Source organism: Lactuca saligna, chromosome 7 (genome assembly GCF_052625555.1).
Source record: "Lactuca saligna cultivar CGN05327 chromosome 7, ASM5262555v1, whole genome shotgun sequence".
NCBI lineage: Eukaryota > Viridiplantae > Streptophyta > Magnoliopsida > Asterales > Asteraceae > Lactuca > Lactuca saligna.
The window spans coordinates 32,700,322-32,772,410 of record NC_136423.1 but is presented as its reverse complement, the minus strand read 5'-3'; the positions used below and the strand labels follow the sequence as shown (position 1 = coordinate 32,772,410).

Sequence of the window (72,089 nt, the reverse complement as noted above, 5' to 3'; positions counted from 1 at the left end):
ATATGCCCTTGTTTTGAAATCTAAATATGGGTTAGAAACTTATACCCTAAACCAAATCCTCCTACCTGCGCTTTTTCTTCAACACTCATCCCTAAGTTGACTTAAATAACATCACTAAAAAACATGAATCCCACATTCAAAAGTTACAGACTCCAAGTTCATCTAAACATCCGTCAGAAAACATTAAATCCAGTCAACTTCATGATCGTAATTTTATTTATTTATATATTTTATTTATTTATTTATTTATTTATTTTATTTATTTATTTATTATTTTTTTTTTTGCAAAACTAGGGTTGTTTGTGATTTTTTTTGTAGAAATAGGGTGGCTATAAATTAGAAATTGGGCTGGTTTTAAATTGATTCGTAAGAATAGGGTATCTACTCTTACCCACCGCTCTATTGTATGGTGGAGGATCGTTAGTTGAACGGATTTGATAGGACATAATCTCACTAATAAGTATAATGACATAAAGTAACAAAGTAACTAAATCATTTTTAAAAATCCAACCCTTAGTTACTTTATAAAAAATGTCAAAGGTATGCTAATCCATGAAAATGCACATCATGCTTTATATGTCGTTAGTAGAGTGTGTGTGGTTAACCGATACACTAATACGGACTATAAATAGATTTGATGGGCATCTCGAAAATTATCATTGTTGATGGGCATGTGTGATTGACGAACACATCAATGTGAGATGATAAATGACAACGATGTTGTCGAGCCGGTTTACATGATTATTCACATCTTATTTATGATCGTCTGCATCCGTGTCACAAAAGTAAGAGCATGATCTGAGATTAACATGTCATTGATACGATTCAGTGAATCTCAAAAGATCAAGAAGTTTCATAAGATTGGAATTAGTAAAAGTCTTACTTACCTAAAATAGATTCGAATTTGACTACGACATCAGTTTTCAAAGTTCGAATTGAAAATATGGATCATATCGTTAATTTAAAATGTGGCTTAATAATTAAGAATTAAAATCAACTAACTTGAATTCTCTTTTCTCCTATTTTTAATGTCTTATAAAGATAGAAAAAGTATTCTTCATTTCTATGTAAATAGTTTTCCTCAATACTCTAGAGATGGTCTTTCAATTTCAAGTCAAGGTAAAATTGTTTTCCTTTCCTTAGGAAATGATGGAACTAGATATCATCTCTCTTCATGTCTCCTCCATTTGTGACTCTCCTAATGTCACATTTTCTCAAGTTGAAAGATACGAGACTACTCAATCCTTTTTGTCATGTAGACATCAAGATAAACACTTTATGTGTACGCATGTTCGGAAAATGAAATCTTGCATTGACAAGTTAGATAGATTGGTTGTCGTTTTTATCAAGGGTGGAAGCCAATGACTAGGTTCTTCTCTCACTTCTAAACTCGTATGATCAGTTCAATGAGAAATTTTATATGAAGAATATCAACATGAAGCTAACTGATCCAACCCAAATGTTGATAGTTACTGAAGCAGAAATGCTTAAGAGCACATTTAAAGAAAAGATGTTTAGGTGGGATTAGATGTCTAAGCCCTTAACTATAATTGATATAAACTTTGTCTTTTTAGGTTGCCCTCAAACCTAGTAATTGGACATAATGATTTTGGAGAGAGAGATTGATTTATTATTTGATTAATAAATTGAAAATAAATAATTTATTAATATATTATGTGAATAATATATTAATTTGAAATACTAATATTTAATTAATAATTAATCAGAAATTAATTGGAATTAATTTTGGGATTAACGGAATTAACTAAAAGTGCAGGGACTAGAGTGTAATTATTAAATAGTTAAACAAAAGGCTCCAAAACCTTCCACGATAGGGGTGGACAATTTTGAGTAGGTTATTGAGGCTCTAGAGTTATCTTTTAAGGATAATTAGAAAGCTAGATAACTACCAAAAATAAGATAATGTTATTTTATTGGTTTGGGGCTTATGTAGGGTTTTGTTGTTGCATTATATAAAGGGTCTTATGCCTTAGAAATTTCGGTTACTTGTAATCACAGAGAGATCCCGAATTTTCCTCCCCCTTTCTCCACAACATCTTCATTTCTAGCTTGGGTATTATCCACGAGAGACACGACAATTGTGTTGCTTTTTTCCAAATGATCAAAATGTATGTCTTTCTTCTCTATTTCTAGATTTAGAAAATACCTAGGGTTCTTTTTTATGTTCATAGTTATAAGTTCAATACTGAAAACATAGATCTTTTGTTTTAGGTTACATGCACACTTAAAGTTTGAAGTTTTTTTTTGTAATGTCTAAAACCCATAAGTGGTATCAAAGCGTTAAGTTTGTTTTCTATTGAATGATTATAATTTTTGAATCTATCAAATTTGGGTTTATGGAAATCAAACCCTTTAGGCTAAGGATTTTGAAATTAGGGTTTCTGAGACCCTAAGTTTCGAAACTTTGGTAAGGGATGAAACCCTTACCTTGGCTCCCAAGTTTTCGAGTTTGGCAAGGGTTTCTTGCCCCTCAAGATTTCGAAATATAAGGTAAGGATTGATATACTTACCTACCTCCTAAAACTACTATTTTCAAAAATATGTATCAACAGATAAAGTTTTCTTATTTTTTGGTAATTATTAGTTTATCTGATTAAATAGGATAATTATAAAATTGGATAATCGTTACACACATTTTCGAAAATTAAGGGGAAGGATTAGGATTAAATTGTTCGATTAATTTAATTAGATAATCCTTATGTGATTTAATTTAGTTAACTAAATGTTTAACTAATAGATAATTTTTAAATCATTTGGTTTTATTTTAAATCTATTTTTTTAATATTTAATTTTTAATACTAAACCTAGTATTTTGAAAATTTTTAAAATACACCTTATGGTATATGTAAAATTAAAACTTTAATTATTATTATATGTATAAGATCAAGTCAGTCAAATCAATAGTAGGTCTTATCCACGAAACCATGCTATAAAGAGATACATTAAAATTAGATGATAAATGACATCAAGAGTGTCAAGCTAATGTATGTATATCTACCCCTCGTGTTGTGTTTTTGTGACAGAGCATCTAATTATAAGTTGAGAGGGCTTAGGATACACTTATTCATGCACAAGTCCTCGTTAACCATGGAAAATATGAGATTGAACTCATTGATTTGAGTTGACTAACCATCGCCAATCTAAATTGCTTGTTGTGTTTAAGTTCATCATTAATTTTATTTAGCTAACTACTTTTAACCTAAGTTATTGTTTTTGGCTTTGAGGTTGATTATATGTTATAAGTATGGTATGTTTTTAATTTAGTCTACACCGAGGATTCTCACTATGTAATTTATTGCCTAACTTATTTTTATATAGTCTTAGAAGGCCCTAGCTTGGAGTCGAAGATAATTTTGACATTTAAGGTTATCGTTTGTATGATTCTTGAACATTGCTTGTATATATGATTGTTACATCCCTAGTTGTTTTAAAACATAAATTTTATTTGGTGTGTGTCTATATATATATATATATATATATATATATATATATATATATATATATATATATATATATATATATATATAAAAGGTCGGTTTAGAACTCATAGTTTCCCGAGAACTAAAAGTGTACAGTTGGATTGGATTTAAGATCATAAGGGTAACATTGTCTTTTATACTTTTTTATTACTTTAATTTCGTAGTTACAACATTCGTTCGATTTTCTTTCCAAAATATCATCTTCTAACCTTCGAAATTATCAAAATCAACGACGAAATCATAGAAAATCTACATCGGACGAATTGTTGTCGTTGTTAATGCAAATTCGAGATCGATTTCAAAGCAAAATTCATACGTTTCGTCATTGATTTCTTTCGAGGTTATCATCTTATCTTAAATTCATACAATTCATTCATTACGATTATATCAATGAAGGGAAAAATAGATTACCGAATATTTTACGGTTTATTTGGATATTTAAATATAATAGCATTCAGATTTCTAATACGTTTTTTATGGAATGTAAATTGAGAGTTTTTTCAGCAATTTAATGGATCCACAAAGAATAATTGAAGATCTGCAAAGTGACATAAATTTTTTAGCAGGTATTCATAATTTTTTTAAAGAAATAACGTATGGCATTAAATCTTCTTTTTACTGTTCGTGTTGTTGTGACCCCTTCAGGAGATTGTAAGCCAACCTGAACCTATAAAGTTGTCTTAAGAATGTTAAAAACATGTAAAATTACATTATTATCCTTGGACTATAGATAATAAATGAGAAGTAGTAAGTAAGTAAGTACCACAACACGATCTGAGTCTCTAGATTTTGGAAGGACAACCCATGTCACAACAGGATCTGAGTCTCTAGATTTTGGAAGGACAACCCATGTTGGGATTGTGATGCAATAACTCCATCCAGTTCTAGGATCATGTGGCCAAATTGTATCCCTCCCATTTTGCAGAATATGGAGTTTTCAAACACAACTTTCACATCATAAACACTTTTTCTATTATATAGTATATAAATCAATATAAATTAGCCACATATGATCTTCGTTTTCATTGTATCACAATCTACTTCCAAGATTGTCACTCTAGATACATACCTTTTTTGCTTTGTTTTCATGGATTCTTTTAAATGTTTCATTTAAACATCATATACAAGTAAAAGTCTAAAAATCATAAAAATGAATAAAAAAATACTTAGGTTCTATGGAAAACAAAAAACTTTAAAAAAAACACTAAAAATTATAAAAATAAATTAAAAAAATACTTAGAGATCACAAATCTTTTTCTTTTTTTTTTTGACTTTATATTCTTTAAAACATCGCATTTTTAAATAAATTCGATGAAATGTTTTTTGAAAAAAAAAATAATAATAATAATAAAAAATAAAAATAAAAAATTGGTTATTTAATTTTTTTCAGTGAAATTATAAAAAAAAAAAAAAAAAAAAAACTGCGATTTTTAAGAATATATATATAAAAAAAAAGATTTGTGATCTCTAAGTATTTTTTTTTATACATTTTTATGATTTTTAGGGTTTTCTTAAGGTTTTTTGGTTTTCCATATAAGCCTTATATATATATATATATATCGATATGTATATATATATATATATATACACACACACACACACAGAGTAGCGTACCCGCGCGAAGCGGCGGTGACGATTAGTTTCATTCAGACGATTAGTTTCATTCCAGCGATTAGTTTTCGAACGAAAGTTAGTGTCATTTCGTCGGTTGTCAAATTGTTTCATTTCGATTCGATTAATTCCGTTGATTTCTTTCTTTCGGGGATCAATTATCTCTAGACGGGCAACAAATAGTAATTTTCGTCTACTAATCTTTATCTGGCAGTGGATGATGATTAGTTGCATTTAACGAATAATGTTTTCTTTCAATATGTTGTTATAAACTTTGTTGTTTAGCCTAAAAACGAAAACATGTTGTATTATTTTAGTTAAAATATATTAGTAGTTTAAATATATTAGTATGTTAATTTGGTTTTTCTGCATCGATCACGTTTATCTGGAAACATTTGCATATCAATCTTGTTTCGTTACGTAAACCATTCGAATGATCAATATTCCTTAATAGTATTATAGAGCATCCAATTTTTAATCAAAGGTAATGAGGAGGCAAACCGTTGATATTTATAAGAGAACAATCAAACATGTTAAATAACAAAACATAAATGGAAAAAAAATCAAAACAAAAATTAAAAAATTGAACAAAAGTTCATAACTAAAAAGTTAAAAATCAACAAAACTAATCAAAGCAACTAAAAGATTAAAGCCAAAGTAAATATCAAAACTTTCATTTAATTGTGCTAAATTTTGAATGTCAATCTATGGTTTGCTGTCACATTAAATTCATACATGCTTTTAGTTTAAATATGCATCTTGTTACTTCCAATCTCTTGATAGATGCTTCATTGCTTCCTATGAGTTCGACTTCATCCTATAGAGAACCAACGAACAATGCTTCTATAATGGCATAAAAACAAACAAATATTAGTTAGCAATTATGTAAGCATATATAAATTAATGGAAAAATCAAATTGTAACTAGGATAGCATCAAACGGAGCAATAAGGTCCAAAATGTATCGATGTTTTTAAAATAGGACCTTTATTGGCAGATTGTGGTAATAAAAATAGAGTAGAAAAGTTGGCAATGTTACAATCGAGTAGAGACTATGGCGTTATAGACTTATTAATTTAAAATCCATAAGAACCAAACCAAATATAAAACACACTTAGATGGATATGTCTCACCTTAAAATGATTGAACTCGAACTAGATAAACTAAATGACACCTAAATCAGTTTCTTCTTCAAATCGTTTTTTAAGAAAGAAAAAGAAACCCAGCAGGAAGTTGAAAAGTAATACAAAGTACATAGAGAAAGAAAAAAAACAGAAACAACCAACCAACACCAAAATATAAAGCAACATCCATAAACTAAAATACAAAAAAAAAAAAAAAAAAACATTTTACTTAGGGAAAATCCTCTTGTGAAATTCGACCAGGAAGCATACCTTAAAGCCTCAAAACAATAGCAATAAAGTTTAAAGCTCACACCAACAATAAAAACCAACTTTTGAAATTTAACAAAAAACCAAGGACAACCACATGGACATATCAGTGGCAAAATAGTCAAACTTTGATAAAATTGAGAAGGGCTTTCACTTAATTCCACCAAATGGGTATAACTATGCATGGGAAACAACCACAAGGGCAATTAGAGCAAATATGGGTTGAATTGGATGAATTCGACAACATCTGGCTGCATCTAATCATTCAGAATAAAAATTTGTATCATGCAAAATCAAAATATTGCAGATTCAAAACACAAGATTGCAGCCACATGCCCACGTAGTATGAAACACCCTTCAGAAGAGTAGAATAAAAATCATAGGCTATTAATTTTATATTCCTATTTTTACCTCTTTTAAGTCACCATCGTACGGACAACCCACTAAAAGAAAAAATCTTTGAAACAAATTTATGTGTCAGAAAAAACAACTTTATGTCCATGAAAAAACATTAGGAGTCAAAAGAGTAAAACTAAAGTATTATGAATTAGCAGTCATTTAAGCAAACAAACGAACCTGATGAAGAAAATTATCGGATGGTAATAAGTGAAAAACACTTATTTGGGATGAAAAAGTGATTGACATGATTTAGATTAGAACAAAGGTTGTAAAATGATTTTTTAACATAGAAGTAGAAGATCGCATGTACACCAAACTCTCCTATTACAACAACACTGGAAAAAAAAAAGATAAAATCTATAAATAGCTAAATAACAAAAGTGACAACCAATACATGTAGTGCTTTACTAATACCACTGATTTTGGTAATATTATGCACATGTGTTTTAAGACTCATCACAACATCGAGCATTGTTATTTTTACTGTTTCCATATAAGCGATTTACAAAAATAATAAGATAGACACAAACAAAAAAAATGCATAAAACAGAAAAAAAATAGACAAAATAGAAAGAAACTAAAGTTCTTTATACCTTCTACAAATGACTAACAACATAGAAATTTTGGTCAGAAATAATACCTGAGTTTAGATGTTCAAAGCCACACAAAATTGTGAACGAAATTATGGCAAAACAATGAGTTTTTTGACATAGTATGATCCAAAACACCCAACTGATATGAAAGCATAGAAATCTAGGTGAGAAATGAAACCTCAGGTTAGAAATGCAAAGTCACTACATATTCAGAATGAAATCATGGTAAATGGTGAGGTTTATGACCATTTACACACTAAGCAAATCTAGATAAAAAATGGTACCTGTGGTTAGAGCTTTGAAAAAAGAAATCAGGGTCAAATTATTTGAGAACAGGGGCATATGTTAGACGTTGCTAGCTGTTAAGGAGAACTAACGGTGGTGATCATTAGTAAGATGAAGTGATAAGGCGGAGCATGGTATCAAGAAGATTTAGACAAGAGGGACATGGGTTATTCTGTAGAAGATGTAAACTTTTATTAGAAGACAAACCAAAGAAGAATGAACAAAATTTATAAAACTAAATGATAAAATCATTAGATTGAACCAAAGACGACTCAGAGCACAAAAAGATATTAATTCAAAACCTTTACTTTGAAACCCACCTCGTTCTTATTTAACTCGTCATTTGCTGCAACAAAAACTCAACATCGAAGATTAACTCAAGATAAAAGATTGAAAAATTAACAACAAAAAATGACATAGATCGAGCTGGAGAGTATATGTAGGAGAAAGACCTGGTGGATAGCAGTAGTCAGATGCATTTCACGTCCATCTCGAGATCTTGCGGACGATGAAAGAGAGGTGACATCTTTTACAAGAGAAATTAGGGTTTCCCAATTCTTGAATAAATAGAGACAGATACACGCCTTTTGGGGTTCCATCTGATTTCAAAAACTTTTGAATTACCCGCTTAAATTTAGTTATCGTGAGTCTGGCCGACCATAAGTTTCTTAGATTAAACTCTCTTTCTCATTATTCAAGAGCATTTCACATGGATCATCAGCAATTAAATCCTCATCGTTCAATGTAGATTCGATGGTCCATATTTCCTTTTCTTGAATTTTAAGATAATTGTCTTAAAATGTATGGGGCCCACAAATATGAATGGTTTATATAATGGTATAGATATATGCTTAAGTTCATTTGAGATAATCCTAATTTTCTGAAACCGTGAGACCAAATCTAAAAATAATTTTAAAATGAAAAATAAAAGGAAAAAATCCGAAAATTATTTTTTTAATTATTTTTTTTGGAACTTTAATTACCTATAAAAATAAAATCAAATAAATTACCGTTTTTTTAAATACGTGAAGTATTCTAATAGTATATTAAACTGTAAATATTCTAATGTGATTTTTAGAATATTAGAATATTCTACTAAATTTGTCACATATGTAAAATCTTCTAATATTCTATTAGAATGTGTAAAAAAATGTATTTTGTTTATTTTTAAATTTTCGGTTTATTTTTTTGGAAAATATAAATTCCGAAAATAATATTTGAAACATAAATTTTTGAAAATTTTCAATTATTTTGCATTTTAAAAATATTTTTTTATCTACTAAATGAGTGAATACGATTACGTCACACGGTCTTACAAAATTAGAACGTCTCATATGAATATATATATATATATATATATATATATATATATATATATATATATATATATATATATATATAGGGTAAAGTGAATATACCTAACAACCTTATATAAGCTTAGGTACCTAACCACATTATACTACATTGTTTTGCATTATATTTCCATTATAATCATGTAAGGTTCTTAAACTTCAACCATTAACTTGATTTACTTCAAAGATTTTCAGATATTCATCATTATATTCTTCCTACACCATTTGATTTGTAACGGTAGTATATGAAGCCCACCACAGGGTCTCCGATAGAATGACGTCATTTGAAGGAAGATAATGGTGAAAGTCCAAAGATTTTGGAACCAATCAAGTTATGAGGTTGAATTTTAAAAACTTTCGGTGATTACAATGCAAATATGATACAAAATTACGTAGTATGATGTGGTTAGGTACCTAAGCTTATATAAGGTTGTTAGGTATATTCACTTTACCCATATATATATATATATATATATATATATATATTAAATTTCAAATTAACAACTATAATATCCTGAGACATTTTTTGTAAAATAAATACTTTTTTATAAGATAGATTTTGACTTAAATATTAACATGAATATTTAAATAAAAAATTAAATCAAAATTGAACTTTATTTAAACAGTATATAAAATTAGAAATTACATTGCCTTAAAAATAATTGTTTAAAAAACCCAACATTATATAAAATTAGAAATTACATTGCCTTAAAAATAATTGTTTAAAAAACCCAACATTATCAAAACTGAAATGATTAAATCAATAGTTTTAAATCATAGATCTTTAACACATTCGTATATACTATTTCGTTAATATAAATACTTTAAGCTTCCACTTTCAGTATTCTAAGAATAAATATCGCTTTTATCATATGGCATCACTTAATATCTAATTTGTATAAAGTTTTTATTTTAGTATAAAAGTGATTCTCATAGTTAATAGCGTTAAATGTTATTTTTTAAAATAAATATCGGTTATTGTTTTAACCTTAATTTTAACGGGGGAATTTCATATATGCCCCTCTTAAATTTCAAAATATCATATTTGCCCAATTTAATTTCTCAATATCATATTTACCCTTCATAAACCTTCAAAATATCATATTTGTCCAAATCCTTTTTTATAATATTTTTAATATATTATAATCATTCTTTATACCTTAGAAATATTATAATAATTAAAAATATTAACCATATTATCCTTACGTCTATGATAATGGAATGTGAACTTCTAAATTGTTGGAATGTCGCCCTCATTACAAACAAAAAAATTCATCTTCAACCCTTTATATAGAATATATATTTTGATTGTCTACTTTTTGTTGTTGTTGATTATTATCATGTTGTAGATAGAGGTTATTTTAAATATTACCATTGATATTTTGATGTTTAAAATATAATATACGATATTTTGATATTTAAGAAAAGGTATATATGATATTTTTATGTTTAAAAAAGAGATATATGATATTTTGAAATTTTATGAAGGGTAAATATGATATTTAAAAGTTTTATAAAAGATAATATGATATTTAGAAATTAAATTGGGTAAATATGATATTTTAATGTTTAAGAAGGGTATATATGAAATTCTCCCTAATTTTATTTTGTGTCGTAAGTTAGTTGTTCATGTAGTATAACCAATGCCTAAAAAGATGATGGAAACTAGAAGCAAAGACACAAGAGTGTGAACACTTGTTTATCAAATATCAACATTAGGTAGTATTTATTTTTTGATGTCTATTTCTAATTATTGCATTTGTCTCCTTATAACTATTTTGTAATTATTGCATGAGGAAATATAAGATGATAATTATTGCATAGAAAATATACAATGAAAAAATACAAAAACTAGCGAAATCCTCTGATTATATTTTTTATTTTTAACCAAAAAAATAGCAATTATCTAAAATTAGCACCAAAATCGTAAGTCTTTAAGGAACTTACGGTCAACGGGAAGTTGACTACAGTTTGAGATATTTAGGCTACTCTTTTGTGGGCCGGTTATTGTTTCAAGGCTCGTTGGCCCAGAATATATAAAATTGTTTTTTTTTCTTTTTCAGTTTGTATGTGTGAAGTTTAAAAATCTATCTTAATAGATCATCCAAAGAACAAGTATGTGCATCTTCGAATATTGAAGTTTTTTTTGTTTTTTCTTGTTTAATAGGATAATTATTAGATGCATTTTAAAAAAAAAAAACAAAAAAAAAAACCCAAGGTTCTTAAGAAACCTACGGTATACAAACATTCAATGCACAAAACGTGCATTAAATACTTGTGCAGTGTAAGTTTCATAGTAACCTACCGGTTTTTATTAAAAAAAAATTGTTTTTTTCGTTTTAGCTTATATAAAACGTCATATATATGATGCAATGTTATTGATTTCTAACAACCATCTGTAGCTAATGTGGATCACGTGAAATATAGTCTGGTCATGCTATGCATGTCACCTCATTTGAACTATACAACATAGAGCGGGTGTCTATATATAGTGAGCACGTAAAAGGCTAGATCTACAACTTAGTTCCACAAGAAGGAAAATTTCCTAGATCAAAATACACCAATGGTATACTCTTTTACCATATATATTTGTAAATGTCACGTTTATATAGGATTATAAGGCTTACATCTTTCGTCAATGCTAAAGTTCTTTCAACTCTTTTAGTAATATTCTATTATATATATATATATATATATATATATATATATATATATATATATATATATATCCGGTAAGAAATTTTTTTTTGTTGGAGGTAATAAGTTTATTTTCTACATATTTTTTTGACGAACAAAATAAATGAATCACTAGATGATTCATTTGTAAGATGACTCACAAGAAAAAATTTCCAAAAAAACATATTTATGATTCATTTTTAAGTAAATTAAGAAAAAAAATCGTTTTTATGATAATTTTAGTAAATAACAACAAATTCATTGTATAAATGAATCATCGAGATGTTTTTTTGAGAATTTTTTCTTGTGAATCATCTTACAAATAATCATCTAATGATCCATTTTGTTTGTTCGCGAAAAAAAAATGTACAAAAAAAACTTATTACCTTCCTACCAATATATATATATATATATATATATATATATATATATATATATATATATATATATATATATATATATATATATATATATATATATGCAGGCAGGCAGGACCGTATGGATCGCACCTTGGGGAGGTAAGGCTGGAAATGAATCGGGGGAATTCATAATACCTGATGGTGCTCGTCTTACCAATATTGACATTAGGAGTGGAGAAGCTATAGATTTTGTCCGCTTCACTTACAAGGATCAATCTGGCATAGACCATTCTGAAACATTCGGTAGCGAGGCCGGTGGCTCGTTTCATAAGGTAAGCGCGCTTTGAATTCATCTGTCATGTATACATGCACATATCGAAGTTGGGCTCTTATTTTATAATATAGCAGTCATCATGTTTATATTTCGGTTCCAGATCACCTTCAATGAAAACGAGTACCTCATCACAATTAGTGGACGTGTTGGATCATATGCTGGCATCACCTTGGTTACATCACTGACTTTCCAGACCAACTTAAGAACTTATGGGCCATACGGCACAAACCCGGGGACTGACTTTTCGCTTGGGGTCTCAAGCGGTAAGTTTTCGGGGTTCTATGCAAAGTACGGGGATTACTTGGACTCTTTGGGTGTTATTCTTCAGCCGTAAGATGATATATATACAACAGCATGCATGCATGCATGCATGTTGTGTTTGATGCATGTAAACAAATGTTAAATGTATTCTAAATGTGGTACTTATATGTATTTTATATGTTTTAATATCGTATCTTGTTTCTTCGATGTGAGACTATAAAAATAAGGTCGCACACGAAGTTACAAGTAGAATAAGCACCTTTGTTGTGCATGTGCGTTTCGTTTTTTCATGTACCTCTTGAAGCTTCTAAATAATGAATATTCCATGCTTTCTTCTTTGCTAATACTTCCACCATAAATTTATTTGGTTTTAATTTCTTGTGTTGATTTTTTTTAGTTTACGTAATAATCATTTCTTAAGGACATATCCTTTTCTTTTGGAGTATTTGATGAGGCTTCCTATTTATACTTACATACATGTAACCATATAAAGAAAAATAAACATACGGGTCATCATTGGAACATCTAATATGAGTTCAAGTTACAACAATCATCTTCTTCGTAACCTATATGTTAACTTGTCAGATACATAAACCTTCAAATCCAACAGTATTTTGATATATGCAAATGGATGTTGAATCTTGTTTCACATGTTGAATTGATGTTAATGTGCTTAAAACTAATCCCTTGTTCTGAAATCTTTTTTTTGAAATGATAGACTTCAATTAAAAAAACAAGAAGTTGGAATTACATGGTACAATACAATGGGGTTTCAACCCTAGAGTTCCAAATCAAATTTCTACCCGATTTCTTTCTACTCTTAATCCATAAAAAGGTAAAAGCCTTGACATCATAGGCTAAAGCTAACAGACTCTTGTCCATAGTGTTGGTGTGAAGATCACGTCGTTCCTATATTTCCATATAGTCCATAAGAATGGTTTTGATTTTGCTTCTAAGGTGTTTAAAGACCTACATCCAACTTTTAAAATAGAGTTTACCCCCAAAAAGTCTTTTAAGGAACCCGTAGGGTAGGAAAATCATTCCACCAAGTTTGTATATGCCCTTGTTTTGAAATCTAAATATGGGTTAGAAACTTATACCCTAAACCAAATCCTCCTACCTGCTAAAATGTTTTTTCTTCAACACTCATCCCTAAGTTGACTTAAATAACATCACTAAAAAACATGAATCCCACATTCAAAAGTTACAGACTCCAAGTTCATCTAAACATCCGTCAGAAAACATTAAATCCAGTCAACTTCATGATCGTAATTTTATTTATTTATATATTTTATTTATTTATTTATTTATTTATTTTATTTATTTATTTATTATTTTTTTTTTTGCAAAACTAGGGTTGTTTGTGAATTTTTTTGTAGAAATAGGGTGGCTATAAATTAGAAATTGGGCTGGTTTTAAATTGATTTGTAAGAATAGGGTATCTACTCTTACCCACCGCTCTATTGTATGGTGGAGGATCGTTAGTTGAACGGATTTGATAGGACATAATCTCACTAATAAGTATAATGACATAAAGTAACAAAGTAACTAAATCATTTTTGAAAATCCAACCCTTAGTTACTTTATAAAAAATGTGAAAGGTATGCTAATTCATGAAAATGCACATCATGCTTTATATGTCGTTAGTAGAGTGTGTGTGGTTAACCGATACACTAATACGGACTATAAATAGATTTGATGGGCATCTCGAAAATTATCATTGTTGATGGGCATGTGTGATTGACGAACACATCAATGTGAGATGATAAATGACAACGATGTTGTCGAGCCGGTTTACATGATTATTCACATCTTATTTATGATCGTCTGCATCCGTGTCACAAAAGTAAGAGCATGATCTGAGATTAACATGTCATTGATACGATTCAGTGAATCTCAAAAGATCAAGAAGTTTCATAAGATTGGAATTAGTAAAAGTCTTACTTACCTAAAATAGATTCGAATTTGACTACGGCATCAGTTTTCAAAGTTCGAATTGAAAATATGGATCATATCGTTAATTTAAAATGTGGCTTAATAATTAAGAATTAAAATCAACTAACTTGAATTCTCTTTTCTCCTATTTTTAATGTCTTATAAAGATAGAAAAAGTATTCTTCATTTCTATGTAAATAGTTTTCCTCAATACTCTAGAGATGGTCTTTCGATTTCAAGTCAAGGTAAAATTGTTTTCCTTTCCTTAGGAAATGATGGAACTAGATATCATCTCTCTTCATGTCTCCTCCATTTGTGACTCTCCTAATGTCACATTTTCTCAAGTTGAAAGATACGAGACTACTCAATCCTTTTTGTCATGTAGACATCAAGATGAACACTTTATGTGTACGCATGTTCTGAAAATGAAATCTTGCATTGACAAGTTGGATAGATTGGTTGTCGTTTTTCTCAAGGGTGGAAGCCAATGACTAGGTTCTTCTCTCACTTCTAAACTCGTATGATCAGTTCATTGAGAAATTTTATATGAAGAATATCAACATGAAGCTAATTGATCCAACCCAAATGTTGATAGTTACTGAAGCAGAAATGCTTAAGAGCACATTTAAAGAAAAGATGTTTAGGTGGGATTAGATGTCTAAGCCCTTAACTATAATTGATATAAACTTTAATTGATAGCAACACAGTCTTTTTAGGTTGCCCTCAAACCTAGTAATTGGACATAATGATTTTGGAGAGAGAGATTGATTTATTATTTGATTAATAAATTGAAAATAAATAATTTATTAATATATTATGTGAATAATATATTAATTTGAAATACTAATATTTAATTAATAATTAATCAGAAATTAATTGGAATTAATTTTGGGATTAACGGAATTAACTAAAAGTGCAGGGACTAGAGTGTAATTATTAGATAGTTGAACAAAAGGCTCCAAAACCTTCCACGATAGGGGTGGACAATTTTGAGTAGGTTATTGAGGCTCTAGAGTTATCTTTTAAGGATAATTAGAAAGCTAGATAACTACCAAAAATAAGATAATGTTATTTTATTGGTTTGGGGCATATGTAGGGTTTTGTTGCTGCATTATATAAAGGGTCTTATGCCTTAGAAATTTCGGTTACTTGTAATCCAAGAGAGATCCCGAATTTTCCTCCCCCTTTGTCCTCAACATCTTCATTTCTAGCTTGGGTATGATCCACGAGAGACACGACAATTGTGTTGCTTTTTTCCAAATGATCAAAATGTATGTCTTTCTTCTCTATTTCTAGATTTAGAAAATACCTAGGGTTCTTTTTTATGTTCATAGTTATAAGTTCAATACTGAAAACATAGATCTTTTGTTTTAGGTTACATGCACACTTAAAGTTTGAAGTTTTTTTTGTAATGTCTAAAACCCATAAGTGGTATCAAAGCGTTAAGTTTGTTTTCTATTAAATGATTATAATTTTTGAATCTATCAAATTTGGGTTTATGGAAATCAAACCCTTTAGGCTAAGGATTTTGAAATTAGGGTTTCTGAGACCCTAAGTTTCGAAACTTTGGTAAGGGATGAAACCCTTACCTTGGCTCCCAAGTTTTCGAGTTTGGCAAGGGTTTCTTGCCCCTCAAGATTTTGAAATATAAGGTAAGGATTGAAATACTTACCTACCTCCTAAAACTACTATTTTCAAAAATATGTATCTATAGATAAAGTTTTCTTATTTTTTGGGAATTATTAGTTTATCTGATTAAATAGGATAATTATAAAATTGGATAATCGTTACCCACATTTTCGAAAATTAAGGGGAAAGATTAGGATTAAATTGTTCGATTAATTTAATTAGATAATCCTTATGTGATTTAATTTAGTTAACTAAATGTTTAACTAATAGATAATTTTTAAATCATTTGGTTTTATTTTAAATCTATTTTTTTTAATATTTAATTTTTAATATTAAACCTAGTATTTTGAAATTTTTTAAAATAGACCTTATGGTATATGTGAAATTAAAACTTTAATTATTATTATATGTATAAGATCAAGTCAGTCAAATCAATAGTAGGTATTATCCACGAAACTATGCTATAAAGAGGGTATATGGAAGCGGTCTATAAAAAGGTCGTTAAATGGGTGTCCACTCTCATGTACTGTTCCCCTGTGTGGTGGAGGGTCGTTAGCTGAACGAGTTTGATAGGAAAAATAATTCTCATTAAAAGTATAATGCTATTACAAGTAAGTAAAGTTTTTTTATTAAAATTCTCAATCTTAGTTACTTTAAGAAAAAATGTGAATTTGTATGCTAATCCATGAAATTACACACTACATTTTATAAATCATTAGTAGAGTGTGTATGGTTAACCGACACACTAATGTGAGACTAATAAAGAGTGATAATGGGTGTCTCGAAAATTATCATTGATTAATGGAGTGTGTGTGGTTAACAGATACATTAAAGTTAGATGATAAATGACATCAAGAGTGTCAAGCTAATTTGAATGGTTGTTCACATCTTGAGGACCTTTAAATAGGACACAAACCCAAAAGATTAGGGTTTCCACTCACAGCGCCAACTCGCTGAGTTGGCCTCCATCTCTTTAAACCATAATATTAGGGTTTGTGTCCTATTTAAACACCTTCAGTTGTCTTTGGGGTTTCTTATGACCAAACTCCATCTCTCTAAACCCTAAGAATGAAACGGTAATCTTCATTGAATATTTGTGAGCCATTGTGTAATTTTTATGGTGTTTTGTTCCCCTTGAAGGACGTGAAGCTTGGTGGTGGAAGCTTTAGTGGACTTGGAGCTTGAAGATCCAAGATCTTCATCAACTTTGCAAGCTATTTGAGGTACAAAGCTCCTAACTTAATGGTTCCTTATGCTAGATCTATTGTAGCGCTCCATCTGTGTATTTTTTGGGGTCCTTTAAGCCATGCTTGGGAGTATGGGCTACTCTTGAAGATTAGGATGTTAGATCATGGCTTATATGAGGTCCTTTGTTCATAAAAATGCAACCTTAATGTCTTATTTTGATCCATGCATAATTTAGGGCTCTTATTATGGGTCTTAATGGTCAAAATTGAGTGTTGAGTCCTTTTGAGCCATGAAAAGACTCCAAGTTAAGAACATTGTGGACTAGGACATTCATTTAGACTTGGATCTGAAATTTGGATGCTTGAATGCAGGTATTAAGCACTTAAGGGTAAAATGGAATTTTGAGTTGGTTGATTGGCATACTCTGATTTTCTTGAATGGTTTTATAAAAAAATTTGGGTTGATGGGTTTTATTATAATTAAAATGAAAATTTTGATCTTTATTTTTTGGACGTTACAAATATTTGAAATGATTTTGTTTAAACTATAGAATTTTAAAGTTTGAAAAGGTTTGGAAAAATGTAGATGAGACGCTGGCAATGATAAAAGTCGGTGTGATTGGACAGCAACATAGATAATAATTAATAATTATCATAGTGACGAATTTATCATGATTGTGATGATATGCAATGTGTGTTTTTAAAGCATGGCATGTGATGATTATGTGATTGATTGACCTAAATTGAGTAAAAAACACGGCGTTGCAATATGTATGTATACATGTATTGTGTGTATCAACATGTGAGGATAGGGTATGTGTATGTAAGTATATATGTACGCATATGTACATGTATATATATATATATATATATATATATATATATATATATATATATATATATGTATATGTATTTGAGTATATAAGTGTGTACGTGTAACTATATGGATGTGTATGTATGTATGTATGTATGTATGTATGTATGTATCTGTATGGTATGTGTTTATATATGTGAGTCAATGTATGTGTGTGTATATATGTGTATGTATATGTATGTATATCTACCCCTCGTGTTGTGTTTTTGTGACAGAGCATCTAATTATAAGTTGAGAGGGCTTAGGATACACTTATTCATGCACAAGTCCTCGTTAACCATGGAAAATATGAGATTGAACTCATTGATTTGAGTTGACTAACCATCGCCAATCTAAATTGCTTGTGTTTAAGTTCATCATTAATTTTATTTAGCTAACTACTTTTAACCTAAGTTATTGTTTTTGGCTTTGAGGTTGATTATATGTTATAAGTATGGTATGTTTTTAATTTAGTCTACACCGAGGATTCTCACTATGTAATTTATTGCCTAACTTATTTTTATATAGTCTTAGAAGGCCCTAACTTGGAGTCGAAGATAATTTTGACATTTAAGGTTATCGTTTGTATGATTCTTGAACATTGCTTTTATATATGATTGTTACATCCCTAGTTGTTTTAAAACATAAATTTTATTTGGTGTGTGTGTCTATATATATATATATATATATATATATATATATATATATATATATATATATATATATATATATATAAAGATCGGTTTAGAACTCATAGTTTCCTGAGAACTAAAAGTGTACAGTTGGATTGGATTTAAGATCATAAGGGTAAGATTGTCTTTTATACTTTTTTTTTACTTTAATTACGTAGTTACAACATTCGTTCGATTTTCTTTCCAAAATATCATCTTCTAACCTTCGAAATTATCAAAATCAACGACGAAATCATAGAAAATCTACATCGGACGAATTGTTGTCGTTGTTAATGCAAATTCGAGATCGATTTCAAAGCAAAATTCATACGTTTCGTCATTGATTTCTTTCGAGGTTATCATCTTATCTTAAATTCATACAATTCATTCATTACGATTATATCAATGAAGGGAAAAACAGATTACCGAATATTTTACAGTTTATTTGGATATTTAAATATAATAGCATTCAGATTTGTAACATCCCGAAATATTAAGAGTAGAGTTGAAGGGCTAAAAGAGTAAATTGGGAAAGAGCGATTCGGAGAGTCCATGTGTGGACTCGGCGAGTAGAGTCGCGACTTGGTCGCGTGTTAAGTGGCCGACTCGGCGAGTCAGTGTATTGGACTCGGCGAGTAGGCGCTGAGTGGAGAAAACCCTAATTCTCGGGGTTGAGCCTTATATAATGATCATTATGTCTTCCTCCCAGCCTCTTTATCACCCCTTGAGCCCCAGAAAACCCTAAATCGCGGAGAAGCACCATTTTTGAGTGGATTGGAGCTTGGAGAAGTAATGGTTGAAGGAATTTTGGGAAGATTGAAGGCTTGGAGCAAGGGGCTTTGCTTGGATTCGAATTGCATTGCAGTTGGGGCGTCACTTAGAGGTAGTATCTCATTTTTGACCTGTTGATTATGTTGTTTCTTCATTTTGGGGTTTGTGAGAAATTGTCTATGGATGAAATGGGAAGTCTAGAGGTTAGATCTGAGGTTGCTACCTCAGATCTGGAAGGGAGAAGAATCAGAGAGCATGAAAGTCCCTGTGTTGGAGTGTTTAGTGAAGCTTGCATGTCCCAAACCCTAGCCCCAATGTGCAAACGGCTTAGATCTCTTTGGATTCACGTAAAGTTTGCCACTTTACGTGATGGATGAGTGGTAGGAGGCTAGATCTATGTCTTGGAGCAGTTGCATGGCCTGGAATGCTTCGGAATGTATTCAGACCGGCGGTACTCGGCGAGTCACATGGGTGGACTCGACGAGTTGGATGAAGATGGCCTGGAACTCGGCGAGTTGTATGAACAACTCGGTGAGTAGGTTGAAGATAGCCGTAGACTCGGCGAGTCTGTTCTTGGACTCGACGAGTCTTGATGAAGAGTCCCAAATATTTCCTAGTTGAGTCGAGAATCGGTGAGTCAAGGGATGACTCGGTGAGTTGGGTGTGAGTGGACTCAGAGTTGTGGGACTCGGCGAGTCTCGTGGTGACTCGACGAGTTGAGTCGCGATATGGGGAAGTTCTGATTATGGGAACTCGACGAGTCACAGGGTTGACTCGGCGAGTAGAGTCAGTCAAGGGTTGACCTAGACTGAGGACTTTGATTTCGACCAAGGGTTGGCCGTTGAGTTTTAGGGTTTGGACAGCGATGTGGCCTTTGGGCCAAGAGAGAGGTAAAATGGTCTTTTACCCATAAGAGGGTGTTATGAGAGGATTTATTCTAGCCTCGAGAGTTATATTCATGAGAGTATTTGCCTTACGTGTTAGGCGGTGGCGAGTTCGAGATTCAAGTGCGGGGATATCTGCTTTCTGCTTGCCAGGTGAGTCTTCTCACTATACTTTACCTTGAGTAGGTAACCAGAGTTATGTGATTAGAGTATTTGTATGCTATATGTACGTGATGTGTTATACTGCATTATTTCTATGTGATTTATGTTGTGCATGTTTATAGAGTTGGAACCGGAAGGTTCCCAGAGTTAGAACCTGAGGGTTCACAGAGTTTGGGTGCACGGACCCACAGAGTTATAGCCTCGAGTGGCTAATATGTGTTATGTGTGGTATTTTGGGGAACACACTAAGCTTCGTGCTTACAGTGTTTTGTTTGATGTTTTACAGGTTTCTTTCAGTATCACGGGACGGCACCGGCTTGATTGTACACACCAGAGAAAGAGTCATATTTTGGAGGATCTTGGTTTTCTATGCAAGTGAAAATGGAGTTATGTTTTGTAAATCGACTATGAATAAGATTTTAAACAAGTGTTTCTAAGAGTAAAATGATTATTTTAAATGAAAATTTTGTCTTGAAATTTACGGTGTTACAAGTTGGTATCAGAGCCTTGGTTTGAGGGATTCGGATGCGCCTTCGGGTAAATCTGGACTCAAACTGAGGAAGTACGAAAATTTTTTAAAGAAATAATTTTCTAAAAGTGAATAAGAGTTCAAAGAGAAAGCAAGAAGGAGCAGTGTGTACAATCAGCCAGAGCCCGAACGGTGATTTCCCAAAATACCCTTATTTTTGTGTTATGAGATATGTATGATGCACTTTATGAGATATTATTGCATGCTAGAGACAGGCTAGGTATTTCATATGTTAGGACTAGAGTGGCCTGATTTGTGATGCCTTAGCCTAGGACTCATTGTTATATGTGTTATGTTTTAAGTATGTGATGAGTGAGAGTATCCAGTTAGAACCCATGAGGGGTAGAGTTACAGAGTTCGGTGGTACTTTCGAGGATGAGCTGAGAAGGTGGAGTTATCACAGAGAGGGAGTCCTATGTATCCTTCGATGCTCGAATGCTGCTTGCTTTGTGCTTTGTGGAACTCTCGATGATGGGAGTCAGCTACCAAGTGAATATGACGATATTCAGGAGGTAGATGGCTGGCATCATTAGGAGCTCTTCAGCAGCTGATAGCAAAGAAGTGGGAGGATGACGGAAGAGCCTAGGGAATAACCCTATCCAGATTAGTGCGCTTGTAGAATAGAGAATTTCGCTGGGGAGCGAGCACGCGCGATGGGATTGGTGAAAGAGCAGGTCGAGCAGCTATTTAGAAGCTCTGGGATGGTCCGTGTGGAAAGTATGGGTAGATGTGGCAGGTAGTATGGGCCCGTACTACTGAAAGCAGAGGACCCATACTTGATACAGGGAGTATTCTGAAGGTTCTAAAGAGTAGATTGAGGAGTGATGTTATGGTTTGAGTACCATACATCAGAGCGGATCGAGGAGTGATGTTATGGTTCGGGTACCATACATCAGGGCAGGTTGAGGAGTGATGTTATGGTTCAGGTACCATACATCAGAGCAGATTGAGGAGCGATGTTATGGTTTGCGTACCATACATCGGAGCGGATCAAGGAGTGATGTTATGGTTCGGGTACCATACATCAGGGCAGATTGAGGAGTGATGTTATGGTTCGGGTACCATACATCAGAGCAGATTGAGGAGCGATGTCATGGTTTGCGTACCATACATCAGAGCGGATCGAGGAGTGATGTTATGGTTTGGGTACCATACATCAGGGCGGATCGAGGAGTGATGTTATGGTCCGGGTACCATACATCGGAGCGAATTGGGGAGTGATGTCATGGTTAGGGTACCATACATCGGGGCATATTGAGAAGAGATGTCGTGGAAGGAGTACCATGGTTCGTAGTGAATGATGTTTGTGGTTCTCCGGTTATTCGGTCACGAGTAAGTTCGAAGAGGCGTCCCTTGAGAGGGAGATCGAGAGTCCCTCAGAGTATTCTAGTAAGGAGTCAGTGGAAGGGAGAATTTCGATCTGAGTTGAGTGATCAGTCGATAAAGGAGATGTCACCTCCTATGATCGGGGAGGTACTAATTATGTAAGTGTGAGAATATGAGAAGCATGATGTTTTGGTTTTGGGTTTAGGGGTAAACCCTGCAGGTCGTCATTGATGATGATTTCCCCCCAGAGTATCAGGTAACATGTGTGCCACGAGGCAGTGATCTATCATGAGCAGATAGTCAGTTGGGACTAAGATAGTCGAGGGCCACGCTATACCTAATTGAGTATAGTCGGGTGTACGGTAGTGGTATCAGTGGGGAGTTCAGTCGAGTTTAGCGGTGCAGAGAGTTTTCTATCCATGGGGTGTTGAATATGGGAGTGGGTCCTTGTTCATGGGGTGATCCCGGTGTTGGAGCGTTGGTTGATGAGTTGAGGTGAGGGGTACGGTGATTTTATGGTTCAGTCTATGAGCCAAGGATGTTATTGAGCAGTTGATTTGTTGGTACTAGATTGGTAAGATATTTGGAACGACTAGAGGCAGACGTGACGAGAAGTTCTTGAGGAGTTCATCAGAGGTTCAGAGTATATGAAGTCGATTCATTTCCGTAAGGGGGATTATCGGGCGTTGTGTAGCACTTTCCGGGGGCAGGTGCGATTTTGCTGGAGAATATAGTTATGGAGTAGTTGTGTGCTATTTGGTGACGGTTTGAACCCTAAGTGGGGGAGAACCGGGTGCCGTATGTAAGAAAGCAGAGATTTGTCAGGAGCAGTTATAAGTGGAGTATAGAGATATGCGGTAAGAAATCATGAGACCAGAGATGTCGGTGATCGAGGAAAGGGGTCGGAGTGAGTTAATGCGGGAAGTACTTGTTTGAGAAGGATGAATGTCTCCACGACAGGTGTTTATTAGTCAGGAATCTGGTATTGGTCAGTGTTGGGGCAAGTAGATAAAGAATGATTGGGCAGCCAACTCCCGGGTCGGTATGCGTATCCTTGTTTGGGTTTTGAGTGGCGGGAAAAAGGGTTTCGGAGAATTATCAGTGTATTTCGTAGCGTTAGCGTTTCTTCGTATTGCAGTTAGGAAATTGAATACACCGAAGTTGCAACTTGGGAAAAATGAAGATCTAGTTATGGGGTTCAGAGGGAATGTATTATTGCATTTATATGGTGCTTGGGGCAGGAAACCTGTGGTTGTGGCAGGATCTTGTGATGATCGGTGGGGGTGTTCCGAGGTATCCGGGTATTGATATCTTTATTTCGAAGTTATTCGTGAATCTTGAGTTGAGACGACTTGTGGTATATCAGGTATCTATGGAACTAGTGATAGCCCTTCGAGTATGGGCATCCAGGGAGATTACTTGGGAGAGTGGATCTTCGCAAGGGTGGGCATCTGTTATGACGATTGCCTCCAGAGTCTGTGATGAATATTCGAGACGAGTATGGGTAGCCGCCTATGATAGTCTGTGGAGCACGAGCTAGTGGAGTCAGAGGGTGTTGTGATACTGCGGGGAGCCGTAGTACTCACTAGTTAGAGGGTGTTGTGATACTGCGGAGAGCCGTAGTACTCACTAGTCAGAGGGTGTTGTGATACTGCGGGGAGCCGTAGTACTCACTAGTCAGAGGGTGTTGTGATACCGCGGGGAGTCGTATTGCTCACTAGATGGCAAGAGAGTGTGATGATGGAATGTTCTCCGATCAGTGTATGATGTGGAAGAGTTTTGGGCTTGAGTAGCCCTAGTATTGAGTTTTTGGAGCCTGGATGTTGGACCGGGGGCGAGACTGGGTCCCCGTCTCTGTCGGGGAATGTGGTGAGATGGCAAGGGATATACGCAGCAGAAACCAGAGATCAGAGTGGAGACGATCCTCGGTTGGATTGTACTTTCTTGCATAAGGAAAAGAGAATTTCGTGACTTGCGTGTCACGAGGTCGGGATAGTGGTCACGGGGAGGAAGTTAGTGGGATATTTGGATCATGATTTGGGTGACCTTTGGAGGCTCAGCTGTGGAGTCAAAAGCTGACCTGGTGCTCAGTCTCGAAGAGGGATATGTGATGAGCTAGAGCTTATCCTGATGATGTCGGAGGACACCTCAGAGGGAGTGAACGATTCAGACGCTCAAAGACATGCTTCGGGCATGTGTATTAGATTTCGGAGAGTGTTGCGGCACGTATTTATCCTTGGTTGAGTTATCCTATTTCAACAGCCATCATTAGTGCATTGGTATGCCACCCTTTGTGCTGTTGTATGGGAGGAAGTGTTGGATCCTCATTTACTGGGGAAAGTGTTGATTCGCGGAAGTGAAAGTTGTAGTGAGAATGGATGATTTGGAGTATGGTGGTCGAACACTGTGTCTGTGACAGTGGTATGGAATGACATCATGATGGGATGTCTGCTGAGGACGCGGAAGGATTCCACGGGTGTAGAGCCAAGAGTCTCAGGATGGATGTAGGGATGGAGTCTGGGACTCCCAACTTGATTCTGATCGAGGGCTGTGTGCGTAGTGGTGGTTTCTCCTGGGGATGTTAGAGACGTCATCATTGTGACGGGTTTTCCTAACCCGAGAGTGCGAAGGTTGGTGCGGCATGGGTGTGTGATTGCAAGAAGAGGACTAATGGGAGTTGCTCTGGGATTTAAGAGTGGGTCTTTCCGTCGTCACGGATTGGATAGAGAGCGATTCGAATCGGGGATCCGATGGTTCATGTCTTCTAACCCTTATGGGTCGAGTGATTATTGAGATTTGGGGCAGTGATACTTCATGGGTAATTCTCGGATCGATGTGTGTGGTCATCAGAGGGTGCATCCGGTGCCCGGTTCGAGACAATGGTCAGGACACCGTAAGGAAAGGGAAAGTGTGTTCGAGTTTCGATGGGTATGCCTCGTGAGATCTGGTCCGATTAAGGCCAGGTGGCACGTTGTGGGAGTAATTCTGGAGTTGAGTTACTGTAGGCTTCGAGGGCGAAGCCTAATTTAAGTGGGGGAGAATTGTAACATCCCGAAATATCAAGAGTAGAGTTGAAGGGCTAAAAGAGTAAATTGGGAAAGAGCGACTCGGCGAGTCCATGTGTGGACTCGGCGAGTAGAGTCGCAACTTGGTCGCGTGTTAAGTGGCCGACTCGGCGAGTCAGTGTATTGGACTCGGCGAGTAGGCGCTGAGTGGAGAAAACCCTAATTCTCGGGGTTGAGCCTTATATAATGATCATTATGTCTTCCTCCCAGCCTCTTTATCACCCCTTGAGCCCCAGAAAACCCTAAATCGCGGAGAAGCACCATTTTTGAGTGGATTGGAGCTTGGAGAAGTAATGGTTGAAGGAATTTTGGGAAGATTGAAGGCTTGGAGCAAGGGGCTTTGCTTGGATTCGAATTGCATTGCAGTTGGGGCATCACTTAGAGGTAGTATCTCATTTTTGACCTGTTGATTATGTTGTTTCTTCATTTTGGGGTTTGTGAGAAATTGTCTATGGATGAAATGGGAAGTCTAGAGGTTAGATCTGAGGTTGCTACCTCAGATCTGGAAGGGAGAAGAATCAGAGAGCATGAAAGTCCCTGTGTTGGAGTGTTTAGTGAAGCTTGCATGTCCCAAACCCTAGCCCCAATGTGCAAACGGCTTAGATCTCTTTGGATTCACGTAAAGTTTGCCACTTTACGTGATGGATGAGTGGTAGGAGGCTAGATCTATGTCTTGGAGCAGTTGCATGGCCTGGAATGCTTCGGAATGTATTCAGACCGGCGGTACTCGGCGAGTCACATGGGTGGACTCGACGAGTTGGATGAAGATGGCCTGGAACTCGGCGAGTTGTATGAACAACTCGGCGAGTAGGTTGAAGATAGCCGTAGACTCGGCGAGTCTGTTCTTGGACTCGACGAGTCTTGACGAAGAGTCCCAAATATTTCCTGGTTGAGTCGAGAATCGGTGAGTCAAGGGATGACTCGGTGAGTTGGGTGTGAGTGGACTCAGAGTTGTGGGACTCGGCGAGTCTCGTGGTGACTCGACGAGTTGAGTCGCGATATGGGGAAGTTCTGATTATGGGAACTCGACGAGTCACAGGGTTGACTCGGCGAGTAGAGTCAGTCAAGGGTTGACCTAGACTGAGGACTTTGATTTCGACCAAGGGTTGGCCGTTGAGTTTTAGGGTTTGGACAGCGATGTGGCCTTTGGGCCAAGAGAGAGGTAAAATAGTCTTTTACCCATAAGAGGGTGTTATGAGAGGATTTATTCTAGCCTCGAGAGTTATATTAATGAGAGTATTTGCCTTACGTGTTAGGCGGTGGCGAGTTCGAGATTCAAGTGCGGGGATATCTGCTTTCTGCTTGCCAGGTGAGTCTTCTCACTATACTTTACCTTAAGTAGGTAACCAGAGTTATGTGATTAGAGTATTTGTATGCTATATGTACGTGATGTGTTGTACTGCATTATTTCTATGTGATTTATGTTGTGCATGTTTATGGAGTTGGAACCGGAAGGTTCCCAGAGTTAGAACCTGAGGGTTCACAGAGTTTGGGTGCACGGACCCACAGAGTTATAGCCTCGAGTGGCTAATATGTGTTACGTGTGGTATTTTGGGGAACTCACTAAGCTTCGTGCTTACAGTGTTTTGTTTGATGTTTTACAGGTTTCTTTCAGTATCACGGGACGGCACCGGCTTGATTGTACACATCAGAGAAAGAGTCATATTTTGGAGGATCTTGGTTTTCTATGCAAGTGAAAATGGAGTTATGTTTTGTAAATCGACTATGAATAAGATTTTAAACAAGTGTTTCTAAGAGTAAAATGATTATTTTAAATGAAAAATTTGTCTTGAAATTTACGGTGTTACAAGATTTCTAATACGTTTTTTATTGAATGTAAATTGAGAGTTTTTTCAGCAATTTAATGGATCCACAAAGAATAATTGAAGATCTGCAAAGTGACATAAATTTTTTAGCAGGTACTGATTCATAATTCTTTTAAAGAAATAACGTATGGCATTAAATCTTCTTTTTACTGTTCGTGTTGTTGTGACCCCTTCAGGAGATTGTAAGCCAACCTGAACCTATAAAGTTGTCTTAAGAATGTTAAAAACATGTAAAATTACATTATTATCCTTGGACTATAGATAATAAATGAGAAGTAGTAAGTAAGTAAGTATGACAACACGATCTGAGTCTCTAGATTTTGGAAGGACAACCCATGTCACAACAGGATCTGAGTCTCTAGATTTTGGAAGGACAACCCATGTTGGGATTGTGATGCAATAACTCCATCCAGTTCTAGGATCATGTGGCCAAATTGTATCCCTCCCATTTTGCAGAATATGGAGTTTTCAAACACAACTTTCACATCATAAACACTTTTTCTATTATATAGTATATAAATCAATGTAAATTAGCCACATATGATCTTCATTTTCATTGTATCACAATCTACTTCCAAGATTGTCACTCTAGATACATACCTTTTTTGCTTTGTTTTCATGGATTCTTTTAAATGTTTCATTTAAACATCATATACAAGTAAAAGTCTAAAAATCATAAAAATGAATAAAAAAATACTTAGGTTCTATGGAAAACAAAAAACTTTAAAAAAAACACTAAAAATTATAAAAATGAATTAAAAAAATACTTAGAGATCACAAATCTTTTTTTGTTTTTTGTTTTTTTACTTTATATTCCTTAAAACATCGCATTTTTAAATAAATTCGATGAAATGTTTTTTGAAAAAAAAAACAAAAAAAATAATAAAAAATAAAAAAATAAAAAATTGGTTATTTAATTTTTTTCAGTGAAAATATATAAAAAAAAAAAAAAAGCTGCGATTTTTAAGAATATATATAAAAAAAAGATTTGTGATCTTTAAGTATTTTTTTTTATACATTTTTATGATTTTTAGGGTTTTCTTAAGGTTTTTTGGTTTTCCATATAAGCCTTATATATATATATATATATATATATATATATATATATATATATATATATATATGTATATATATATATATATATATATATATATATATATATATATATATATATATATATATATATATATATATATATATATATATATATATAGACACATAGAGTAGCATAACCGCGCGAAGCGGCGGTGACGATTAGTTTCATTCAGACGATTAGTTTCATTCCAGCGATTAGTTTTCGAACGAAAGTTAGTGTCATTTCGTCGGTTGTCAAATTGTTTCATTTCGATTCGATTAATTCCGTTGATTTCTTTCTTTCGGGGATCAATTATCTCTAGACGGACAACAAATAATAATTTTCGTCTACTAATCTTTATCTGGCAGTGGATGATGATTAGTTGCATTTAACGAATAATGTTTTCTTTCAATATGTTGTTATAAACTTTGTTGTTTAGCCTAAAAACGAAAACATGTTGTATTATTTTAGTTAAAATATATTAGTAGTTTAAATATATTAGTATGTTAATTTGGTTTTTCTGCATCGATCACGTTTATCTGGAAACATTTGCATATCAATCTTGTTCCGTTACGTAAACCATTCGAATGATCAATATTCCTTAATAGTATTATAGAGCATCCAATTTTTAATCAAAGGTAATGAGGAGGCGAACCGTTGATATTTATAAGAGAACAATCAAACATGTTAAATAACAAAACATAAATGGAAAAAAAATCAAAACAAAAATTAAAAAATTGAACAAAAGTTCATAACTAAAAAGTTAAAAATCAACAAAACTAATCAAAGCAACTAAAAGATTAAAGCCAAAGTAAATATCAAAACTTTCATTTAATTGTGCTAAATTTTGAATGTCAATCTTGCTGTCACATTAAATTCATACATGCTTTTAGTTTAAATATGCATCTTGTTACTTGCAATCTCTTGATATATGCTTCATTGCTTCCTATGAGTTCGACTTCATCCTACAGAGAACCAAGAGAACCAACGAACAATGCTTCTATAATGGCATAAAAACAAACAAATATTAGTTAGCAATTATGTAAGCATATATAAATAAATGGAAAAATCAAATTGTAACCAGGATAGCATCAAACGGAGCAATAAGGTCCAAAATGTATCGATGTTTTTAAAATAGGACCTTTATTGGCAGATTGTGGTAATAAAAATAGAGTAGAAAAGTTGGCAATGTTACAATCGAGTAGAGACTATGGCGTTATAGACTTATTAATTTAAAATCCATAAGAACCAGACCCAATATAAAACAAACACTTAGATGGATATGTCTCACCTTAAAATAATTGAACTCGAACTAGATAAACTAAATGACACCTAAATCAGTTTCTTCTTGAAATCGTTTTTTAAGAAAGAAAAAGAAACCCAACAGGAAGTTGAAAAGTAATACAAAGTACATAGAGAAAGAAAAAAAACAGAAACAGCCAACCAACACCAAAATATAAAGCGACATCCATAAACTAAAATACAAAAAAAAAAAAAAAAAAAAAAACATTTGACTTAGGGAAAATCCTCTTGTGAAATTCGACCAGGAAGCATACCTTAAAGCCTCAAAACAATAGCAATAAAGTTTAAAGCTCACACCAACAATAAAAACCAACTTTTGAAATTTGACAAAAAACCAAGGACACCACATGGACATATCAGTGGCAAAATAGTCAAACTTTGATAAAATTGAGAAGGGCTTTCACTTAATTCCACCAAATGGGTATAACTATGCATGGGAAAACAACCACACGGGCAATTAGAGCAAATATGGGTTGAATTGGACAAATTCAACAACATCTGGCTGCATCTAATCATTCAGAATAAAAATTTGTATCATGCAAAATCAAAATATTGCAGATTCAAAACACAAGATTGCAGCCACATGCCCACGTAGTATGAAACACCCTTCAGAAGAGTAGAATAAAAATCATAGGCTATTAATTTTATATTCCTATTTTTACGTCTTTTAAGTCACCATCGTATGGACAACCCACTAAAAGAAAAAATCTTTGAAACAAATTTAAGTGTCAGAAAAAACAACTTTATGTCCATGAAAAAACATTAGGAGTCAAAAGAGTAAAACTAAAGTATTATGAATTAGCAGCCATTTAAGCAAACAAACGAACCTAATGAAGAAAATTATCGGACGGTAATAAGTGAAAAACACTTATTTGGGATGAAAAAGTGATTGACATGATTTAGATTAGAACAAAGGTTGTAAAATGATTTTTGAACATAGAAGTAGAAGATCGCATGTACACCAAACTCTCCTGTTACAACAATACTGAAAAAAAAAAGATAAAATCTATAAATAGCTAAATAACAAAAGTGACAACCTATACATGTAGTGCTTTACTAATACCATTGATTTTGGTAATATTATGCACATGTGTTTTAAGACTCATCACAACATCGAGCATTGTTATTTTTACTGTTTCTATATAAGCGATTTACAAAAATAATAAGATAGACACAAACAAAAAAAAATGCATAAAATAGAAAAAATAGACAAAATAGAAAGAAACTAAAGTTCTTTATACCTTCTACAAATGACTAACAACAAAGAAATTTTGGTCAGAAATAATACCTGAGTTTAGATGTTCAAAGCCACACAAAATTGTGAACGAAATTATGGCAAAACAATGAGTTTTTTGACCTAGTATGATCCAGAACACCCAGAACACCCAACTGATATGAAAGCATAGAAATCTAGGTGAGAAATGATACCTCAGGTTAGAGATGCAAAGTCACTACATATTCAGAATGAAATCATGGTAAATGGTGAGGTTTATGACCATTTACACACTAAGCAAATCTAGATCAAAAATGGTACCTGTGGTTAGAGCTTTGAAAACAGAAATCAGGGTCAAATTATTTGAGAACAGGGGCATATGTTAGACGTTGCTAGCTGTTAAGGAGAACTAACGATGGTGATCATTAGTAAGATGAAGTGATAAGGCGGAGCATGGTATCAAGAAGATTTAGACAAGAGGGACATGGGTTATTCTGTAGAAGATGTAAACATTTATTAGAAGACAAACCAAAGAAGAATGAACAAAATTTATAAAACTAAATGATAAAATCATTAGATTGAACCAAAGACGACTCAGAGCACAAAAAGATATTAATTCAAAACCTTTACTTTGAAACCCACCTCGTTCTTATTTAAATCGTCATTTGCTGCAACAAAAACTCAACATCGAAGATTAACTCAAGATAAAAGATTGAAAAATTAACAACAAAAAATGACATAGATCGAGCTGGAGAGTATATGTAGGAGAAAGACCTGGTGGATAGCAGTAGTCGGATGCATTTCACGTCCATCTCGAGATCTTGCGGACGATGAAAGAGGGGTGACATCTTTTACAAGAGAAATTAGGGTTTCCCCATTCTTGAATAAATAGAGACAGATACACGCCTTTTGGGGTTCCATCTGATTTCAAAAACTTTTGAATTACCCTCTTAAATTGAGTTATCGTGAGTCTGGCCGGCCATAAGTTTCTTAGATTAAACTCTCTTTCTCATTATTCAAGAGCATTTCACATGGATCATCAGCAATTAAATCCTCACCGTTCTATGTAGATTCGATGGTCCATATTTCCTTTTCTTGAATTTTAAGATAATTGTCTTAAAATGTATGGGGCCCACAAATATGAATGGTTTATATAATGGTATAGATATATGCTTAAGTTCATTTGAGATAATCCTAATTTTCTGAAACCGTGAGACCAAATCTAAAAATAATTTTAAAATGAAAAATAAAAGGAAAAAATCCAAAAATTATTTTTTTAATTATTATTTTTGGAACTTTAATTACCTATAAAAATAAAATCAAATAAATTACCGTTTTTTTAAATACGTGAAGTATTCTAATAGTATATTAAACTGTAAATATTCTAATGTGATTTTTAGAATATTAGAATATTCTACTAAATTTGTCAGATATGTAGAATCTTCTAATATTCTATTAGAATGTGTAAAAAAATGTATTTTGTTTATTTTTAAGTTTTTGGTTTATTTTTTTGGAAAATATAAATTCCGAAAATAATATTTGAAACATAAATTTTTGAAAAATTTCAATTATTTTGCATTTTAAAAATATTTTTTTATCTACTAAATGAGTGAATACGATTACGTCACACGGTCTCATAAAATTAGACCGTCTCATATGAATATATATATATATATATATATATATATATATATATATATATATATATATATATATATATATATATATTAAATTTCAAATTAACAACTATAATATCTTGAGATATTTTTTGTAAAATAAATACTTTTTTATAAGATAGATTTTGACTTAAATATTAACATGAATATTTAAATAAAAAATTAAATCAAAATTGAACTTTATTTAAACAGTATATAAAATTAGAAATTACATTGCCTTAAAAATAATTGTTTAAAAAACCCAACATTATATAAAATTAGAAATTACATTGCCTTAAAAATAATTGTTTAAAAAACCCAACATTATCAAAACTGAAATGATTAAATCAATAGTTTTAAATCATAGATCTTTAACACATTCGTATATACTATTTCGTTAATATAAATACTTTAAGCCTCCACTTTCAGTATTCTAAGAATAAATATCGCTTTTATCATATGGAATCACTTAATATCTAATTTGTATAAAGTTTTTATTTTAGTATAAAAGTGATTCTCATAGTTAATAGCGTTAAATGTTATTTTTTAAAATAAATATCGGTTAATGTTTTAACCTTAATTTTAACGGGAGAATTTCATATATGCCCCTCTTAAATTTCAAAATATCATATTTGCCCAACTTAATTTCTCAATATCATATTTACCCTTCATAAACCTTCAAAATATCATATTTGTCAAAATCCTTTTTTATAATGTTTTTAATATTTTATAATCATTCTTTATACCTTAGAAATATTATAATAATTAAAAATATTAACCATATTATCCTTACGTCTATGATAATGGAATGTGAACTTCTAAGTTGTTGGAATGTCGCCCTCATTACAAACAAAAAAATTCATCTTCAACCCTTTATATAGAATATATATTTTGATTATCTAGTTTTTGTTGTTGTTGATTATTATCATGTTGTAGATAGAGGTTATTTTAAATATTATCATTGATATTTTGATGTTTAAAATATAATATACGATATTTTGATATTTAAGAAAAGGTATATATGATATTTTTATGTTTAAAAAAGAAATATATGATATTTTGAAATTTTATGAAGGGTAAATATGATATTTAAAAGTTTTATAAAAGGTAATATGATATTTAGAAATTAAATTGGGTAAATATGATATTTTAATGTTTAAGAAGGGTATATATGAAATTCTCCCTAATTTTATTTTGTGTCGTAACGTCTAGTTGTTCATGTAGTATAACCAATACCTAAAAAGATGATGGAAACTAGAAGCAAAGACACAAGAGTGTGAACACTTGTTTATCAAATATCAACGTTAGGTAGTATTTATTTTTTGATGTCTACTTCTAATTACTGCATTTGTCTCCTTATAACTATTTTGTAATTATTGCATGAGGAAATATAAGATGATAATTATTGCAAAGAAAATATACAATGAAAAAAAATACAAAAACTAGCGAAATCCTCTGATTATATTTTTTATTTTTAACCAAAAAAATAGCAATTATCTAAAATTAGCACCAAAATCGTAAGTCTTTAAGGAACTTACGGTCAACGGGAAGTTGACTACTGTCAACAAGAAGTTGACTACAATTTGAGATATTTAGGCTACTCTTTTGTGGGCCGGTTATTGTTTCAAGGCTGGTTGGCCCAGAATATATAAAATTGTTTTTTTTTTCTTTTGCAGTTTGTATATGTGAAGTTTAAAAATCTATCTTAATAGATCATCCAAAGAACAAGTATGTGCATCTCCAAATATTGAAGTTTTTTTTTTTTCTTGTTTAATAGGATAATTATTAGATGCGTTTTTTTAAAAAAAAAACAAAAAAAAAGCCAAGGTTCTTAAGAAACCTACGGTATACCAACATTCAATGCACAAAACGTGCATTAAATACTTGTGCATTGTAAGTTTCATAGGAACCTACCGGTTTTTATAAAAAAAATTGTATTTTTCTTTTTAGCTTATATAAAACGTCATATATATGATGCAATGTTATTTATTTCTAACAACCATCTGTAGCTTATGTGGATCACGTGAAATATAGTCTGGTCATGGTATGCATGTCACCTCATTTGAACTATACAACATAGAGCGGGTGTCTATATATAGTGAGCACGTAATAGGCTAGATGTACAACTTAGTTCCACAAGAAGGAAAATTTCCTAGATCAAAATACACTAATGGTATATTCTTTTACCATATATATTTGTAAATGTCACGTTTATATAGGATTATAAGGCTTACATCTTTCGTCAATGTTAAAGTTCTTTCAACTCTTTTAGTAATATTCTATTATATATATATATATATATATATATATATATATATATATATATATATATATATATATATATATATATATATATATATATATATATATATATAGGATATAGATCCGGTAAGAAATTTTTTTTTTGTTGGAAGGTAATAAGTTTATTTTCTACATATTTTTTTGACGAACAAAATAAATAAATCACTAGATGATTCATTTGTAAGATAACTCACAAGAAAAAATTTCCAAAAAAACATATTTATGATTCATTTTTAAGTAAATTAAGAAAAAAAAAATCGTTTTTATGATAATTTTTGGTGAATAACAACAAATTCATTGTATAAATGAATCATCGAGATGTTTTTTTGAGAATTTTTTCTTGTGAATCATCTTACAAATAATCATCTAATGATTCATTTTGTTTGTTCGCGAAAAAAAAATGTAGAAAAAAAACTTATTACTTTCCTACCAATATATATATATATATATATATATATATATATATATATATATATATATATATATATATATATATATATATATATATATATATATATATAGGCAGGCAGGACCGTATGGATCGCACCTTGGGGAGGTAAGGCTGGAAATGAATCGGGGGAATTCATAATACCTGATGGTGCTCGTCTTACCAATATTGACATTAGGAGTGGAGAAGCTATAGATTTCGTCCGCTTCACTTACAAGGATCAATCTGGCACAGACCATTCGGAAACATTCGGTAGCGAGGCCGGTGGCTCGTTTCATAAGGTAAGCGCGCTTTGAATTCATCTGTCATGTATACATGCACATATCGAAGTTGGGCTCTTATTTTATAATATAGCAGTCATCATGTTTATATTTTGGTTCCAGATCACCTTCAATGAAAACGAGTACCTCATCACAATTAGTGGACGTGTTGGACCATATGCTGGCATCACCTTGGTTACATCATTGACTTTCCAGACCAACTTAAGAACTTATGGGCCATACGGCACAAACCCGGGGACTGAATTTTCGCTTGGGGTCTCAAGCGGTAAGTTTTCGGGGTTCTATGCAAAGTACGGGGATTACTTGGACTCTTTGGGTGTTGTTCTTCAGCCGTAAGATGATATATATACAGCAGCATGCATGCATGCATGCATGTTGTGTTTGATGCATGTAAACAAATGTTAAATGTATTCTAAATGTGATACTTATATGTATTTTATATGTTTTAATATCGTATCTTGTTTCTTCGATGTGAGACTATAAAAATAAGGTCGCACACGAAGTTACAAGTAGAATAAGCACCTTTGTTGTGCATGTGCGTTTCGTTTTTTCATGTACTTCTTGAAGCTTCTAAATAATGAATATTCCATGCTTTCTTCTTTGCTAATACTTCCACCATAAATTTATTTGGTTTTAATTTCTTGTGTTGATTTTTTTTAGTTTACGTAATAATCATTTCTTAAGGACATATCCTTTTCTTTTGGAGTATTTGATGAGGCTTCCTATTTATACTTACATACATGTAACCATATAAAGAAAAATAAACATACGGGTCATCATTGGAACATCTAATATGAGTTCAAGTTACTACAATCATCTTCTTCGTAACCTATATGTTAACTTGTCAGATACATAAACCTTCAAATCCAACAGTATTTTGATATATGCAAATGGATGTTGAATCTTGTTTCACATGTTGAATTGATGTTAATGTGCTTAAAACTAATCCCTTGTTCTGAAATCTTTTTTTGAAATGCTAGACTTCAATTAAAAAAACAAGAAGTTGGAATTACATGGTACAATACAATGGGGTTTCAACCCTAGAGTTCCAAATCAAATTTCTACCCGATTTCTTTCTACTCTTAATCCATAAAAAGGTAAAAGCCTTGACATCATAAGCTAAAGCTAACAGACTCTTGTCCATAGTCTTGGTGTGAAGATCACGTCGTTCCTATATTTCCATATAGTCCATAAGAATGGTTTTGATTTTGCTTCTAAGGTGTTTAAAGACCTACATCCAACTTTTAAAATAGAGTTTACCCCCAAAAAGTCTTTTAAGGAACCCGTAGGGTAGGAAAATCATTCCACCAAGTTTGTATATGCCCTTGTTTTGAAATCTAAATATGGGTTAGAAACTTATACCCTAAACCAAATCCTCCTACCTGCTAAAATGCTTTTTCTTCAACACTCATCCCTAAGTTGACTTAAATAACATCACTAAAAAACATGAATCCCACATTCAAAAGTTACAGACTCCAAGTTCATCTAAACATCCGTCAGAAAACATTAAATCCAGTCAACTTCATGATCGTAATTTTATTTATTTATATATTTTATTTATTTATTTATTTATTTATTTTATTTATTTATTTATTATTTTTTTTTTTGCAAAACTAGGGTTGTTTGTGATTTTTTTTGTAGAAATAGGGTGGCTATAAATTAGAAATTGGGCTGGTTTTAAATTGATTCGTAAGAATAGGGTATCTACTCTTACCCACCGCTCTATTGTATGGTGGAGGATCGTTAGTTGAACGGATTTGATAGGACATAATCTCACTAATAAGTATAATGACATAAAGTAACAAAGTAACTAAATCATTTTTAAAAATCCAACCCTTAGTTACTTTATAAAAAATGTCAAAGGTATGCTAATCCATGAAAATGCACATCATGCTTTATATGTCGTTAGTAGAGTGTGTGTGGTTAACCGATACACTAATACGGACTATAAATAGATTTGATGGGCATCTCGAAAATTATCATTGTTGATGGGCATGTGTGATTGACGAACACATCAATGTGAGATGATAAATGACAACGATGTTGTCGAGCCGGTTTACATGATTATTCACATCTTATTTATGATCGTCTGCATCCGTGTCACAAAAGTAAGAGCATGATCTGAGATTAACATGTCATTGATACGATTCAGTGAATCTCAAAAGATCAAGAAGTTTCATAAGATTGGAATTAGTAAAAGTCTTACTTACCTAAAATAGATTCGAATTTGACTACGACATCAGTTTTCAAAGTTCGAATTGAAAATATGGATCATATCGTTAATTTAAAATGTGGCTTAATAATTAAGAATTAAAATCAACTAACTTGAATTCTCTTTTCTCCTATTTTTAATGTCTTATAAAGATAGAAAAAGTATTCTTCATTTCTATGTAAATAGTTTTCCTCAATACTCTAGAGATGGTCTTTCAATTTCAAGTCAAGGTAAAATTGTTTTCCTTTCCTTAGGAAATGATGGAACTAGATATCATCTCTCTTCATGTCTCCTCCATTTGTGACTCTCCTAATGTCACATTTTCTCAAGTTGAAAGATACGAGACTACTCAATCCTTTTTGTCATGTAGACATCAAGATAAACACTTTATGTGTACGCATGTTCGGAAAATGAAATCTTGCATTGACAAGTTAGATAGATTGGTTGTCGTTTTTATCAAGGGTGGAAGCCAATGACTAGGTTCTTCTCTCACTTCTAAACTCGTATGATCAGTTCAATGAGAAATTTTATATGAAGAATATCAACATGAAGCTAACTGATCCAACCCAAATGTTGATAGTTACTGAAGCAGAAATGCTTAAGAGCACATTTAAAGAAAAGATGTTTAGGTGGGATTAGATGTCTAAGCCCTTAACTATAATTGATATAAACTTTAATTGATAGCAACACAGTCTTTTTAGGTTGCCCTCAAACCTAGTAATTGGACATAATGATTTTGGAGAGAGAGATTGATTTATTATTTGATTAATAAATTGAAAATAAATAATTTATTAATATATTATGTGAATAATATACTAATTTGAAATACTAATATTTAATTAATAATTAATCAGAAATTAATTGGAATTAATTTTGGGATTAACGGAATTAACTAAAAGTGCAGGGACTAGAGTGTAATTATTAAATAGTTGAACAAAAGGCTCCAAAACCTTCCACGATAGGGCTGGACAATTTTGAGTAGGTTATTGAGGCTCTAGATTTATCTTTTAAGGATAATTAGAAAGCTAGATAACTACCAAAAATAAGATAATGTTATTTTATTGGTTTGGGGCTTATGTAGGGTTTTGTTGTTGCATTATATAAAGGGTCTTATGCCTTAGAAATTTCGGTTACTTGTAATCCAAGAGAGATCCCGAATTTTCCTCCCCCTTTGTCCTCAACATCTTCATTTCTAGCTTGGGTATGATCCACGAGAGACACGACAATTGTGTTGCTTTTTTCCAAATGATCAAAATGTATGTCTTTCTTCTCTATTTCTAGATTTAGAAAATACCTAGGGTTCTTTTTTATGTTCATAGTTATAAGTTCAATACTGAAAACATAGATCTTTTGTTTTAGGTTACATGCACACTTAAAGTTTGAAGTTTTTTTTGTAATGTCTAAAACCCATAAGTGGTATCAAAGCGTTAAGTTTGTTTTCTATTGAATGATTATAATTTTTGAATCTATCAAATTTGGGTTTATGGAAATCAAACCCTTTAGGCTAAGGATTTTGAAATTAGGGTTTCTGAGACCCTAAGTTTCGAAACTTTGGTAAGGGATGAAACCCTTACCTTGGCTCCCATGTTTTCGAGTTTGGCAAGGGTTTCTTGCCCCTCAAGATTTCGAAATATAAGGTAAGGATTGAAATACTTACCTACCTCCTAAAACTATTATTTTCAAAAATATGTATCTACATATAAAGTTTTCTTATTTTTTGGTAATTATTAGTTTATCTGATTAAATAGGATAATTATAAAATTGGATAATCGTTACCCACATTTTCGAAAATTAAGGGGAAGGATTAGGATTAAATTGTTCGATTAATTTAATTAGATAATCATTATGTGATTTAATTTAGTTAACTAAATGTTTAACTAATAGATAATTTTTAAATCATTTGGTTTTATTTTAAATCTATTTTTTTTAATATTTAAGTTTTAATATTAAACCTAGTATTTTGAAATTTTTTAAAATACACCTTATGGTATATGTAAAATTAAAACTTTAATTATTATTATATGTATAAGATCAAGTCAGTCAAATCAATAGTAGATCTTATCCACGAAACCATGCTATAAAGAGGGTATATGGAAGCGGTCTATAAAAAGGTCGTTAAATGGGTGTCCACTCTCATGTATTGTTCCCTGTGTGATGGAGGGTCGTTAGCTGAACGAGTTTGATAGGAAAAATAATCCTCATTAAAAGTATAATGCTATTACAAGTAAGTAAAGTTTTTTTTTATTAAAATTCTCAATCTTAGTTAGTTTAAGAAAAAATGTGAATTTGTATGCTAATCCATGAAATTACACACTACATTTTATAAGTCATTAGTAGAGTGTGTATGGTTAACCGACACACTAATGTGAGACTAATAAAGAGTGATAATGGGTGTCTCGAAAATTATCATTGATTAATGGAGTGTGTGTGGTTAACAGATACATTAAAATTAGATGATAAATGACATCAAGAGTGTCAAGCTAATTTGAATGGTTATTCACATCTTGTTTGTGATCCTTAGTATCACAGTCACAAATGGAAGAGCATAATCAAGATTAAACATGTCATTGAATAATTTCAATGAATCTCAAAAGTTCTAGAAATTTCATTAAAACTTAATTCATTTAAAATTTCATTTTTGTGGTGAAATTGGTAAGTCATTATTTACCTACCTTTACATAATTTACAATTAGATAACGACGTCCGTTTTCTATGTTGTGAATTATTTAGTTGGAACATAGCCTTGATATTTCATTTTGGGTGTTATATTGAGGATTATTCTTATCCAACTAAAACTAGGATTATTCTTATCCAACTAAAACTATCTTTCTTTTATAGATGTCTACTCCAACTGAATCCTATCTATTTGTAAGATGACAAAATCACTTTTCCCTGGATCTTGTGAAAGATGTGAAGGTTTTTTTGGACCTCATATATAGAGATGTATGTGGGCCCTTCAGATCATCCACAAGGGATGCTAATCGATTCTACGTGGAAGTTAATTCAAGCTAACCTTATATGTTTAAACAACATATTTTAGGTCAAATCTCACAAATATGGTACCATAACCTAGTCATGACCATTTTTGGTAGAATACCTAAATTTTTACATAGTATGATAGATTTTTAGGTTTTCTATTTGCAAACCAAATCCTTGTATTTATAACTAGTTTCATAACATATGTCCAAAACAACATATTTTGATTTATATCCCATAAAAAATGATGTAATAACTTGGTTAAAACCATTTTTGCTAGAAAAGTTATACTATGTTCATAAAAACCCTAGTTTTTATAGTTTTGTTTTTATGACTTTTTCTTATGAACATATAGCATGTTCATACTCATTTTTCATAGATTTTTATTTTAAACAACATATCACACATAAATGTTCATAATACTAGGTAATGACATTATTTCATGTAGATAACATTTTTCGACAACATGAAGATAAAGCATGTATAACAACTTGTATAATTATACAAGTTTACTTGTATTACACCCCCCCCCCCCCACCACCCCCACCCCCGCGGTAAAACTTGAATATAAACGAAAATGAGGGGTATGAAGTCACATTGAGTTGTTATTCTCAGTGGATAAAGAGGTGAAGATGAACAATTTCAAGCTTAGAACACTTGAAGAACGAAATATCCTTTGGATATTAACGCATATTAGTGTGTGCAAATATAACAAAACTAGTGTGTGTGTGTGTATATATATATATATATATATATATATATATATATATATATATATATATATATATATATATATATATATATATATAATCACTAGATCAGTAAGGAAAAACTTACCAAAAGATCAAAAACCAACTTAGGGAGATTAATCTTTAGAGAAATGGCTTGTTCTTGAAGAAGGAGGTGAAGAAAATGAAAAAGATGGAAGGAGGGAAGGGGTTTCAGCCGAATAAGAAGGAGGGGGAAAGGAGGAGTGGGGTGGCTATACGAGGAGAATGTAGGGTGTAGCTTTTTAAATAAAAAATTCAAGTTGACTTTATTTATTAATTTATTAAAATAGCAATTCTTTATAAAAGTTGTAATCACCATATAATACAGATGTTGTCTTTGTAGTGTATTTGTATAAAAATAGGTAATTTTTATAAGAGTTGGTGATTTTTATAAAAAGTGTAGTAAAAATGATGTATAACTACTTAGGTGCTGTTTGTTTAAAAAAAACTTTTCAAATCACTTTCTACTTTGCGGCGTAGCACACGCGCACCACTTTCCCTCTGGTAGCAGTTTGTTTTTTGAAGACTCCAGACTGCAATACCTCTGCGCATGTGCTGCGTGGCGCAACACTTGACTTACCTCTTCAAACCTCTTCAACTTTCATTTTTTTGAATTGTTTTTTTTTAAATTTTGGTATAAGTTATTTTTTTAACTTTTTTTTTTTAAACTTAGATTTTTTTGTAAAACTTTCATGTACAGATTTGATACAATTTCTTATTATAGTTTCCACCAAATTTTTTGAACTTGATTTAAAACAAAGTTTAATTTTTTTACCGTTTCTGTTAATAATATTTTCAGTTTTCATTTCATCTTTTCTAACGTGTGTAATTTTTTAGGAACTTTGTAGGACATCATTTGCACTTTTTTTTTTTTTTATAATTTTTTTATTATTTTCTTTTTTATGTTTTTTAAAATTATTTTTTTTCTAGAATAAAGTTGTTAGCCTATTTTTTTTTTTTTTTTTTTTTTTTTTTTTTTTTTTTTTAAGTTTTATATATTTTTTTTACATGTTCTTTTTAGTACTCTTTCAATGTTTTAAGAGTAGAATTATTTTAAATTTCGGTGTTGAAAATTATTTTCAGTTTATGAAATTTATTTATTTAAATTTCAGTTTTACTACAACAGTCTGTAGATGTTAAAAAGCAAATATGCGTCTTATTATGAGTTGCAGCTGTTTGTTCCACATATTCTGTTACAGAGTATTGCAGAGGTGGTCCACAGATTTCACGAATATTCGATTCGAAAAAACAAACAACACCTTATTTTGAATAATCTAATTACAGTGTATATTTTCCACAAAGCATTTATGATTTTTTTTTTCCTTTACATACTTTTATTAATTTGCTTCGTACGTGTGTTTAAACAAATAATATGAATTTATTCTTAAACAAATAATTACAAAAAATCGTTTAATTTAGGTTTCAACAACAAAGAATTTGTGGTTTCAAGTAGGCTTGTTGTTCGGGTATACCTGCTGGGTTCTTGATTTTTTGGGTTGGGTTTTCGGCTAACAATCGAATGAAAATATAACCGATTCCCGGACCGAAATGATGTTTGGGTATTCGTGTTTTAGCTTGGGAGGGGTCTATTTTAACGATATTAGTTGATTTTTGTAGATATCATTTTTTTTTATTAATTTATGTTTTTAATTATACATAAATATAATGCATAAATACATAAATACAAATATATCGATTAACTCAAGTCATTCCTTTAAAGCTTCAACTACCAAAATGGCAAATACAATATAATGCTCAATTGCACAACTTTGAGGAGGAATAGTGAGTGAGCCGATGTATCTATAGTATATATCTTCTACTACCGATTTGAATCTCTTTGGGTTTTATAACCCCACTGTGCCCGTGCTCAACCCTTTTTTTTTTTTTTTTTTTTTTTTGAACAACTTAAAATTGAACACCAAACTAGCAAAAAGCTAGAAATTACAAAGAAATAGCTAATAATGGGTTTTGAAGCCAATTAACCTAAATAGCTTTAACCTTATTGTTTCTATGAACAAACCAATTGTAAGACATATTAACAATATTATCAAAAATAAAAACTTTAGATGGAACCACTTCACAAAATATAATATCATTTCGAAATCTCCACATCATCCAAATGACCGTTTGAATAATCAATCTGTTTTTCTCTCTATCCAGAGACCATATCTAGCCAATCAAATATGTCTTGTAACATATTCCAACCAGCAACACTAGATCAATCCATTTAAAAACCCTTCGCCAAATAGAACCCGCCAATTACATAAGAGAAAAAGATGATCCTTTTTCTCCACGTGATCATCACACATAGGGCAAACCAAAGAAGGAAGCTCGAAACCTTTAAGACTTAAATTCCACCTTGTAGCAAGTCGATCTCGCAACACCCGCCAACACAAAATATTTACCTTCCGCGGCACACATTGATTCGATCTAGTAACTGATAGATCCATCTGGAAGCGAAACCTTGTCAATAAGTTGCCTAGTATCATGAACCGAAAACCCCATGACACCATCAACATCCCATCTCCAAGAATCCTTCTCATTTGTGGGCTGAAAATTGCCAATAACTTTTATCAAATCATCAAGTTGTCGTTGCAAAGCGCCTCCACATATTTGACACAAGTAATCCCAATTAGACTCACGCACCCTTTTAATCTTTCATGGCTGTTATATTTGTCATCAACTGCAAATTATTGTATAAAAATGTAAAGCAATAAAGTTAGTCTAGTCCAATCTAGTCCAAATATCCGATTTTAGACATGGTAGTATTTTTGAGAAATGTCTAAAAAGTTGGGATAAATTACCATTTATGATGGTAATTTGTGAGAATATTCCATTTTTTATTAAAATATTAACCAATTGAAAGATATATTATATTATATATAATAATAAATAGATATTACGGAAAATCACAAGTAGCACATGGACCTGTTTCATGATTTCAATTCTAAACTTCGATGTTGTTATGTCGAGAACATTCATTTTCTAATTGTGATTTTGCAACCTATAAAGAAGAAACACATCTATAAGAAAAATACAAGACTTTACAACTAACAAAAAAAAGCAAGAAAAACATACGCAAATCAATAACTAATCAAAGTGGTACATGATTATTAGGAAAAGATAACATGTGTAAGTGGATATTACACAACATGCTCTTTATTTATTTATTTATTTTAAAATCGGGTATTTCCAGTATAATGGAAACCCTATACGTATACTCTATACTCGATCTAATAAAAAATCAGATAACCCGAATACCCGAAAATTTATACCCGTTACCCGAGTTACCCAACCCAATTCGCCCAAATTAAAAACGGGTTGGACGGGTAATTCGGGTTTCGGTTATTTTCAACAAGGCTAGTTTAAAGAATGATACTTAATATTTTCATTACTCATATGTGTTTTTAAACAAATAATATAAATTTATTCTTAAACAAATAATTTCAAAAAAAAAAATTGTCTAGTTTAGGTTTCGACATAAAGTAATTTGTGGTTTCAACTTCAAGAATGATATTTAATATGGATGTTGTTAGTTGTTTTAAATGTTCTTTAGAATTTATATTATTTGGTACCTAGTCTTATCAAACCCCATATTAACAATTTATCTGATCGTGTATAGTTCTGTTCAATCTTATCTAGTCATATTTCGTAAGTCCCACTATCAAACGTTTAGTAATTCTATATAGTGACTTTTGTTCAAAACCAAGTTCATAAAAGGAGAGTTTGTGTATCCATTAGTCATATTTAACCTGACATCTATATAGTCATTTCTTTCTCATAGAGGACATTAATTGTGAATCCATTAGACACATTTTTGGATAGAATTCGTATTTTGAATTAGCTTGTTAGAATCTAGAGTTTGTTCTTAATTTATATTTTGCGGTTCACTTCTGACTAAGAAACTACGTTGTAATTTTCAGTTGATAAAATAAAACTATAAAAGATTGCATTCCATTGGATATGTTTTCTTGGGATTTTATTGGGTTATTGTTCTATTATTCTTCCACCCCAGTCTCCAACTTTGTTCTCAACTTGACATGTGATTTTTCAAAAAAAAAAAATGTTTTTCTTTTTGGATATGTCTTGATTTTTTATTGATTAAAACTACATTGAGGACACTTTCAATCAATATCATCAAGAAAGCAAAGAAAAGTTGATAAAGTATGATATATAGCCACGTTCAATCAATGTCAGTCTAAGAAATCATCTTGCAGAAATGCATCCAACTTCAGTCTATCATCATCATCATCAGCAAATCCATCAATGAAAAACATGTTAATTGCATTTTGTCCCAAATCATCTAAGTTGCTCATGTCTGCTAACTTCCCTTTACTTCCATCTTCTACCTCCTGTAGACATCACAAGAAAAAACAAAATTCACTACTTTCTACAGGAGAAGCAACGAAAATCTGGAATGCATCTAAGAGATAGGTTTTCTTTGTATGTATAATTTCCAATGAAATTATTTAAAGATTGCATACCTGAGTGTCATTATTACAAAGCATTGGAGCAAGGTCACTCTGGGTAAGCATGACATCATCATTAACAGGAACATTTGTAAGTCTTTCATTTTCCAAAGATGTGATATTATTAGGATTCGCCAACAGAGTAACCACCCCTGAAGATGTCTCATCATCATCATCATCATCATCATCATCCCATTCTTCTTCTTCAAACCAATTTGTGGTCCTGCACCTCTTTTCTCGAAAACTTTACAGATTACGTACGCCTCCTGCAATACACATCATCCCAAGTTTGTTACAAAGGTTAATAAAAGTAATTTCAGTAGTTACTAAAAAGTTCATATAAAACCTGTGTTTATTATAAATGATAAGACACAGTACCTGAGCAACTCCTTGATTGGCTAAATCATCATCTTTCATTCGGTATTCATGCATTACCCAATTTGTTCTTGTCCCCTTTGGTGGATGACCCAGATGGAAAATCAACGTCTTTATCACTGCCACCTTTCTTCCATTGTATTTGACTTATCTATCTTTTCCGGTTCCTTTCCAGTAACCGGTTTCAGTTGCACGGTTTGTGCGGGTCCCACTTGAATACTTTTTCGATTGTGAGCAGAAGAAGTACCACTCTAGATCACCACTCAAGATGGATTTGGCTGGAAAAAATATAATAAAGGTTCCCGATGTTAGATGTAAGAAAAGAGTAATCAAGGAAACAAGTTGTTAATATCATTTAAATTCAACAAACTAATACCTGGAAGATCCCATGGGCTGAAATCATATATATTAATCTCTGCAATAACTTCGGGGTGAAGCTTTTTACCTAATAGCTTCTTCTTGAGGTAGTACATAGCCAACTCAACATCAGTAGGTTTAAAACGAAATCCTGGACACTTCATTGATTTCCCCATGATGAAAAAAAATCAAGTGTCCACCAAATGAACGTGTTAGAGAAGAACACAATATCTTGTGTCACAACTAATAAAAATATGTCCAATTGTGAACAAAATCTTCCAGAGGCTTCCCAGGTTATTTCGGTTCAAGAACCAGTGCACAAGCACGTTTAACCACCAATGTGTGCACGGAGGGGCAAAAGGCATGAGGGTCCCTGTAAATTATAAAAAAAGAAAATCATCAAATTAAAAAAGAAGAAAATAGAAAACAATGAAACCCAGTCAATATTATTGATGTTAGTTTCAAATTTGAATAGTACTAGGTTTAACATTCATAACTCTATAAAATCGTATGCATTTAAACATCAAGTGATGGATTGCATTCTAAAGTTATAGAATCTAAATTAGAAAACAGTTGCATCATTTATTATAAATACGATCCCTGTATTATGTGTTCGAGATTAATAAACTAGTTTGATAACGATTACAGGATTATCTAGTAAACCCTAATATATCACTATTAAGTGTTCGAGATTAACTAAACCTAAAACGATGAGTAAATACAGTAAAAAAGGAATACTAAGTCATCATACAGATTATGATCGTCACCTGTAAACGAGAGAGGCGATGGACGATGGTGGCTGTGTCAATCGTAGGATGTAGTGGGGATGGTGTGATAGCGTGAGGAAAGCGCGAAACAGAACGGTAAGGGTTGACGATTTATATAATGAGGAGTAAGATACATGACTAGTCCCTCATTATGTCAGTAACAACACTTTTAGTCCTTATTTTAGAAGGAAAATATTTGAAATAAGACCCGAAACTCAAAGTGTTAACGGTGTCACATGGCTTTTTATCTCGGTTCTCATCCAATATTCCAATCTACGTTCATGCTATTCTATATATTTTCATCAAATCTGCTAGAAATTTAGGGGTAATAAAAGTAATTGGATATTTAGAATTGTGATTTCACTTTCAATATGTCCGGTTTAAGGCAGGTGTAATATGGGCAATGGAGCAGAACCTAAAATTCTAAGGGACCCATTTTTTTAATAGTATATGATCTATTGGTTCAGCACTTCAGCCCCAGGCAATCCAATCGGAAATCAGCGTGACATATTCAAACTAAAACCGAAGACAGCAACGATCGTCTATCGATCATTCAATCAATTATTAATACATCATCGATTCATCGTGTTCGTTTCTTGAAAAAAAAATCGATTGGAGCAATCAACAAAACTACAAATCAGTCGACAGTGGGCAGGGCATCATGCCTCGGCGACAGCGTGCAGCAGCAATCATCGATTCATCATTCAATCATTCATTGAATCATTGTCCATCCTTAATCCTCCAACGTTGATACAACACTACAACAAATTCTAGGTGAGGGTCGATCACGATTAGAGTCTTAGACAATTAGAGAAATTAAGGAATGAGGAATAAAGAATTAAGGATTATAAGTTTGTAAATTATAATTGTTAATTCAATTGCATACTTGAATCAGGTGAATGTTTGAAAGAATTATAGAATAAACAGATTATCAATTTTTCAGATTCATGGTATGTTTAATTATGTAATTGTATAAATGTTTTTCTTTAACTGTTTAATTTTTTTGATTCTTGAATGCTATTCATGAATGTTTAATTGTTTATCAATATGTCATATTGTCATTATGTCATATTCTCATATTGAAATCTGAATGAATGATTTACAATGTTAAATGAAATCAATGAATGATTTTGAAATAGATTATTTGAAACACAAATTAAATTATGAGATTATGTTTATTGTATAATTGTTTATCTAAAATTTGGAATTCATAAACCATAGTGTTTAAAGAATCAAATTATGTTTATTGTTTGTAAAATTGTAGAGTTGAAGTCTAAACAACCATCCGGTAGTAAAAACGTAAAAAAAGAAAACTAGATGAAGAAAAGAGAAAGGTTGATGCCGATTCTCTAGATAAATTTATCCATAGATAACCTAGTGAAGAGCATGTTGAAGAGCACATTGAAAAGCATGTTGAAGAGCAAGAGCATATAGAAGTAGAAGAGGCAGAAGAGCAAGAGTCCGTTTAAGAGCTTGTTGATATATATAATCCAAGAAGGTGGGAAAAACTTAATTCTAAGGAGATTAAACTTTTGGTCTAGAAAGGTCCTAAAAGAGATAATAGTATTATGTATGGTCCCTATGATAAATTTGGTAGACGGTTTGTTGCAGCTTTATATATAAGAACTTTACCAAATTTGGAGAAGTGTGATAGAGAATGGCTAGTATATCGAAATAGCTAGACATGGTATTTCGTTTTTGTTGTAAAGTATTTAGAAAAGTGATTTCAAACGGTAAGTTGGATGGTAAAGGTTATGCAGATTGGCACCATGTTACCACTAGCACGAAATTTCATTGGATCATCTTACAAATAGGAATAAGTGGTTTGATATGCGTAAAAGATTGAACTTGAATGAAACAATTGATAAAGTTTAATATGAGCAATTCAAGAAAGAAAGAGATTAATGGAAACAAGTCCTTTTGAGAATCATTGCAGTAGTGAAGTTTCTTGCTAAACATAATTTAGCATTTCATGGATCCAATGAAAAGTTATATAAAAAAGGTAACTATAAATTGTAATTTTTTTGTTCTAATTTCACCAAATACCTTTTTGTTAATTATTATGACTAATTTCACTTCTTATTTGTTAACTGTATTTAGTAGGTAACATAAATTTTTTGGGTGTCATTGAAATGTTGGAAGAGTTTGACCGTTATCAAAGAGCATGTATGGCGGATCACAAGTGATGGGCTTCATGTGCATTATCTTGGCTATTTAATCCAAAACGAACTATTACCTTTGCTAGCTCAAGAAATTAAAAAAGAACTTATCAAGAAGATAAAGGAAGCAAAGTGCTACTTAATCATACTTGAATGTACTCCCGATTCAAGTCACCAGGAACAAATGACTATAATAGTGAGGTATTTAATATTATCATATAATTTTGTTACTCTCGAGATGTCATTTTTAGGTTTTTTTAATGTTGATGTTACCTCTGGAAAAGGACTATTTAATATTACACTTAAGGAGTTAAAGTCTATTGGTTTTGAAATTGATGATATGTGTGGTCAAGGCTATGATAATGGAGCAAACATGAAAGGAAAACACCAAGGAGTGTAAAATAGGTTTTTAGATGTAAATTCTAGAGCATTTTACACTCATTGTGGTTTTCATTCTCTTAAACTAACATTATGTGATATGGCTAACAAGTGTGTTAAAGGAAAGAACTTTTTTTTTGATGCATCCATCACATTTATACTATCTTTGCAAATTCGACTAAGAGGTGGGAAATTTTGAAAGATAATGTTAAAGCTTGGAGTCTTAAGTCATTGTGTCAAAGTCGTTGGGAAAGTCGGGTTGAGAGTCTAAAGGCTATTAAACTTCAACTTGTGGATGTACGGGAAGCATTACTTCAAGTTGGAGAAAAAGATAATGATGTTGCAATTACAAGTGAAACAATTTCACTAGCAGAAAGAGAAGTTGGTGGCTTTGAATTTTTGGTATCAACTGTTATTTGATATAAAGTACTAAACGATATGAATATTGTGAGTAAGAAGTTACAATCAAAAGATATGCATCTTGATAATGCTATTACATAAATAAACAAATTGATTGAGTACTTCAAGGATTATAGAAAAACTGGTTCTTCAAATGCGATCGTTGAAGCTAAGGAGATTGCTATTGAAATGAGTATTGATCCAATATTTCCACAAAAGCGTTTGATTGAAAGGAAAAAAGGTTTGATGATAGTTCAACTAGCGAAGAAGTTTCATTTACACATGAAGAGAATTTTAGAGTCAATTATTTCTTATTCATTGTTGATCATATTTCTTATCTTAAGATAATATTTGAACAATTCAAAGAGTATGACAAAGTATTTGGTTTTTTATTTCCGAATAATTTTAGGGGAATTGAAGATAAAGATCTTAAGTCGTATTGTTGTTGTCTTGAAAAAGCACTCAAGTTTGAAGAAAAATCGGATATTAATGCCGAGGAACTTTATACAGAGTTGAAATTATTTGAGACATTGGAAACCAATGAATTTAGCAACCATATACATGTTTTGAAGTTTTTAAAAGAGCTTGATTATTTCCCAAATGCAAGCATTGCATATAGAATATTGTTGACTATTCCACTAACGGTTGCATTTGCAAAAAGGAGTTTTTTGAAATTGAAGTTTGTGAAATCTTACTTACACTCCACAATGACAAAAGAAAGACTTAGTGGTTTGACAATGATATCTATTGAGAACAAAATCTTAGAGAGTATAGACTATGAAGAGTTGATCAACCAATTTGCAATTAAGAATGCTAGGAGAGCTTCACGGATCGTCGATTAACTATTAGTATATGTAATTACTCATTAAAATACTATGATTTTGCTTTGTTTATTTCTATAAAGTTTATCGTCATTTTAATTAAAAAAAATTAGTTTATGTAATTTGATTCGTTACACATTAAGGCCTAAGTACCTTTTGTACCCACCTCGTCCTGGGAATTTGAATCCTTAGAAACGACCACGACTTTCAAATCAAAGTATTTGAATGATCCACCCTAATATTTGATTGGATAAGACTCAGAAGAGATTCAGAACAGAGAATGAGAAGTTCAATTTCGTAAGTACCAAAAGCTGATGAAAAATTCGGTTAAATACCTCATTTTTCTAAAAACTATCACAAAACAGTTTCATGTATGAAAATAGTCAAAAACTGTCATAAAATTCAAATTTTGGATGTCTTATGTATTTTTTATACAACAGCATAAGCCAAATAATAAAGTTCCATGACAAAACGACACATTTAGTGTAAGGCAGATAATGTCCATTTTAGACTATGACACATTTTCCTATTCTAAAACAGGCGCTCCATTTTTACACTAAGATGCGTTTTCCTGTTTTAAAACAGGCGCCCTATTATAAATTTGGTTTTTAGACTAATATGCCAACGACTTCACCCGTAAATGATAGTGTAATATGAAACTTGATCAACTTAAACAAGTGTGTTCTCCACACCTTCCTTACCTGTTTAATATTTATCAAGATTTTGGTCAAAAAAGTTAATCTCATTACTCTTAAATAACATTGATGATAACAAATGACTAACCCCCCCCCCCCCCCCCCCCTCTTTAAGTGTAATCTTGGTTAACTTAAAACAAAACAAAAAAAACAATAAACTGATGCATAAATGAAATGTCGTAATGATTGAATTTCACTTTAGTATATTATATAATCCAAATATTTGAATATCATAGTGTTACTAAGGATTGAAACCTTTCTATTCATAGTGAATACATGAAGACAAAACATACAAAAATTTATATACTCATAAGCTCAAACTTGACACTACATTTTACTAGTTTGTGTCCCATCCTTCAATAAGCATACCAAAGTCAAGTCACAACTTCTTGAAGCAGCTAAACTTCATGCTTATATAGGTAGTTCTTTTGTTCTTGCACCTGCAAATGCAATTTTTCAAAGAACTATTAAGAAAGTACTCACATATACCTTGGGATGATGATAATAATGTATTCCAAACTTCAAATATTAACCTTTCCACATTGAATTCAACATCTAATATTGCATTAGATGGGAATTGGGTATCTTAATATAAAAGATTTTAGGTGGACTTTAAACCCATCTCTACAGCCACCTTGTGTATTGGATTGTTGGCTAAACCTTTGGATAAATGATCGGCTAAGTTGCATCGAGTTATCACAAACTCCACAAATATCACACCAGTCATGGTAATTCACGAATCATGCTATGTCTAAGACCTAAATGTCTAGATTCTCAATTATACACTTAACTATAAGCCTTAGCCAAGGTTGCAACACTATCATATCTGATAGAAATGGTAGATATCGGTTTAGGCCATAATGAAATTTCATAAATCAAATTCCTTAGCCACTCAACTTCTTTACCAGAAACAGAAAATGAAACAAACTCATCTACCATGGTTTAGTTAGTAATACAATTATGTTCCTTCGATGCCCAAGAAATGGTACCTCATGTAAGAAGAAACACCCAACAACTTGCAGAGGAGTGATGCTCTATGTTGTTAATCCAGCTTGCATTAGAATAACCTTAAAAAATAGAAGGATATCCACTATATGTTAAACCATAATCCATGGATCCTTTCAAATACTTGAATACTCTATTCACTAGTTGCCAATGATATGCACTAGGATTACTAGTATATCTACTAGGCTTTCCTACATCAAAAGCTATATCAAACCTAGTACTAATCATGACATACATAAGACATTCAATCGCTCTAGAATATTCAGTTGAGACATTGAGATCCTTTATTAGGTAGAAGCCTAATATTATGATCTATAGGAGTGATTATAGGAGAACAATTCTCAAAGTTACAAATTTTCAATATATTCTCAATGTAATGAGATTGAGAAATTGAAATCCCATTGTTTCCTTTTCTAGTTCATATACCAAGAATTACCTCAGCCTCCCTCGTGTCTTTCATGTCAAAACTAGATGTTAAGAATTTCTTGGTTTTATCAACTTCACCTTGATCAGTACTAAAAATTAACATATCATCAACATAAAGGCAAATTATAACTCCTTTGTGCAATGTCCAAAAAATATAGACTAAATTTTTTGATTATTAAACTAAAAACTCAATTATCCAAAACAACATCATAAAAAAACCATGGTGAATCAAGGTGTATCAATAAACATCCAAGTACATTAGAGTAATATAATATACGGAACAATGTGTTGTGTGGACTGCAATCATCCCGAGCTCTCCCCCTTGCAACCAGAAGTACTTGAACCATTAACTGAAAATCGTAAGCACAAACCCTAGTGAGTTCCCCAAAATACCACATACCATACATATCAAACATATAACAGGCCTTGCTCGGAACAGATCTACCAGTCATCAGGCCCCGTCCGGTATACATATAAACATATAAACACATGCGTAAAAATGACAAAGATAAATAACATACAATATAATCACCAGGCCTCGCACGACATCGGGACCCTCCCGGTAAACATGTAAACACATAATACATGCAAGAGTCATGCAGACAACTAGCATCCTACACATAATAAACCACGGTCGACATAGGTGCCTTCGACCCGCTAAACACAGGGAGGAAACTCACCTCAAGCTGCAGAATATATCAGATTAAATCTCAATATGTTAGTCCGGAAAATCCCCACACTAACATCATTAAATAATATCTAATTAATAATTGGATCTCGACCTACAATCCAGAATCTAAGTTACTTGTCCAATATCCTGGGTAAAAGACCATTGTACCTTTTTTATTACTTGCCCATAACCAAGGCCCAACCCATTTGCTCAAAAGGCCCAAATTCCTTAATGACATCGCAAGGCCCAATAAGGGCCAACTTCCAACTTGAGCCCAAAAATCATCATGGACCTAATCCCAAGAAAGTCCATAGTCTACCATGGCCCAAAGTCATAAATCCAATGACCCAACAAGGCCCAAACCCTTAAAGCTCAAAATATGGCCCAAACCTGAGGAAGTCAACCCAAAAGTCAAATAGCTAAGTACGTTGGGCGTACTCAGACTTATGCTTGACATACTCCTTTCGGGGCTAGTACACTCAACATATGAGTTGCGTATCCCCTGAGTACTCCGTAGATAGCTAAACAAACTTACTAAGAACTTATTCGGTTAAGCCAACATGCCAAACTCTTAGATCTGATTTTAGAAAGTGACTTAGCACGTAAAGTTGGTAACTTTAGCTCAGAAGACAAGGGACCTAACTCTTTCATGGACCAAAATAACTCATAAAGATTGCATATTTATGGACAAGGGACCTCATTTGTGTTAAGATCTAACCCCCATGGCTTCTGGAGTAGGCTATAAACTAAACTTTAGCTCAGAAGACCCAAAAATGCATATATAATACCCTAAGTTGGATCTAGCATAAATAATCTTCAAGATGAGAGATTTTTACCTCAAATGGCTTGCTAAGTTAAAGATGACCTTGGATCTTCATGCTCAAGCCAATCCTAAGCAACCTCCAAGTGTTCTTCTTCTACTTCACCAAAACTGACTTTCAAGCTCAAAACTTACAAATGATAGTTAGGGTTTCTATATTAGGGAATAAAGGCATGGAGGCTAATCATTAGAAGGTCGAAAGATGATATGAGTTGTTTAAATAGGGCATAAACCCTAAAATTTAGGTTTTATCCCTGCCTTGTGTACACCATGCGTACTCCAACGTATGCCTAGTGTACATGGTTGCATGCGTGATCCGGAAGTAGGATAGTATGCTATCTGTACTCATAGAGTACGCCCTACCTACTAGCTAGGAAATATAATGATATGAATTTTTCATTAAGGGGGTTAAAGGAAACATACCAAATTCACGAATGTTATAATTCTCCCCCACTTGAATCAGATTTCATCCTCGAAGTCTACTGCCCCATGCAAATCTGGTTAGTACTCCCTCATCTCCTCATTTGGCTCCCACGTCCATTCTGAATGCTTGTTGTGTTGTCATTGAACTTTCATCAACTCAACAACCTTATTCCTCAAGATTTTTGTATTCCTGTCAAGAATCGCCACTGATCTCTCGATATAATTCAGGCGATCATCCACCTGAATATCCTCTACTGGAACCACTGCGGAATCATCTACTAAGCATTTACATAACTGAGAGATGTGGAACATGATATATATCTGACTAAGCTCCTCAGGAATTTCAAAGCGAAATGCAACTCGACCCACCTGGGCCAAAACCCTCAAAGGACTGATGTGCATGGGGGCTAACTTGCCCCTCTTCTTGAAACGGATGACACCTTTTCCAAGGCAACACTTTCAAGAGAACCATATCCCTAACCTGGAACTATAGATCTTATCGACGCTTGTCGGCATAACTCTTCTGCCGACTCCGAGCTGTTTGGAATCTACCCCAAACCTGCTCGATCAACTCGATAGTCTCGAGTACCACTTCGACACTCTGCATGTCTTGCTGACTGGACTCACCCCAAAATATCGGAGTCCTGCATTTCCTCATATAGTGCATCTCAAAATGAGGTCGGTCAATGTTGGCTTGATAACTGTTGTTATACAAAAACTCCGCTAAAGGGATATACATATCCTAACTCCTGTAGAGATCTAATACACACGCCTGAAGCATATCCTCGAAGGCCTGAATAGTCTGCTCGCTCTGTCCATCAATCCGTGGGTATATGTCAGATAACTTTTACAAAATCTTGAAGTAAACCGGACGTCCTAGTCTGAAACCACAGAGACTGGCACCCCATGTCATGCGACAACCTCCTTGATGTATATGTCGGATAAGTTTTCCATATAGATACTCTCCTAAATCGGAATGAAATGTGTGTTGTTAGTCATTCGATCCATGATGACCCAAATTGAATCCTCTCAGTGCGCAGTCCGAGGAAGCTTTATAATTAAATCCATGGTGATCTCCTCCCAATTCTAAATGAGAATGTCTAACGATTGCATCTTTTTGTGAGGCCACTAATGCTCGGCCTTGACTTTCTTTCAAATCATCCACCTCTCCACATATTAAGCTACATCCTGCTTCATGGAGGGCCAACAATAATCAGGACGAAGATCTCTATACATCTTTTTTTCCCTAGGATGAATGGAGAATCGTTCAATTTCTATGCCTCCTCCATCACAACCTGATTTGCACCACCCTAATAAGGAACCCACACTCTCTGATGGATACTTAATAATCCCTGACTATCATAATCGAAGGAAGCCACCTAACCTACTATGTGCTCACACTTTCGATGCTCTTCCTTTATAGCCTCAACCCGAGCCTCTCAAATATGCTCCAATAGTGGAGTAATCACTGACATCCTCTTATAAATATTCATGATCAGAGCCGTGGACACCTTACAGCTAAGAGCATCGGTCACCACTTTGGCCTTTCTCGGATGGTAAAGGATCTCACAATGATAACCGCTCACCACATCCAACCACTAGCACGACCTCATGATCAGATTTAGTTGATCCATCAGATACCGTACGCACTTGTGATCCATGTAAATAGTATTGCGGACCCCATATAGGTAATGTCGCCAAATCTTGAGGGCGAAAACCGCCACCCCAGCTATAAATAATGTGTCGCGTAATTCGCCTCATGAGGCTTCAATTGCCTCAAACTGTAAGAAATTGTACGACCCCTCTGCATTAGAGTTTCACCTAAACCCATGATAAATGCCTCACAATATACCATGAAATCCTTGACACTCTCTGCTAGGGTCAAAATTGGCACCTCACATCTTAATCTTAGGGTCTCAATAGCTGCCTTCTGCTCAGGCCCCCAACAAAAAGTGAATGTCTTCTTCGTCAACCGAGTCAGAGGATCCGCTATCTTGGAGAAATCTTGAATGAACCTCTGATAGTAGTCTGCCAAAACAAGGAAACATTGAATCTTAGATGGAGATTTTGGAACATCCCATACCATCACAACCTTGACCTTTGCCTGATCGACCAAAATACCATTCTGGTTGACAAGGTGCCCCAGAAACTGCACCTTGCACAGCCGGAACTCACACTTGGAGAAATTCGCATAAAGTATATCCCTGCTCGGTGTCTCCAATACCTCCATGAAGTGCTCCTCATGCAGTTGATGGGTCTTGGAATAGACTAGGATATCATCAATGGATACAATCATAGACCGATCTAGCATCGCCCTGTACATGCGGTTGATAAGGTCCATGAACACGGTTGGAGCATTGGTGAGCCCGAAGGGTATCACGATGAACTTATAATGACCATAGCGTGTTTAAAAGGTTGTCTTCTGCAGATCCCCCTCTCTGACCCTCATCTACTGATAACCCGAACAAAGATCAATCTTGTAAAACCAAGATGCACCTTGAAGCCGGTCAAATAAATCATCAATCATCAGGAGTGGATAATCGTTCTTCATCGTTATCTTATTACACTAGTAGTCAATACACATATGGTGATACCCATCCTTATTCACAAACAGGATCGATGCTCCTCATGGCAAAACTGCTCGATCGAATGAACCCCTTTTCTAACAACTCCTACTACTGTGTAGGCAACTCTTGCATCTTCGGAGGAACTAACCGATACGGTGCTCTGGTTATCGGAGTTGCACTCGAAACCAATTCAATCCTAAACTCCACCTGCCTCTCCGTAGGCACCCAAGGAAAATCCTCCGAAAGCACATCTAGGTACTCCTGTAAAACTGGCATGTCATCCACAGTCATCTTACACTTATCTCGGGTATCCATAACATAGATGACAAATCCAGAACAACCTTGATAAAGATAGTGGCATGTCCTAGTTGTTGATCATAGAATAGGCTCACTCTAAGATTTATATCTTTGAACCACTAACTCTCCCTCACTTGGGGTCCGAATACATACTACCTGCTGCTCACGATCAATCATTACCCCATTGAGGCTTAACCAGTTCATCCTTACAATAACCTTGTTCCAGCGCAAAGGAATGGGAACCAAACCAATCGGATAATGTTGACTGAACATCTCAAGAACATAACCCTGATGAACCATCGATACCCAAAAAGATCGATCGTCCATAATCTCAACCTCTAAAGGACAATCCAGCCCCCTTAGAGCTCCAACAAACCTCTTACTAAGCACTAGTGATATAAAAGATCAGGTATCCCTAAAATCAGAAAATACTAATGTGAATATACCGTTCACAAGGAACGATCATAAAATAAAACACATAGATATCAGCAGGCAAATCAATATAAATAAAGACATAAGGAGAAGATATAGACCCACCACCACATCAGGTGTTGCGTGAGCCTCCTCGACCATCAGCTAAAAGCCCTGCTCCTCAACACAAGCGCATTTGCCTTTCCCTGGCAGCCATCAATAATCCGTAGAAGCACTGGAGCAGGTGTTACCACTGGGCCTGCTGCTGCCATACTCGGCTAATTCGCCTTCTTGTGGGCCCTTTGATAAAGCAAATCAAATCAGATATCATGGTGGTGGTGGTGGTAGTAGTAGCAGTAGAATTCCTGCTAATATAACACGTCTTGCCAGATTTGATGCAACTAGAACCACCCACCATGCATGCCATATCATGCGTCTTACCACACTTGCCACAAAGGCTCTAAACCTTATGTCCTCTCGATCTCGAATGGAACACCTTGGGCATCTTTCATGAACTTCATAAACCCTAAGCCTAATCCAACTTCCTCTTCTTCTCCATCTCCAGATCACTCTCCCTCTCTCTATCTCTCGCAATCATATCCTCCACTGTCTTGCAACTGGAACAGCTCATGAACTACTGATTATCACTTCTCAACATCTCATGGTATCTCACCTTCTTCATCTCCTTATCCACAACATATTACGAAACCATCAAAGCCTTCTCACGAAACATCACATTGATCTCAGCCACTGTCTACTGGAAGAGGTCCTAGAACTCGCTCGCCAGCTACTACACCTTAATTACCGGTGCAAACTCAACTCAAAATCTAGTCACAAAGTCATCCAATGTTATCGAATCAACTGCCTCATCACCCACAGAGCGTCGAACCTCCTCCCATCAATCTCTAGGTCTGTCTTTCATAAGACAAGAAGCAAGTCTGACATTTATCCTATCAGGACAACTGCTAGTGTGGAAGGCATTAACGACATCCCCTAACCATTGTCTAGTCGATATCGGGTCCTTTTACCCAAAGTACTCCGAAGCCCCACATGCTCAGAAATCTGGGAAGGTCAACGTGCGAGCTCCTATCAATGCCACTCTCTCAGACCGAAAAGCGCTCAAGCGCTCATCCAGAATCTCCAAAATGCCCTCCTTAACTGTACCAAAGATTAGAAGAGTCTTCCTAAGTATGCTGCTGGTAATCTCAGACAAAAACAACTACCACATCTAATCATCCAACTGACCAGATCCATATCCAGATCTTGAACCCTCACTAGCACCAGCACCACTAACTGGTTTGCCTTGAAGAGTCACCATACTGAAAATCGACCATACAAACCATCAGAACACACACACACACGTGTATATATATATTATATATATATATATATATATATATATATATATATATATATATATATATCGAGGAGTCTCATACTCTATAAGCTTCCTAGTTTCATCGGAATCTCCTTGGCTCAAGTACAAATCCTCTTCTTTCAGTAGTATGGGCCCATACTACCTTGCACATCTATCCGTACTTTTCTCAAGGATCACTTTGAATCCTCCAAGTCATTCATTATCCGCAAAATCCTCCACAAGTCAAGGCTCCCATCAGTAAATCTCTTCCTAGGTTTTCCTAGACTAACACCACACCACTCTCCCCCATCAGTTGTAGTAGGACCTCCATCTAACATCCTCTAACTAGCTCATGGATGAATTTACATATCGACGACACCAGATAATTTTTCACAAGAAAGGTCTCACACTACAATGGTTGCACTAAAAAAAGAGCTACACAATAGAGTTAAAACCTAATATTCTAAATTATTTAGTCTCAACAATATGTTGCTTTGTATATTCTCTTACTAGTTAGTTGAAGCTAATGGGAACTCCAAAAAGCACAAAGCAAGCAACATTCGAGCGTCGGGTAATCGGAACAAGCATAACCCTAACATGTCATCCTATCACTGACTGATTAATACTAGCATGAAATTCTACAAGCTCATATAGCATACATATAAAATCATCTATCATAGCATTCTGTTATGCAAATCTTGAGCAGATCCTTAGCCCAAATTAGAATGTGAGTCACAAATTCACATATCAAAGCATATCAGAAAAAATGTATGGGTATTTTGGTAAAACTTATTTGAGCTCGGTCGATTGTATGAACCACACCCATTTTCTCTTATTAGAAAACCCTTTTATAATTTTTTTTGAAAATTCTACCAAACCCTCGGTTTGAGTTTAGACACCCCGAAAGTGTGCCCAAATCCCTCAAACTAAGGCTCTGATACTAACTTGTAACGTCCAAAAAATTTATACTAAAAATTTCCATTTTTAAATTAATAAAACCATTATCCAAAACATCATAAAAAATGGTGAATCAAGGTGTATCAATATACATCCAAGTACATCAGAGTACTGTAAAATGCAGAACAATGTGGTGTGTGCACTGCAATCATCACGGACTCTTCTGCTTCTAACGAGACGTTCCTGGAACATAAATTGAAAACCATAAGCGCAAAGCTTAGTGAGTTCCCTAAAATACCACAAACTGTACATATCAAACATATAATGGGCCCCGCCCATCACCGAGCCTAGCTCAGAACAGATCTGTCTGCGATCAGTCCCCGCTTGGCGTTGGGCCCCAACTAGAATACATACAAACATATAAATACATGCATAAAAATTACAAAAATAATTAGCATACAATATAATCATCAGGCCCGACTCGGTAAACATAATATAAACACATAACACATGCAAGAGTCATGCAGACAACTAGCATCCTACACATAATAAACCATGGGTTAGGATTGGTACCCTCGACCCGCTAAACATAGGGAGGAAACTCACCTCATGTTGCAGAATCTCTTAGATAAAATCTTAGTATGCTGGTCCGAAAAACCCCCGAGTTAACATCATCAGATAATACCCAATTAATAATTGGATCTAGACCCATAATCCAGAATATAAGTTACTTGTCCAATATCCAAGGTAAAATACAGTTTTACCTTTTTCCTTACTTGGCGCTCAACCAAGGCCCAACCCATTTTCTTAAAATGCCCAAATTCCTTAAGGGCATCCTAAGGTCCAATAAGGCGTAAATTCTAAATTGGGTGCAAAAATCATCATGGACCTAATTCCAAGAAAGTCCATTGTCTATCCATAGCCTAAAGTCAGAAATCGAATGGACCAACAAGGCCCAACCATGATGAAGTAAACGTAAAATTCAAATAGAGAGTACGCTGGGCGTACTCATACTTACGTTTGGTGTACTTCTTCCGGGGCTAGTATGCTCAACATACGAGCTGAGTACACCCCATGTACTCTGCAGACAGCTATACCCACTTATTAAGCACTTATTCGGTTAAGACAACATGAAGAGCTCTTAGATTTTTTTTTTACAAAGTGACTTATCACGTAAAGTTGGCAACTTTACTCCCATACATGACTTAATAAGGCCAAAAACTCAAAAGTAGTCATTACAAAGAACCTAACTCTTGCATGGACCAAAATAACTCATAAAGGTTGCATTTTTATGGACAAGCGACCTCATTTGCATTAAGATCTAACCCTCATGGCTTCTGGAGTAGACCATACACTCAAATTTTGCTCAGAAGGCCTAAAATGCATAAATAACACCCTAATTTGGATCTAGCATAAAGAATCATTAAAATGGGAGTTTTTTTTTTTTTTTTTTTTTTTTTTTTTTTTTTTTTTTTTTTTACCTCAAATGGCTTGCTAAGATGAAGATGACCCTGGATCTACAAGATCTAGCAAATCCCAAGCAGCCTCCAAGTGTTCTTCTTCTTCTCCTTCACCAAAAATACCGCCAAAACTCACTTTCAAGCTCAAAACTTACAAATGATACTTGGGGTTTTGAAATTAGGACATAAAGGGATAGAGGTTGATCATTATAAGGTCCAAAAGTGATACGTTGTTTAAATAGGGCACAAACTCTTAAAATTAGGGTTTTTCCCTGCCTTGCGTACACTGTACATACTCCTACGTACACTTTGCATACTCCCACATACGTTAGTATACATTAGTGCATGCACGATCCAAACGCGGGCTAGTACACTATGAGTACTCATAGAGTACACCCCACGTAAAAGTTAAGCACTATAATTATATGCATTTTGCATTAGGGGGGGGGGGGGGGGTTAAAGTAAACATACCAAATTCTCGAGTATTACACTTTACCATAAGAATTAAATTTGCTATATACATATTTGTCAGCTAGGTTCAATGCAAAACCATTAGAAAATATCACATCATCAAACTTTTGATGCCATTGTGTTTGTGCTTGTTTAAAATAATATAATGATTTCTTCAACTTGCACACCTTATGTTCATTACCAGGTAAGGGTGTAAGTGAGACAAGCCAACTCGCGAGAAACTCGAGACCGACTCGGAAAATACTCGAAATCGACTCGATCTTAATCGAGCCGAGCTCGAGCTCGAGCTACTCAATTACCTTATCGAGCCGAGCTCGAGTACAAAAATACTCAACTCGTAAGGCTCGCCAGCTTAGTCGAGCTTAGTGTAATTTACATATATGCCATTTCTTTATAATTGTTCATTTATAACATATATGTCATTTCTTTATAATTATTCATTTATGACATATATGGTTGATGTTATATTGGTATTAAGTGATTAATAGTGGTTTTTTGGTAGTATGGACATTTACATGTGGAATGGTTAAAATTTCTTACTCAATTTAGTGATTTTGATTTTTTTTTAAATATTAGTCGAGTCGAGCCGAGCCGAGCTTGAGACCGTCGAGTATTTCACGAGCCCGAGCTCGAGCTTAAAATTAAGGCTCGAGTCGAGTTTGAGAAGAGTTTTGAGCTTGAGTATTTTAGTCGAGCCAAGCTTCGAGCTTGGTAGTATTCAGCTCGACTTGACTCGTTTACACCCCTATTACCAGACATCACAAAACCTTCAGGTTGTTTCATGTAAATTTCCTCATCCAAGTCACCATTCAAGAATGTAGTTTTCACATCCATTTCATGAATCCCAAGATTATGTATTGCTATAAGAGCTAACAATAATCTAATAGTGGAAATTCAAGCAACATGAGCATAAATATCAAAGAAGTCAATATCTTCCTTTTTCCTAAAGCCTTGGATAACAAATATGGCTTTATACTTATCAATTGTGCCATCCACCTTCATTTTTCTTTTGAGGATCCATTTAGATCCTAATTCCTTGTAACTAGGAGGTAAATCAGACACTAACCAAGTATTGTTATCCATGATAGAATCAATTTTATCATGAATTTCCTCTTTCCAGAAATGAAAATACCTAGAAGCCATAGCTTCAACGAAAGTTTTTGGATCCTCCTCAATATTAAAATAATATTGATGTTGAGACACAGTCTTATTTCTTATTCCTTCAACTAAATATATTTGAATATCAGATCCGAAAGATTTAGCTTTTCTAGCTCTTGTGCTTTTCCTAGGTTAAGTTATAGAACTTGCACCACCAAAACAACTTCAGCTTGAGTAGTAATCTTGCTACAAGATTGATGAATCATATCCCTTGGTCTACGTATAGATGTAAATTTTTCTTCATCAAATTGTAACACCCATTTGGTGGTACATATTTGAAATTGAGTAATTTCATGTTTTGCTTTGGGACTCGACGAGTTGGAGGCCCACCTCGTCGAGTAGAATAGATTCTGGTCGCGAGTGTTAAGTGACCTACTCGACGAGTCAAAAGCCCGACTCAAGAAGTAGGGATGTCTGGATGAAACCCTAATATTTAGGGTTTGCACCCTATTTAAACACTTTAAGTGGTTCCCTTTACAGCCTCCGACACCCTAAGACTATCCCCACGAAACCCTAACCATTTTTGAGTGATTTTGAGCTCTTTGTGCGATTTTCTGCAAGTTAGGAGGTTGAAGAGGAGAAGAAGGAGTTTGGGATTTCAGAAGGCGCAAGGAGATCCAGAGGTTTTGCTTCATTTCCTGTTTATTGGAGGTAAAAAGTCCAAACCTTGCTTCTCCTTTCATTAGATACTCTTTTGGAGTAACTTAGGGTTTTAGGAAGCCATTTTGGAGCCATTCTTGGATGCAACCTCGATTTTTGGATAATAACTTCAGATATAGAACCATTGACGGTTCCCATGGAATAAATGTGCCAACTCTATGGCCATGGGAGACCATGAATCATATAAACCCCTTTTTTATGGCTTTTTGAGGCAAAAACCTTATGCATGGAAATCAAGTTCGTAGATTTACGTATAATATGGACCCTAGGAGGTCAAATCTATGGTTTGGATGCATTTAGATGAAGTAAAATCAACCGTGTAGTTTGGGTCAAATGGGGGACTTGGCGAGTCGTTCATGGGACTCAACGAGTCAGGACGTATTTCCTATCAAATCCTTTCTGTTGATGGACCAGATGCTATGATTGAAGGTCCCTCCGTTGTTTGGGATCATTAGGGATCTAGAAATCTTAGAAGTCGACGAGTAAATGAGATAACTCGGCGAGTTCACGGGAATATCCCAACCATATGAAGGCATACTCGACGAGTTCAAGGGGAACTCGGTGAGTCATAGACTGAACTTATTCCTATAGATGAAGATGAACTTGATGAATTCAAGCATGAACTCGGAGAGTCGGTTGAAGAAGGTCCAATGTTTTGTTGAAGGAAAACTTGTCGAGCTCTTGTTAGACTTGACGAGTAGGGACGGGGTGGTAGATTTTGCAGACGTGTGGACTCGGCGAGTTGGCGAGTCTAGTTAACCAGGTGTTGACTTTGACCAAAGTTGCCTTTGACCAGGGTTTTGACTTTGACTTTGACTTGGACTTGAGTTGACCCTTGTAAGGGTTATGAGCATAAGATGGTAATTTAGAAAGGATGTTTTATAGGGATCGAGGAGTTGAGAAGAGTGGATTTCCATACCGAGGACAATACAGACACGACATAACATTGATGTGAGTTACCTTCCAGTAGAAGTGGGTGTAAGACACCAAGGTCGACCCACTAGTAGTTGATTATAGTTAAGATTATTGCCTTTGTAATAATTGTCTGGTGTGCTACTACCTGATGTGCTTTATGTGCCAGTATGATATGTTATATGTGATAGTGGTAGTAGGAGGGGAATAGTCCCATTTTTTGGTCGTTAGGACCGAAGGGTAGTTCAGACACCCCAGATATGTCTGACAACATGATTATGATATGTTATTATGTGATAGTGTTAGGGGTGAAATAGTCCCCGTGACCGGGTGAGATAGACCGGAGGGTAGGCAGGTACCCCAGAACGGCCTGACACGGGTAGGTCAGCACCCCAGAATGGCTTGACATAGGCAGGTCAACACCCCATAATGGCTTGAAATTGGTAGGTCGGGAACCCTATAATTGCCCGACAGTATGTATGATTGTATGGAATGTGGTATGATGGGGGAACTCACTAAGATTTGTGCTTACGGTTTTTTTTTTTTTTTTTTTTTTTTTTTTATTTTTTTTTTTTATTTTTTTCAGTTTTGGTTTCTGGTACCTCTTCATCTAAGGGGAAGGAGCCGGCAGGGTAGCAACACATCACACACACATGATTCCGCATTTGAGAACCCTGAGATTGTACTCTGAAAGTATACTATTGGACATTATGGTTTTTGAGACATGTGACTATAGTTTTGTGGTTTGATGTGATATCGGTTCTGTTTTTCCTCAAACAATCTTACAAGTAATATAATTAAAAACAAAAAATAATTGGTCTTAATTTTTGGGATGTTACACAAATATAGCATCTCTTGAATCTATCACAGCGTTTACAAATGCAGGGTCATTAGATTCTAAAACATAGAATCTATATGCTTTGGAATGTTGAACATACCTAATGAAGATACAATCTACACCTCTCTCACCCAATGTTTTGCTTTTGGGTTAAGTGAGCCTTAAAACTGTAAGGTTTTGAGCATTCTAACACTCCTAAGGTATACATGCAGCCCTAGAAACCTTGGATCTATGTTGGTCTAAAATACATGCAAAATTTGATTTCCAAGGTTCTTAATCATATCTAGCATACATGGAGAACTTTAAACATAAAGCTAGCTAGAAATACATACCTTATAGTAATTTGGATTCCTTGAAAACCTTGTGAGCCTAGCACCCCAAGTGTGATGCCTCAAATATCTCACACAACACCAAATGCTTTTGGAATAACTTGAGAGAAATGTCACACACCTAGAAATCGGCTATGCCCTCTCAATCTTTCTTAAGTGGCCGATTTTGGTGAACATAAGGATTCTTATATAGTGTGTTACAATTAGGGTTACACCATGCAAACCTAAATTGTCACGACTCTTCATTTCCATGACTCATGGGTTTACATTTCCATGAAGCATCCAATAGGTCTAAGCCCAACTTGATAATGCATGAAGCATTAGCCCACTATATAAGTATGTATAATTTACACAATCAACATATATATATATATATATATATATATATATATATATATATATATATAATTAGTCACCTTTTTGATCACTTAATTAATTCTAAATTAATTCTTGATCAATACTAATTAAATAATATTATTAATATATTAGAACTTATAATATATTAATAAACCATAAGTGTTATTTCTCTCATTTTAGTTTGTCCATATGCATGATGCCATGCAACCCAAATGGACCATGCCAAAGCGGGTCAAGTACATACCATAAATAGTTATGGACTTAGACACCTTATCCAACAGTCTCCCACTTGAATAAGTATAATAACTATATCTGAAAGTATGACTTCAAGAACCGATCAGCAATCATAGCTCTTTCAAGGTCTCTTGGAACTAAGATGATGATGATATCCCATTTAAGATAGTGATCATATTATCCTCTATTCTAGATATCAGCCGGAAAAATACATGGAACCATGTCTTACTTATTGTCCAGCAGTTTGTTTCCCGATTTCCGATTTGTTTGACAAAGAACTCAATCGAACACATCAATTTAGTTCTGACCGGGCCCGGTACATAGGTCACAACAAAATCTTCGAGGGGTCCAGATATCACTTCTAATCCAATAAGGAACAGATAAACTTCGACTCATATTCTTGTTCTACTAATTATTGAACCACACACAAAAGTATGTTTTATAACATCGAGTTACCAATGCGGTTTTGTACGATCAATGTATAACCAACTCATAGGCAACAAGTCATATATCTAGGTTTGAAGACTTATATGATATTACCGTCTCACGATCACTCGAGATAAATTCCATGAAGTGATACCAGTGAGTGTGGGTTGAGTCTAATACAAAGAACTTATGAGTACTCATGAAGTGTTGTAGCACCACTTCTGACATATGACTGACTGTGGAGAATTTGAATAATATGTAATACACAACATAAATATTCTGGAAGTCAAAACATGCAAAAGAAATAATAGTAAACGATTAACAAAAGATAGCAACACTTTAATCGTAAATAAACACACCTTTTATTCATCATCAAATGTCAATTACAATTTACAAATTTCAGAGCTATCTAATTACTAAAACTAATATCATCCTTTATCCCTATGCGCCTCGCATGTTGAAGATGCTTAACCCTACCCAGTCCCTTCGTGAGGGGATCTACTGGGTTCTTATCCGATGATACCCTCTTTGCCACAAGGAGTCCTTCTTCTATTTGATGTATGATGAAATGGTATTTTCTATTAATGTATCTGGATGTCCCATGATCCCTTGGTTCTTTCGCTAAGATAACTACACTTTCACTTTCACAAAAAAATTTCATAGGCTCCTTTATAGCTGGTACTACTCCAAGATCTCCAATGAAGTTCTTCAGCCATATTGCCTCCTTTGCTATGTCGCTTGCTGCTATATACTCTGATTCGCAAGTTGAATCAACCACTGTCTCTTGCTTGGAAGTTTTCCAAGTAATTTCTCCTTCGTTTAAGGTAAAGACCCAGCCTGACTGAGAGCGGAAAGCATCCATATTAGTCTGGAAGCTAGCATCACTATACCCTACTATTCTCAAGTCGTCACTTCCACCGAGGGTAAGGACCCAATCCTTAGCCCTCCGAAGGTACTTGAGAATGTTCTTCACCGTAGTCCAGTGTGCCTTGTAAGGGTTCCCCTGATATCTACTATACATGCTCAAAGCAAAGGCTACATCAAGATGAGTACAAGTCATAGCATACATGATCGAGCCTACAGCGAAAGCATAAGGTACTCAACTTATATCTACTATCTCAGCCTCGGTACTTGGGCTCTGAGTTTTACTCAATCTGGCGTTACTATGGATGGGTAACTCTCCTTTCTTGGAATCTTACATGCTGAACCTCTTCAGCACCTTATCCAAGTAGGTACTCTGACTAAGTCCAATTAGTCTTTTACTTCGGTCTCTTAGAATCCTTATCCCTAGAATACAGGCAGCTTCACATAGTTCTTTCATAGCGAAACACTTCCAAAGCTAGGACTTCACTTCCTGCAAGGTTGGGATGTCATTTCCTATGAGTAGTATGTCATCCACATACAGTACCAAATGTCTAACTATACTCCTACTAGCCTTGACATATACACAAGATACATCTTCACTCCTCGAAAAGCCAAACTCTTTGACTTTCTCATTAAAACAAAGATTTCATCTGCGAGGTGCTTGTTTCAATCCATAGATGGATTTCTCAAGATTAGACACTCTATTAGGGTATTCTGTAATGAAAAAACCCTCAGGCTAACACATGTGAACATCTTCAGCCAAACTTCCATTAAGGAAGGCGGTTTTGACATCTATTTGCCATATTTCATAACCATGAAATGCAACAATGGCTAACAGGACCCTAATAGACTTAATATTAATTTGCTATTGGTGAAAAAGTCTCATCATAATCAACTCCCGGAGTTTGAGAAAAGCCCTTTGAAACCAGTCATGCCTTATACGTGTGTACATTACCATCCATGTCGGTCTTCTTCTTGAATATCCATTTGCACCCAACTTTCTTGTGACTTGGTACATTGTCAACCAAGTTCCAAACTTGATTGTCATACATGGACTGTATCTCGCTGTCCATTGCCTCTTTCCATTTAGTAGAATCGGGGCCTGCCATAGCTTCCGTATAGCTTTTAGGTTCATCCAGATTTACCAGTGTCTCATCACTGATAAGTGTCTCACCTTCTGCAGTAATATGAAAACCAAAGTAGTGCTCAGGTGCATTCCTAACCCTTGTGGAATGCCTTAGAGGTACACACTCGTCAATTGGATCAACAGGAGTTTCCTCCTCAAGTTGACTACTAGGGTTTGAAGTTCTTTCACCACTTGACTCTTGAATTTCTTCAAGGTCAATATGCCTCCCACTGTTTCCTTGGCTTATGAACTCTCTCTCTCTCTCTCTCTCTCTCTCTCTCTCTCTCTCTCTCGACACCCTCCTTGCTACAAAAACCACATTCTCACTGGGTCTGTAGAAGAGGTAACCAAAGGATTTTTGTGGGTAGCCAATGAAAATACACCTCTCATTTTGAGGTTCGAGCTTATCGTGAGTATCACGCCTCATGAAAGCCTCTCAACCCCAAATCTTGATGTGGTCTAGATTAGGAAGTTTTCCATCCACATCTCGTGAGGAGTTTTGGCAACTTTCTTTGCAGGGACTAGATTAAGGATATGGGAGGTAGTCTCTAAGGCATACCCCCAGAATGAGATTAGTAGCAAAGCTCGACGCATCATGGAACGAACCATGTCTAACAAGGTTAGATTATGCCTTTCAGTCATACCATTCAGTTATGGGTGTCCTATGAGGTGTCAATTGTGAGACAATCCCACATTCCTTAAGATAGTCGAGGAACTATGTACTAAGATACTCACCACCTCGATTGGATCAAAGCATCTTAATGTTCCTGCCCGATTGATTCTTGACTTCTTGTTTAAACTCTTTAAACCTTTCAAAAGTCTCTGACTTATGCTTGATTAAGTACACATATCCATATCTACTATAATCATTTGTAAAAGTCACATAATAACGTTTAACATCCCTTGTGGCAGTTTTGAAGGGTCCATACACATCTGTGTGCACTATATCTAACAAACCTTCACCCCTTACACAAGAACCAGTAAAGGGTGACTTTGTTATTTTTCCAAGTAAGTAAGATTCACAACTATCATCTGACTTTAGGTAAAATGACTTTAATGCTCCATCCTTTTGGAGTTGGCCTATGCGTTTCTTGCTTACATGTCCAAGATGATAATGCTATAAAGATGCTTTATCCAAGTTATTAGAAGAATCAATACACAACACATTATTTCCTAGGTGATCTACAATAGACATAGCTTCATACACACCATCACAAGGTAATGCTTTAAACTAAAGAACATTATTAAAGAAAGCATTTATTCCACCAACTTCATTATCAAAAGAAAAGGTAAAACCTTGTTTGTACAAAGCATGAAAGGAAATAATATTTCTTGCCATTTCAGGCGAGTAACAACATTTATTCAAGTCTAATGTAAACTCACTACTTAGCAACAAAGAATAAACTCTAATCTTAGTGACAGGTGAAGCTTTCCTATTCCCCATGATCAGGTTTATCTTTCCATGCTCCGCATTCTCACTTCTTCTTAGTCCGTGCAAATCAGAACATATGTGAATTCCACAACTTGTATCAAGGACCCCAAGAGTTAGAATTGGGTGAGTTAATAGAAAATATTGTGTAAATACCCGCATGGATGGGTTTTACTTTCCCATCCTTAATATCTTGCTGCTACTTTGGGCAGTTCTGCTTCCAATGCGACTTTTCATGGCAATAGAAGCATTAAACCTCTTTTAGGTCAGAAGGAGTGACAAAACCTTTCTTGGTTCCATTTGAAGAGGAGCCTTCAAGGGTCTTACCCTTGGTACCCTTCGAAGGGTTCTTCCTCTTTTTCCCTCTACTTTCCCGATTGCCAGGACAGGGGAGGAGGTTGGAGTTGGAGTAGAAGTGGTAACAACCGACTTACCTTTAAGACCAGTTTCAACGGTCTTTAGGAGTCCTTGAAGCTTGTTGAGGGTAGCTTCCTCCTTGTTCATGTGGTATGTCATTCATAATTGATCATAACACGAGGATAAGGAGTGAAAAATGATATTTATTGCCAACTCCTCGGGGAAGTTCACATTAAGTTTCAGCAATCGGTCCACATACCTTTGCATTTTCAGCAAGTGGCCGGTGATGGATTCACCATCCTTCATTCGGGTTGTTATCATGGAGCAGATGATTTCATACCTCT

At 34.0% G+C, this 72,089-nt stretch overlaps 1 protein-coding gene, 1 long non-coding RNA gene and 1 pseudogene across 3 annotated transcripts; 2 read left to right on the top strand and 1 right to left on the bottom strand.

Annotated features, from left to right (window-relative positions):
• The first annotated feature begins 34,976 nt into the window (after window positions 1-34,976).
• On the top strand, window positions 34,977-36,459 carry LOC145006247 (uncharacterized). The gene is made up of 3 exons (XR_013662845.1): window positions 34,977-35,016; window positions 35,667-35,873; window positions 35,976-36,459. It is a non-coding gene; the product is annotated as an uncharacterized LOC145006247 (long non-coding RNA).
• A 9,554-nt stretch (window positions 36,460-46,013) lies between these two features.
• On the bottom strand, window positions 46,014-47,877 carry LOC145006313 (NAC domain-containing protein 82-like; annotated as a pseudogene). Its single transcript, XR_013662859.1, has 5 exons — window positions 47,800-47,877; window positions 47,052-47,405; window positions 46,679-46,953; window positions 46,316-46,566; window positions 46,014-46,183 (listed from the first exon to the last, which is right to left on the bottom strand). The product of XR_013662859.1 is annotated as an NAC domain-containing protein 82-like (transcript).
• A 2,265-nt stretch (window positions 47,878-50,142) lies between these two features.
• Window positions 50,143-51,577, top strand: LOC145006813 (uncharacterized). The gene is made up of 4 exons (XM_078965857.1): window positions 50,143-50,159; window positions 50,579-50,747; window positions 50,865-51,034; window positions 51,145-51,577. Exons 1-4 carry the CDS (start codon window positions 50,143-50,145, stop codon window positions 51,575-51,577), a joined length of 789 nt encoding a protein of 262 aa, XP_078821983.1.
• The last annotated feature ends 20,512 nt before the right edge of the window (window positions 51,578-72,089 follow it).

Coding starts and splice junctions, on each gene's coding strand:
- LOC145006813 (XM_078965857.1), top strand. Junction 50,748..50,864: donor TTGAATTTTTGGTATCAACT/GTTATTTGATAT, acceptor GAGTACTTCAAG/GATTATAGAAAAACTGGTTC. Junction 51,035..51,144: donor CACATGAAGAGAATTTTAGA/GTCAATTATTTC, acceptor GAATAATTTTAG/GGGAATTGAAGATAAAGATC.